The sequence below is a fragment of the Triticum urartu genome, chromosome 4 (assembly GCF_003073215.2).
Source record: "Triticum urartu cultivar G1812 chromosome 4, Tu2.1, whole genome shotgun sequence".
Classification (NCBI taxonomy): domain Eukaryota; kingdom Viridiplantae; phylum Streptophyta; class Magnoliopsida; order Poales; family Poaceae; genus Triticum; species Triticum urartu.
Genome location: NC_053025.1, coordinates 442,312,266 through 442,384,354, shown reverse-complemented (window position 1 = coordinate 442,384,354; position 72,089 = coordinate 442,312,266).

Genomic DNA, 72,089 nt, shown 5'->3' with positions numbered 1-72,089 from the left:
TTCTGTTTCCTGAGAATCATGTCGGGAGGCTGACACTGCATTCTTTAAATGAGGAGTAGTCCCCTTGCTTGCCTGCCTCGTCTTAAGTGATTGATGAGGGATACACAAGAACATTAGTTTGATGTCAGAACATGGTTAATACACAGATGTACTAGTATGTACCAAAAATAGAAAGGTGTGTCATATTCAAAGGTATAATGTGTAAGCTAAGCAGATGCAATTTAACCAAATTGGAAGCAATACAAGCTAGACATCCGGCTGGAGTGGTGAGCATGATCATCTAGGACTTGAGAGCCTGGTGGGAGGCGGGCTGCTTCGCCACCATCGCAGCTTTTTAGTTGGCTTCCAGGTGATGCCTATCTTTGCTGGGCTTGTCACTGGCTCAGCCAGTGCCCTGACTAGCTATTTGTCTTCTGGTTCTCACGGGATGGTGGTTCATGTAAAAAAATATCTTTCCTTATCTTACCGACTTCGGCCTTTCGAATACAAGCTAGACACCATATCGAAGATGCAACCACATATGACACCGCGAAGTTAAAGCAAGTACCTGGGATGGTGGTTCATTGAGAGCGAGGTCATCAACTCCAGAGCTACGTTCCCCATCTCCATCTGCTGACACTACACCCTTTAAAGCGTTGAAACATGTCTTGCCTAGCTGCACACCAAACTGGAGCGACTTCTCTTTTCTTTTTGGCTTCTCTCATGGCAGCAGAGTCTGAAATACCCTTGCATAAAAACACAACAGTGAGAGTAAGGGTGAAGTGTGTGCAGAACTAGTGCACTGTAAAAGTAGCAGATCGTAGGTGGCTGAAAAATAAATGACAGGAGACATGTGATAGCTCTACAACATTGCATAGCAAACAAAATTAGATTCTACTCTGTATGATTTTGTAATATATGAGCACAGGAAATGGAGGTACTCCTCCAGCACACCACCACATGTGGTCATATCTAAGATAACAGTCGACTGAAAATAAATAGGTCAGTCAATTTTTTTAATGAACCGTTCGATCTATAAGGAACGGCCAAATGGCCTTCGTCTACCTCCCGCCAGTCATAGTTGACGATCTTTCTCGAACCACCAGCGACCATCGGCCCAGACCCCTACCTCCGCCGCCCCGCCCTCCCATCGACCTCACACCACCGCCATGCTTGGCAGCGCCCCCAGGCCATCCCTTTAATCCCGGCCGACCTCCAGATCAGGCGCCAGTAGCTATAGGCCGCACACGCCCCTAAGATAAACACCAAGGCGTTGCTTCCCCGGTGTAATAGGCGTACTAGCGCCTGTTACACCGGGGAATGCTTCCGTTAATTGGGAATCAAGTGGCCAGAAATTGAAATTCAGGGGGGCGACGGACCTCTAGCTAAGGTGAAATAGTATATGAGGAGAAACCTTGTGCATCGCGAGTTACTAGGAACATCTAGTATCAAGAAGAAGCGGTCAACTAGTGTCTTCTGTGGGATGAATACCGTGCAAGCAGAGACGTAAGATTTGCACGAATAAGGGAAGAGGAGTACCTTTTTCGGTTGCCGGTGTGGTCACCTCCACAAGTCGCGCCGATTTTCTTCTTTTTACCGGGGAAACCGATGTTCTGGAGGGTGCAGGCTTGGACGGACCCATGGCCAAATTGTTGACTTTGTTGCCATGGCCATATGTCAGCGGAGGGGAAGCAGATCCGAGGCGGCGAAGGATGGCGTAGCAGGAACAGCTTCAGTGCGGTGGAGGGTGGCCAAGTTGGAGCGGCAGCGGTGAGGCGCAGGACGGCGTGGTTGAACTGGCTCGGGTACGGACGGCTCGGCCTCGGCTTCAACTACTAGCCGTGGAGGGCGTTGCGGTTGAGGTTGCGGTGGACGACGACGTCGGGGTATCGGCTCCGGCGTGATGGAGGAGGGCGGCGGTTGATGGGTGGGATGGGGTGGTGGACGGAGGATGCCGGGGTTTCGCGGCTGGTGGATAGGTAGTTTTGGCGCCCACGGAGTACGAATGGGGAATCGGACGGGTGGGGGAACCATGTTTCGGTCTGGGATGCGCTTGTTTTTGGCTTTTTTGAACAAAAGATGGGACGCGCTTGTTTGAAATTTTGGGAAAGTACAAACTTTGCCCCCCTCTTAAATTTTGGACCTACTACGGGTCGGGGGTAGGATGGTAATCCCAGGTGTGCCAAATAGTGGGCGGGAGCGATTTCGGCCGCGCGCATGTGTGCTTAGGCGGCCATTGTGTATGAATGTTTTTCAGATGCGGTTGCATGGCGTCTAGATGAAGCTACAAACCTACCCCGGTTTAGACCTTTGGACGTCGGGCCGGGAGGTTTCACGGGTCGGAGATAATAGAAAAGTAATTTCCTTGTACTACCAAACATTGGTCTCACGCGGTTTCGGGCGAGTAGAGGCTCTTTTGGCGCTTCGTTCGAAATTTTGAAACACAAGCATTCACGTTTAGAGTACTCTTGAACTATGAGGATTGACCTAAATATACAACGTTATATTTGACCTTGTATGTTTGAAAACCTCATTAAATTATCCGCTTCTTTTTGAAATTTTGACACTTGAAAAACCCTATAACTATGATTATTTTGGAATGGAGGAGCTAAATTTGAATCTATTTTGTACACGACTACATATGCTATTATGTACAAAATCAGAGCAAAGATTGGTGCCCCCATAATTTAGGTATGGTTTACAAATGCCATGATATCAAATTCAAATAATTGAATGGACTTCATGTTGAATTTGATTTTTTAAACCACCTTAAGTTGAATTCAAATGTATGCTAGTTCATAGGTAGTAGCTATTTATAATGTCCATTGTGTAACTTTCGTATGTATAATGTGCTTTACACACACAACATGAACTATACTCACGTTTATATTCGATTGCTAAAGCGATGCATTGTCTGGAGTTCAAAATACTAACTATGTGGATCAATTGTGTCGAATAATAACATAGACATGCTCAAATTCGATAGAATCTAGATGTCTGATGGATCAGTGACCGCTCCTTACGCGAATTGCAAATATCATGATCCCATCCTAATATTTGGATACAATTTATATCTTTAATCAATGTGTAGAGCAGTCTTTTACGTGTAGTTTCACTCTCCATCGGTGGTCTCTCACACATGCTCACACACTCTCTCCCGAGGTGTCTTTCTCGCACACATGCTCTAGATATAACCCTCCCTCCCTCTCATAACCATTTACAACTGTTTTCACTAACCTTTATCACAAGCACTCTTCCTCTCGCAAACATACACACGCACAATCCTCATCGACCCTTTCTATATACATGGACCTGCCTACGTGTCTCATGTACACACATTATCTTTACGCCTATCTCTCACGCATTGTCTCACACCTCTCTTCCTATTCGACGAGTATGATTCTAGCAGAGCATTCTATAGGATGCCCCTTAAAGTTAGGTTGGATGAATAGTAATATCAGAGATAAAGGGGTTACCTTAGTCCAAGAACCTAGGGTTACAAATCCTAGCCGGCTTTGTCAGTGGACACAGAGTCCTTCACAATTCTACTATCTTTGTCTTGTACGACTAGTCATCCATGGGTCTTCCTAAATGCGTCACGGGCCGACCAATGTGGCGCAGGATAGAACAAAACGAAGGGCCTCACCTCGACCCACCGGACCTCACGCGGTGACACACCCTCTGCCCCCACGTCTCATTATCTTCTCACACCCACACATACCAACACAAACACCACACACAGAGAAAATTTCTCCTGGTGCCTCTATTCCCCCCCTTGCATATACACACTCAAGGGAATGGAATCTCTTGTCGTGATGTCATATTGGTCTCTCTCTCTCTAGACCACTCTCATTTCTCGTGCAATCTCTCCCACGCCCCCCCGTCGGCCCCTCTATCCATGCCTCTCTTGAATACGTAATACACACACATACCTCTCTAGGCCCCGCCAAATGCATCAACTACACATTCACACATGTTACATCACGTACCCCATTGATCTAAAAAGCCCTCTCTTCACGTTTATTTTGCATACAACATTCCTTTTGAATAAAGTGTGGCCAAAAAATTATTTTAGAGTTTCTACATATGTAAAACATTACAAAGTTACATGGAGGAGTACGAACGCTAATTTGCATTGCATGGTGCCCACAATGATATTTATTCCGCACTGTGAATTTGTATATTTTTATACTATATACAAAGTTAGTCATAATAAAGAGAAACGAAGAGCAGCTCTCTCTCCATCGCATACCCCCCTGTACGCCCCTTTCACGTATGCACACAAAACTATCTCTAGGTCCTCTAAAAGTAAGCCCCCAGAAAATTCAAGCATGTTTCATCTTTCTCTCACGATATATGCAATGACGATCATTGTATTTGAAGCGAAAGAACGATATGTACATTGGACTTCAGAATCCACTCATTACGGTCACCATTTACGTTTAGTGGTTATTATGCAGTCACAGGCTCGCCGTACAACTCTGTATTTGCTCATGACATGACTAGTTGACCAGTTAAACGCTCCACGTGGCACCTCTAGTGTTGCATCACATTATCTCACTACCATCGTGCCCACCTGTCGACTTGTATCTACTCTACATCTACACTCTTATAAAATACATAAAATACACTCTTATAAAAACAGAGTTGGTGATGATGGTGTGCCTGCCATCCTGCAATATAGGCCGTTCGATTTATATCTGACGGATAGGAAAGAAACTATGGCAATTTTGCAAAAAGGTACCCACACGCCTCTCCACATTTGCAAATAAGGCCTTCCCTCGTTCATCCTTTTCTCTCACAAGATAAACAAGTCATACAAATGCATCTTGATGTTACATGCAACACACGGGCATCTTCCTAGTAAGAATGAAAACAAACGACAAAAATATATTTGGACGGTGGTTCGAAGTCATGACCGCGGGCACAGCGGACAAGGTGGCCTTGTATTGGTATGCTGAGCCGTCTGTTTTAACACACAGGAGCTGGTGTGGTGATTATACACACACGCACGCATGCACACGAACTGCATCCACGCAACACTCACACAAACGCATGCACCCACGCATGCACGCAACACTCACACGTACACACGCAGCCACGCACGCACACAACACTCACACGCACGCACCCAACACTCACACGCACACACACACGCATGCACGCACACACCAGTAGACCACACGACCAACAGACACTCTCACGCTCAAGTGCTCAACCTACACGTGCATGCGCACACATCAGGCCCTGACAGACACATACACAACCAGGTGATTCCCACGCACGGGTTGGAGCCTTGTCGCGCCTGCGTAAATTTGTGTTTATCTGACCTTTTGCCTATGCGAACTGACAGGTGGGACCCACAATGAACGTGGTCAATTTAACTAGTCAACATGGCGCCACGCAGACTATTTGGCCGGTCAACAGAGTGCAACCCGATGCTGAGCTGTGAGCAAGTGACCATATAATCACCGCAAAACGTATAATGTGACCGTAATCAGCTTATTCTGAAGTTCGGTGACCGTATTACGCTTTTCTCTCTGTAGGCTACATCTCTACACATTCTCGCATGTTACATCTAACAACTATGCAATACAGCACTACTACTACACTCTAACACAATAAATCATATGTGTTTTTAGTTTTACTAGATATCATATTGTTACTTATAATTATTCAGTTTGCATACATTAAAATTGCCTTTGAAATGTATGGCCAGTATCATCTACCGCGCGGGAAAAATCCCGCCCTTTCCTGTTTAATCGGGTTTGTATCGATGGATCATACGAAACAACAAAACTATAGTACTATACAGTACAAGTGACAGTTCACTGGGCCGTCGTGTCGTCTAATCCCCCGCCGTAAGAGTGGAGCGCTCGCTTTCATAAATCTTCTAGTCCCTTTCGCCGACATGTGGGACATCAAGCTACCGGGTCCACGTGCCATACCGGAATACAGTGCAGAGCAGCCGGGGTGAATCACCCCAGTCATGGCGCCGGCGTAGTAATGAGCAATGAGGCGTCAAATCACAAAGCTGCACCTTTCCCGCAGTTAAGTTGGAGGTACGAAGCAACCATCATTTCACTCGTTGTTGAACCCGCTTCTCCCTCATCTTCTTCAACTTAACCACGTGTTGCTTCTGCCGTTGTTCTGCCTCATGTGGGACACGAATCGCTTGGTAAAGCACTGGCACGTGGGACCGCATGTTAGCAAGCCGCCAGGACAACGTCCTCCGAAAATACGAAGCCTAATCCTAGACTTACAAAGGGCTACGTAGCTGCTACGTATACTTTCCATATAATCTATATATGCCCCCTGATTTTCAGGTGGGGTGGGCCTAATCCTCTCCTTTAATCCAATCAAATAGTCCCACATCACATCAGTTCGTAACTTTACGTAAACCATTACGTGGATGTAGCATTGCTCAAATACAAAACCTCCCCCGCCATCCGCGCGGCAAAATCACCTCCTTTTTACTAATCTCGATTCAATAATTTTTTAGATCAATATAATTGAGATTTGTATAGATAGCACACAGGAGCAAAACCAAGTGGTACGGTTAAGGGCATCCACAATGTGTAGCCAAATGTGAAAATAGCTTTTGGCATCGTGGGAACCATTGTGGACGGTGTTGCCAAAGCCAAAAAGATGGAGCCGAAGCTCCCTGATTGATTGATTGAAGGAATAAAAAATGCAACGTCTCTCCTCTTTCTCCCATGATTGGACGCATGTAGTACAGTATAGAGCACAGAGTCTACTCCCTTGTCCCTTCTATCACAAATCACAAAGCAGTGAGGCGTCAAATCACAAAAGCACGGACGAAGCAACCATCATTTCACTCTTCGGTGACTCCACTTCTCCGTCGTCTTCTTCGAGAAGCCATCTCACCGCATTAGTTACTCCTAGTAGTACTAGTAAAGGACTTCCTAGATGCAAATAAGGCGGTTGTCTCGGCTTGCAGGCGGCACTTGCGAACGACTTACCGTGGTCTCCCTCAATGGTGTTCTCCGTCGAACGCACTTCGCCAAACCACCAAAAAAAATATCGTCGACGTCACCGCAATGGGGAAGGAAGTCAAATATAGTTACTACCTCCATTTTTTGTACACAAGGCTAGTATATCAAAATTACAATTTGCAAAGGGCCACTAACACTAATCGAGGCAAAATCGATGGGGTTAGCAACCAAGGACATTAATATCCCATGCATGCATGCGGAAGTGAGAAGGTTGGTTTGCATGGCGCTGCATTAATCAAGCGATGAGGAGTGAGATGGTTAGCTCTTTGATCTTTGGAGAAAAAAATACACATTAATTGACACGTGAAACAAGGATTTGTATCGATTAAATACCGCGAAGGAAAACCCAGCCTTTCCTTTTTAACACTAGTACTCCTAGTACGTACGTACTTATCCTGTTTGGGTCTAGGCCTTGCATTGCCAAACTTCGCCACACATTTTTGCCAAGCTTGCCTAAAGTATTCAAAATGAGAAGGAGGTCCACTTGCGCACAGCTATCGCAGTCGCACCGCACCCTCATACGGTCGCTCCTGCACGCCGCGGTCGCACCGCACCCTCACATAGTCGCTCCTGCATGCCGCAAACCCAACCAAGGGAACGCACCCTCACTGACACGTGCTGTCGCATGTGAACACACGAAACTCAGCTATCCTATCGCTGACACGTAATTTTCATTTCATAGAGTATGTTTATCCAACCGCATGTTGGGGAGTATCCGTACGGCCCGTGCAGTGGTCTGTTGGGGAAGAAGAAGAGGTGAGGAAGAAGGAAAGAAGGGTTAGGAGACGTAGGATATTCATCCAACCGCCTGAAATGGTAGACTGACCCAAGTCAGGTGACTTGCATAACAAATATATGTTTTTACACAGCAAAAGATCCATAAAAACAACAACATAAAGAAAAACTATCACTGCTCGTGGAAAGAGACGACCTCGTCGTCTTTGGCTGCCGGCGCGAACCAGCCGTCGCTGCCAACGTGTGTCTCCGCACCGTGGTTGTCCTCGGCCTCCAGCTACTCGTTCAAGTGGAGCGTGCGGGCGCTCTGCAGGGACAAGAGCACAGCCCGGTTCAAGTTGAGGACGTCCGGTTCCGCCTGCAGGAGGGCCTCGATGGCAGCGGCATCCGCGTGCTCCGCGTCGAGTCGAGCCTCCACCGCCCGGTTCAAGTCTAGGACGTCCGGTTCCGCCTGCAGGAGGGCGTCAATGAGAGCGGCATCCGCGTGCTCTGCATCGAGTCAAGCCTCTGCCGACCGGTTTAAGTCTAGGACATTCGGTTCCGCCTGCAGGAGGGCCTCGATGGCAGCGGCATCCGCGCGCTCCACCTCAAGTTGAGCCTCCGCCGCCCGGTTCACATCCACGACATCCAGTTCCTCCTGCAGGAGAACCTCGATGGTAGTGGCATGCGCGCGCTCCGCGTCGAGTTGAGCCTTTGCCTCCCGGTCCTCCTTTAGTATCGCCATGTTGAACCGCTGGTCCGCCTGCACCATGGGGGACTCGGACGCCGGCACAAAGTCGACATCCATCGTTTCATACCCATCGGGGGCCTTCTGCGCCGCGACCTCTGCCATGAACATTGGATCGGCTTCCTCCTCCTCATAGCTTGGCTCCAGAGAACTCGGGGATTGGCCCGCCGCAAAGCGATCTTGGGAAAGGAGGTCTGTGGCGCCGACCGCCGCCGCGATTTCTGCGCGGCGCTCCGGTGTTAGCATCTTGTAGTAAGTGATCTTGCGGCGCACCATGGCTTTCCGGCAAACTAGGGGACACTTGATGCGGGCTAGGGGATCAAAAGGTGGGGGAATGGGCTGGAGATTTGGCGTGGTTTTAGGGCAGTGGCTGGCGTAGGCCGAGGAGCGAAGGTTCTGGTGTGAATAGTGGTTCCGGTGACGACCGGTCAATCAGTTTTGACTGTACATCGCTCTTGTCACGTTCGCGTTGTAGCCCGGCACGCTGGACCCTCCACGCCGCTCACCAAATGCAACACGCTTCGTCTTGCATTTTCGCTCGCTTGTGGGACTGCAGTTGAGAGCAAACCGACGTCCCTCCCCCGCCCCCGCCCGCGTCATTTATTATACCACCTGTTGAGGATATAACCACTGAGGGTAAACTGCCCAGAAGGGGCAGGTTCACCTTCAGTTATACTGAAGCCCAAGGAAACCCAGAAGATGGCGCTTTACGGATGAAGCTTAGAGGCCCAGAGCCCGCAGGCCGTTTAGGGCCCATGATAGTAAACCGCCATGATTGTATAAACTTGCATTGTAAGATAAGAAAGAAGAGATCGAGGCAGACACTTGTATGAGCCAGCCTCGGGACTCTGTAGACCGGCCGGTGTCCTCCTGAGTATATAAAGGGGTGACCCGGCGGTGGTTCAAGGACAGAAAACAACAACTCGAAGCCAGACAAAGCGGATTCGCTCCCTAGCCTTCGAACCCCCAGCAATACCAATCACAACTAGACGTAGGCTTTTACCTTCATCGAAGGGGCCGAACTAGTATAAAAATTCTCGTGTCCCCTTGTCCGGTTTAACCTCTTCAAGCTAACCTGTAGCGATGGCTCCACGACTAAGTCCTTTCATGAGGACATCTGCCATGACGATTCCACGACAGTTGGCACCCACCGTGGGTCTATCGCACGATGGTTTTGAGTTCTTGAAGGGCAGCTTCGATGGACTGAAGGGATACGCTGTGGGCTGGATGACGAAGAGTCGCCGCGGCAAGCTCTACATCGACAATGCAGGATGGGGTCCCGAGGCTGATTCAATCGAATATGGGTACCGGGGCCCCTTTGGTGGGATTCACGTCTTCATCGGCAAGATCGACGAACCGGCCCCCGAGCCGGACACCTGCACCAACATCATCGAGACGGCTCGGCGTGCAAATTCTTCACCGGTTCAGCCTGAGGCAAGGCATGTTTTCGTAGGTGTTATCCATGGTTCGGGGTACGAGGAGGAACCGGTCTCCGATGGAGAAACCATAGTCCGTAGTGGTGATGAGTCTTCCGGAGAAACTGAATCGCTTTACCAGTTGTACGACGACCGGATTGAGGGATGATCGGAGGGCAACAGTATTCCGGATTCCCCCGGTCTGCCAAACCGGGCCGCTGTCTTCATGGCCGGCACACGATCGGCACCTCATTCATCTACCGCCGCAGCAGTGCTCTCCGGTTCAACGAAGGCCACGCCAGCAGGGGCAGGAAGCTCGGCGCCGCCTCCGGCCCAAGTCTTGTCTGATTTGTTTGACGCTCTAGCGGCACTGATGTCCACGGAGGTAAACGCATCAGCCAGGGATCAGCACGATGCGGAGATTCTAAAAGTGAAAGATCAGATAGCCCAGGCTAAAGCGGACCTGGCAGCAGAGAATGCCAGGATGGCCACAGAGCAGGCCGAGTTGGAAGCACAGGCTTATCGGATTAGACTGGATCAGAATGCCTCGGAAGAGGTCATGAGAAGAAGGTACCGATCACGCCTCCCGTCGGTTTATGAGCCGCAGAATCTTTTCAACACGCCAGGTGCAGGAGCTGGTAACCAACCCATGCCAAACCGGGCGGGGGCACCGGAAGCAGGAGCGTCTGTTCTACCACGCGCAACAGACCTGCCTCGCCAGAACAATGTGGTAACATCAATGCCGCCCGGGCATTATTCCAACCCGTTGGATAATATTGTGGCTGCCGCTTCACGCCTGGCGGCCCTCCCAACCGATGGCGAGACACCAGTTGCAGTGGAGGCGCGTCGGGCCAGGGATATCCTTCAGACAGCACTAAATCAACAGCAAGCGTAGTCACACAGCCGTGAGAGGATTCATTCCACTCCCCGTCCAAGCCGGAGTTATAGCAGACACATGGAAGACGAACCGGCCGTGTCCAGTAGCGCACGCCACCGAAATTCGCTGCGGGAGAACAACCCGGCCGGGGGAGGTGCTAATGCGCAAGATGTTGTGGACCACGGCCGCGCACGACGGGAGGCCGAGTTGATAGCTCGACACGAAGCACGACATCATACTCTGGTTCACCCCACTGCCTCCGTGGAGCCAGGGGTAATGTTCAGTTCCCTAGGGGTACCATGTTTAACTCCCGCATTGCATAATGTGCGATTGCCCAAGGATTTCAAGGGACCCCGTAAGGTACCAAATTACAACGCCGATTTGCAGCCAGAGGCGTGGGTGGAGAGCTATGAGATGGCAATGGAGATGTTAGATGTGGATGAGGCGGTATGTGCTAAATATTTCACCATGATGCTGGAAGGAACAGCTCGCACTTGGTTGAAGAGCTTGCCAACCAACTGTATCGATTCATGGGCCGAATTAAAGCGCCGGTTTATCCAGAACTTCAAGGATACGTGCAAGCAGCTGATGTCAATTGTAGATCTGGCCGCTTGTGTCGAAGAGGAAGGGGAGTCCACGACCCATTGGGTTAAACGGGTCTCAACGATTTTGCATTCATCAGATCGTATTAATGCAGACACCGCCGTATTAACGTTAGAGGGCAATTGCCGTTTCAAGCCATCGAAATAGAAGTTGGGAAGGCTCAAACCTCATTGCAACGACATGTCAAAACTCATGGCCGCTTTAGTTAAGTATGCCGATTCAGATAATACCAAGGATCCGGATTCAGAGGAGGACAAACCGGAGAAGGGAAAGAAGAATGGCGGTGCAAAAGGGCAGCACCACAACCAAGGGGGCCATGGGAATAACAGTAAGCGTAAAGCGGATAATTCAGATTTTGTGGCTAACATGAATATGCAGCGTCACAAAGGTAAACCGCCCCAGCGCGGTGGAGGGATGAATCTGGAGCATTTGTTAAACCAGACCTGCCCGAAGCATGGAACCAAGGATGCCCCTTCAACACATCTTTGGAAGGATTGTCACATAATGAGGGAGTTCAAAAATTCTGATTTATACCGTTATGATCAGGATCCACCGGGCGGTTTAGGCCCAGGTTTCCACGGGGGCGGCGGTTCAAGCTCTGGATTTTAGAACAACCAGGGCCATCAGAACAACCATGGTAATAACCAGCAGAATAACCAAGGGAATCAACAACAGTCAGGTTACCAGAGTCACCCCAAGCAGTTGAACAGCGGACAGTACCATGTGTTCACTACCAGCATGTGCAAGCAGGATCAGAAACTTCACAAGAGGGCAGTCAATACTATTGAACCGGCTGTACCACATTATCTACGATTGTCGGAGCAGCCTATTGTGTGGAGCAGAGAGGATCACCCGCCCCGGGTTGAAAATCCGGGCCAACTAGCCTTGGTGGTAGCACCTCAGGTAGGGGGCTATAAGTTTACCAATGTTCTGATGGATGGAGGGAGTAGTATCAACATCCTGTATTATGAGACTTTCCGTCGCATGGGGTTGACAGATAAGAATCTTAAACCGTCAAACACTATTTTTCATGGTGTAGTACCAGGTAAATCGGCATACCCTATAGGGAAGATTGCTTTGGAAGTCGTGTTTGGAGATGAGCTTGATTCCAGGTCTGAGACTTTCACCTTTGAGGTGGTGAAAATCCAGAGTCCATATCACGCGCTATTTGGACGGCCGGCTTACGCGAAATTCATGGCGAGACCCTGTTATGTCTATCTACAGCTCAAAATGTCGGGTTATAAGGGGACGATCACAGTACATGGGAGTCAAAGGATTGCCTTGGATTGCGAGGAAGGTGAAGCGGCCTATGCTGAATCGGTTTGTGCCACAGAGGAGCTGAAATTCTATAAGGACAATGTTGATCCGCCGGACATGACCCCTCTGAAGAAACCTACGACGGAGCATGACCCGGACCTGACGTTCAAACCGGCTAATGAGACTAAACTCCTTGACTTCGTCCCTGGTCATTCATCCAAGCAGTTTAGTATCAGCACAAATCTGGATCCGAAATAGGAAAGCGCGCTCATCGAGTTCATCCATGAGAACCGGGACATCTTTGCATGGAAACCTTCTGACATGCCAGGTGTACCGAGGGAACTCGCTGAGCACACTCTAAATATTGATCCTAAGTTTAAACCGGTCAAGCAGTACCTTCACCGCTTTAACGAAGAAAGACGCAAGGCCATCGGCGAAGAGGTAGCCCGGCTACAGGCAGCTGGGTTTATTGTCGAAGTATTTCATCCCGAATGGTTGGCTAATCCGGTGCTTGTTCTTAAGAAAAACGGCACTTGGCTTATGTGTGTGGACTACACTGATCTGAATAGAGCTTGCCCGGCAGATCCTTTTGCTCTCCCGCGTATTGATCAGATCATTGATGCAACGGCGAGTTGTGAGCACCTGAGTTTTCTGGATGCTTATTCAGGTTATCATCAGATTAAGATGGCAGTTAAGGACCAGGAGAAGACAGCCTTCATCACTCCCTTTGGAGCCTTCTGCTATGTTTCTATGCCCTTTGGGCTCAAGAGTGCCCAAGCAACCTACCAGCGTTGTGTGCAAAATTTTCTTCACAATCAGATCGGGTGTAATGTTCATGCCTATGTGGATGATATTGTGGTGAAAACCAGGAAGCAGGAAACCCTGATAAATGATCTCAAGGAGACGTTCGACAATCTTCGGGTTTATAAAATGATGCTCAACCCGGACAAATGCGTTTTTGGTGTTCCGGCAGGCAAACTCTTGGGTTTTCTTGTGTCTAACAGAGGCATTGAGGCAAATCCGGAAAAGATCAAAGCAATCACATCCTTGGCTAAACCGGCGTGCATCAATGATGTTCAGCGTCTGGCGGGCCGGATTGCAGCTCTCAGCCAATTTATCAGCCGTTTGGGAGAGAAGGCGATTCCCCTGTATCAGATGTTGAAGAAAACGGATAAATTCGTCTGGACTGATGCCGCCAATGCGGCATTCGAGGAATTGAAGCGGCAGCTAGCTGAACCGCCAGTCCTCGCTGCTCCAGTTGATAATGAACCTCTATTGTTGTACGTGGCTGCCAATGCCCGAGCAGTCAGTGTGGCGATTGTGCTTGAGCGTAAGGAGGCCGGAAAAGAATATCCATTTCAGCGACCAGTTTATTATATCAGTGAAGTACTGATCGAATCAAAGCAAAGATATATGCATTGGCAGAAGCCAGTGTATGGAGTTTTTATGGCAAGTAGGAAACTCAAGCAATATTTTCAAGGCCATTCTATTACCGTGGTTAGTTCTGCTCCCTTGGGCGATATAATCTAGAATAGAGAGGCAACTGGCCGGGTTGCGAAGTGGGCGATCGAGCTTGGTCCCCATGGTTTGAAGTATACACCCCGAACAACCATCAAATCTCAAGCGCTTGTGGACTTCATCAATGATTGGACCGAATTACAGGCACCAGAAGACAAACCGGATAATACATACTGGACCATTCACTTTGATGGATCCAGGCAGCTGGAAGGCTCGGGGGCTGGAGTTGTCCTCACTTCCACTCAAGGAGATAAAATTTGTTATGTTCTCCGCTTAATGTTTCCTTGTACTAACAATGCAGCAGAGTACGAGGACTTGCTCCACGGTCTTCGTATAGCTAAGGAAATGAACTTAAGCCGGGTTCGATGCTTTGGAGATTCTGATCTGGTGGCTCAGCAAGTTTCGGGTACTTGGGATTCTAAGGACCCGCTCATGGCGGCTTATAGGCGCGAGGTGGATATTGTAGCAGGTCACTTTAAGGGTTATCAGGTGGAGCACATCGACCGGCGCAAGAATGAAGCAGCAGATGCTCTAAGCCGACTGGGATCTCAGCGTAAACCGGTACCACCTAATACCTTTCTAGATATCATGTATAACCCATCTGTAAAGTTGCCTACAGAGGAGGATTTAGCTGTTCCTGATCTGGAGGCCCAGTTGGTAGCCGTTTTACATGCCACTCCGGATTGGACGGTTCCATATTTGGCGTATCTGAACCGGGGCGAATTACCAGAAGACGAACTTTTCGCCAGGCAGATAGTCCGGCGGTCCAAGTCTATGGTTGTTCACAATGGCGAGTTGCACCGTTCTAGCATTTCAGGCGTATTCCAACGTTGTGTTTCTCCTGAAGAAGGACAAGAGATTCTACGGGAAATCCATGAAGGGGATTGCGATCATCATGCCGGCTCAAAGTCCTTGGTTGCTAAGGCTTTCCGACACGGGTTCTACTGGTTGACAGCTCATTCTGATGCGGAAGACTTGGTAAAGTGGTGTGATGCTTGTTAGAAATTTTCACGTCGAGCTCATATTCCTGCTCAGGAGTTACGCATGATCCCCATCACTTGGCCGTTTGCTACTTGGGGGCTTGATATGGTTGGACCCTTTAAGCGTTCTAAGGACAAGAAGACCCACCTATTGGTGGCGGTTGACAAGTTCACCAAGTGGGTTGAAGCGGAGCCCGTCAGTAAATGTGATGCTGCCACGGCGGTTCAATTTCTCAAAAAGATTATTTTCCGTTTCGGCTTTCCACATAGCATCATCACAGATAATGGTACGAACCTTTGTAAAAGGTGAGATGGAGGAGTTCTGCCAGCGAGAGCACATCCGGCTTGATGTAGCGTCCGTGGCTCACCCCCAGTCTAATGGTCAAGCTGAGAGGGCGAATCAAGAAATCCTGAAGGGTATCAAGCCTCGGCTCATGGTCCCTTTGAAGCGGACGCCGGTTTGTTGGGTGGAGGAATTACCATCTGTGTTATGGAGCATAAATACCACCCCAGACCGATCTACGGGATATACACTCTTTTTCTGATCTATGGGGCTGAGGCTGTCCGCCCAAGTGATATTCGTCACGACTCGCCCCGGGTCGCGAATTATGTTGAAGCGGACAACGAGCAAGCATGCCAAGAAGCACTGGACCTGTTAGATGAGAAGCGAGACATGGCTTTGGCTCGGTCGGCGGTTTATCAGCAAGACCTGCGGCGTTATCACAGCCGCCGGGTTAAGACAAGAACCTTTCAAGACGGCGATTTGGTACTTCGGCTCATTCAAGACCAGACTGATATGCACAAGTTATCCCCACCTTGGGAAGGGCCTTTTGTGGTCAGCAAAAATCTGCAAATGGATCATACTACCTCATTGACGTTCGAGAAGACTCACGTAGCTCTGAGGAGGAGACCCGGCGGCCATGGAACATAGCTCTCCTACAGCTTTATTACACTTGAAGCCACAGGCTTTTCATATGTACATATTTCAACAATGTATATATTATGATCAATATAATAAACCGGCATCCTTGCTATCAAGCAGGGCCTCTGCCATTTTTTCCTTCAAATATCTGTTAACTTGGGGGCTTCCTGTTCAAACATAGGTGTATTGACCAAAGAGAACATGGCGTTACTACCCTCTTGATGCGGCTATCACGCCACAACAAAGCAGGGAGCTTCACACCCAAGGGGCCAAAGAGAGTCTTGTTGCTACGCACAACTCAAACATAGGCACCCATTGAGCACAGCTCACAAAGTTACTTGAGGGCTCTTTGCGTCAAATACCAAAGAGTTTGAAAGGACCCTTGTAGCTGGGTATCGACCCACCGCTTGGAAGCCTGGTGTATTCACCTAAAACCCCGGGTTAACCTGCCTTCATCAAGTAAGCCACTCCTATCCAGGTAATCCTGGCACGACCCGTCGAACGTTTGACAGTTACTCTCATTGAGACCCTAAACTTGTCAAAGTTAAAACGACGATTGGTTAGTTGGAGGGCCATCTTAAAAGGCTTTGTCAAAATGGTTTAACTCAGTGGCCTGGCAGCCCACAAAAAGCCTCGATTTGGGCCTGACAGCCCTTGAAAAGCCTCGACTACGGTTTTCTGTTTGCTTTTTTTGCCAAGTTTTTGTTTCTCATGAGGTCTACGTTAAACCGGAGTTTTTTTAACCCGGCATGGCTTATGGATCTTCTGTTAAGGTATACAATTAAAGGTAATCCGGCATCCTTCAAAATCGGTCTGGCTTTGACACTTTGTCTCCAGCAATCAGCCGGTGTTCATCACAACCCGGTTCTATATCATATATATATATATATATATGCCAACATGGCATGGTGGAAGTTGGGTTGTCACCCTTCTTCAAATCACAATTGGTAAACCAACAACAATGTTTTCTATCACAGGTATGATTTATTATTGCTGCAACCATAGTTGCTTACCACGTTGTGTTGGGTATTTTGACCCGTCTGGTGGTAAGCCGCCTGGACAGATTTTCCTTATGCATGCACAGGGATTGCATAATATTGTAAAAATATATAAAGCAATGCTGAAATTCTCATGAAAAATCAACGCAAAGTGTATCCCGCTGCACGAGGGCAACGGATCAAAGTATTTTCACTAGCTTATTACAAGGCGCTTGAAGGCCCAAAATATGGTGTTTCCAGCAGAACAAGGTTTATGGAGCATCACTCTGATTGCCGGATTAAGTCTCATTACCATGTTGATGCGAAGTTGATGGATCATCTGGCGTCGGCTCAGCCTCCTCCTCCCCACCCAGCGGCTGGAAGTTGGTAGTGGTCCAGTCAATCCGGGTTAAGGCCTGAAAGATAGCTTCTTCACTGATAAGTTCTGACGGATCAATGTCAGGGGCATAAGTGTGATTACGGATTCCTGGAATAAGATTTTGCGCCTCCGGAATGATAGGGTTAACCCGTTTGTTGTTGGCATCATAATAAGATCAGTGAACCGTCAAGTTAGCGTCTTCTGCCAGCTGACTCGCCAGAGGATGCATTTCCCTTGTCACTCTTTTAAGGGTCGCATCATCGAAATCTGCTCCGTTTTCTTATGTGCTTGGAAAGCCTTTGGCAAGGTCGACCGGATCCAAATCAGCTATCCATGCTTTGGCTCGGGTAAGTGCTAACAAAGCGCCGGCCCTGGCAGCAGATCGCTTCACCTCTTCTAGCTGTGCTGGTACCATGGATAACCTTGCCAAAGTGTCCTTGATCAGTGTTGGGGCCGGATTGTCATAAGATGCTGCGCAAATAACCCGTTGAGCACCGGTGTATAGTTGTTCAAGAAGAGTATATGCTGCTTTCAGCTTCATCCGTACATCTGAGCCCATATGAGTAATGCGGCTACCTACAACGGTTTAAGAATTTCATATTTCAACCGGCACCTTACAAGATGGATGTTTCAAATACCTTGCCAGGAGTACTTACCAAATACTGCGGAGGTCATGGCGTTCACTTGACGTTTCAACCCAGAAAGTTCTTCTGCCACCGGTTTAAGAGCAGATTCGGCATCTTCTGCCCGTTTTAGCAATGTGCCCTTCTCAGTGTCCCAATTGGCATGTTCCGTCTTGAATTCTTCCTTCAATCGTTCTCTAGAAGTTAAAGCGGCTCGAAGTTCATCTTTGGCTTTGGACGATTCTTCTTGATGAGATTTGATACTCTCTTGAAGATTAGCAATTTGCGTCCGTTGATGGTTTATGTCAGCCTGTCAACATCAGAGGAGCACATCAATATTTTATCAAAAGTCCCAAGCATACAACTGGTTCTATACTTGGCACTTGGGGGCTAATGCGGATTGTTTCTTTCTTACTGCTTATTCAAAGTCCCAAGGGTTCGTACAAGTTTCAATCCTGGCACTTGGGGGCTAATGTGGATTGCTTCTTTCTTACTGCTTATTCAAAGTCCCAAGGATTCATACAAGTTTCAATCCTGGCACTTGGGGGCTAATGTGTATTTGTTCAAACTACTTAAAAGTCAACAATGTGCAGTTTGGAAATTCAAAGTCCCGGTTTGTTTTTACAAGCTAAACCGACCCTTGGGGGCTATAGGATACAAGGCAATTAAAATACAAAGATAAGGAGGAAAATGTTTACCTCATAACGTTCCTTCATCAGATTTACCAAGTCAGCCTCATTGTCTCGGCTTGTATAAAGCCGGTTCAAGAATCCGGAATGAAGATCCTGGGCAGAAAGATTAGCATATTTTGACATATCATTTTCCGTCTTCTTCTTGCCCATTGAAATAAACTCATCCTTGGCGGTATGTTTTGCCAAGATAACTGGATCACCCGGAGCAGTATAAGCAGTGCCAGTAACGATAACGTCATCGTCTTTGGCTGGACTTGGCGGATTAGCACTTGTCTTCAGTGGATCAGCAACCGGGCTTGCAGGTGTAGCATGTGGACTGGAGGTATTCTCATATCTGGCCGGATCAGCTTCTGGCGGATCAGCATTGATGGTTGACTCTGGCGGGACAAAATCATCCATGAGATTATCAAGATTCTGATCAGGATTTTCAGGAACTTTCTCCGGTTCAACCTCACTGGTAGGGGCACTGGTCTTGGCCTTCTTACTCAAACAAGCTTTAGCACTAATATTAAAATAGGGATTAGCATGGTCAACTGAGTTATGAAAGAGAAGGGAAGACTACACACTTACCCAGGGACGGTTTTCAGTGGAGGTAGCTAAGTGGTTGATGAACCGCCAGACGAATTAGAAGATGCCTGATAATTTGAATCAGATGAATGGAGAGGGCATCGGAAGAAACCTTTCAAAAGATAACGTTTTTCAGGAGAACAAGCAACCTCTGGACGACGTTTCCGGTTTGGGGTATGAGGTAAACCGGAAGAAGTGACCTGTTGACCACTGTGCCGGGTTGTGCAACGCCCTTCGGTTTGCTGTGTCTTCAAAGAAAGATTTTGATCCAAATAAGCAACAGGGTGAGAGCATTTCACTTTCCGAACTGCACGGCAAAATCGTTGAACCGGCACAAGTTCTGAGTCAGAAGAAAGACAAATTACCTCAACATGATCTACATGGCTGGCCTCCGCATCATCCTAGGAGTAATCATTATCAGTAAAATATATGGATAGAAGTTAAGGGAGTCAAACTTTACCTCTTCAGCCGAGTCATCGACATCTTCGGGCGGTTCCGAAGACTCAACAGTTTTCTTTTTGGCAGCTTTCTTGATGACCTTGGTCTTACCACGAGGAGCCTTAGCTACTTTGTCATGAGATTTCCTTTTCCAAAAGGAGCTACTGGCCTATGGGATTGCATAAAAGGATTATTATAGCAGTGTCAAAGCGGAGAAGGATCAGGAAAAGTACAAGGTTAAAATATTTACCGCTGGCGGTTTGTTGGAGGTGTAAAAAGGACGCAGACCAATTTGAGTACATACGGCGAGCGGTTCGTCAAGTATTTTCTTTACACTTTCACTGACTTCATCGTCCGTCAGTTCTATTGAATTAAACCGTTGTGGATCATTGGTGTTGCCGGTATATTCAAACATCAATCCGGGCCGGCGGCTTAAAGAGAGAATGCACCATGAAATCCAGCAACGGAAGAGATCAACACCAGTTAAACCGTTGGCAAGGAGAGCCCAGAGTTTGGCGAGTTGAGATGCATAAGCTTGTCGGTCTTTGGCGGGCAATCTCTGAGGTAAAGGGTGATTATTGCTGAGCCGGCGCGAACGGTAGCCCGGTAAAGGATTCTCTTCAGCAGGGGCAGTGTTCTGACAATAGAACCAGGTGTGGTTCCAGTCTTTTGGATGGCTGTGAAGTTTGGCATGGGGAAAGTCAACTTCTTTCCTCTTTTTAATCGACACACCGCCAAGTTCAGTATTAGGTCCATCAGAAAATTCCGTCCGGCGGTTTAAGTGAAAGAGATCTAGAAAGAGGTCGACGGTTGGTTCTTCTTGCAAATAAACCTCGCAGAATACTTGGAAATTGCATATGTTGGACACAGAATTTGGTCCAATATCTTGAGGATGAAGTTGGAGCCTGGCAAGAACATCCCGGAAATTTTTGATCCGGGAGGACTGAAACCTCGAGCTAAATATTGCAAGAATGCAATCACTTCTCCATCTTGAGGTTCAGGGGGGCACTCAGGGCCAGGAACTCGCCAACGGAGGACATTTTTTGAAGCTAAAGCACCAGTGGTAACATATTCATTGATTTGTGTTTCTGTGATCCGAGATGGAACCCAGTTGCAAGCAGCAAATTGCTTTGTCATCTTACAAAGTCTGTAAAAGGAAAATGGACGGTTTATGATTGGTGGTTCATATGTGGTTGTCAGATATTAAACCGGTAATTCAGAGTATATGTATGAAGTGAACCGGGCATGGATGCTCAAAGTCTACATGGCGGTTTAAGAGAGGGCTAATGACATACGACGGATTACCAACACTAAAGGATAAACCGCCCTTTGGAGGCAGAACCCCGAACTGAAAATTTGTTAAGTGTGGAACAAACAAGTTTCACAAGTTGCAATTATTATTTTGGATGATACGGTCGCTCTGGAAAGGAAAATCTTTAGACCTAAAACAGAGCAGAGAAGTTCATACACTCGAAGAGGACTTCCAAACAATGGAAATGAGATCTATTTTTATGCAAGATAAGCACAAACAATTGCCGCAGCAGCTCTACGTTGTTTTTATGATCTAAATAGAGCATTGGAGGTGAAAACTAACAAGGGTTTGCATCGGGCGGCGATGACCGCCGACGAACTTAACAAAGTTCCAATGCAGATCTAAGAAGGGGAAGGAGAAGAACTCACGGATGTGGACGAGCTGCGGAAGTTCGCCATCGATTTCTGGTTGGAGTCAGGTCGATGCAGCGGCCTGAGTCGGTGCGGACTGGAAGATCAACGACGGCGGCGGCGGCGATACTTGAGGTCTTCGGGTCGCGAGGAGGAAGACGATGCGGTTTGGAAAGGGGGAAAATGGAAGGCGCCCCGGTCTTATTTATAAGGAAGTAGGATAAAACAGCAGGCGCAAAAATCGAGGAATCGGAAGCGGCAAAAGAGGATGCAGCTGTCGCCTCGATCTTCGGGAATTAATTAAAGAGAAGGGAATCTTTATAAAACTTTTTTATACAGGAATGACGTCACAATGATTTACTATAGCAACAGGAGATGACGTCATGGCGATTCATCAAAGTTCACAGGGAGAAGACAATATGGCGGTTTACGAGAATTGCTAGAAATTCAAGGATTGAAGACTGACATGAATAGGTTCAAATCAATCTGGGGCCTAATGTTGAGGATATAACCACTGAGGGTAAACCGCCCAGGAGGGGCCGGTTCACCTTCAGTTATACTGAAGCCCAAGGAAACCCAGAAGATGGCGCTTTACGGATGAAGCTTAGAGGACCAGAGCCCGCAGGCCGTTTAGGGCCCATGATAGTAAACCGCCATGATTGTATAAACTTGCATTGTAAGATAAGAAAGAAGAGACCGAGGCGGACACTTGTATGAGCCAGCCTCGGGACTCTGTAGACCGGCCGGGGTCCTCCTGAGTATATAAAGGGGTGACCCGGTGGCGGTTCAGGGACAGAAAACAACAACTCGAAGCTAGACAAAGTGGATTCGCTCCCTGGCCTTCGAACCCCCAGCAATACCAATCACAACTAGACGTAGGCTTTTACCTTCATCGAAGGGGCCGAACTAGTATAAAAATTCTCGTGTCCCCTTGTCCGGTTTAATCTCTTCAAGCTAACCTGTAGCGATGGCTCCATGACTAAGTCCTTTCATGAGGACATCTGCCGTGACGATTCCACGACACCACCACTCCCTCCGTTTTATGCATAGTAAATAAAAATAGAGGGAGTATACTATGGATGAGGATCCCCTGACGTGGCCGAACCCATTGAGTAACTGACATGCGGGGCCTAGAAAGCATGGGGTCCGCCAGTAAGTGACCGAAAGGGAGGGTAAGGCAGGGATACCTACGTCAGAGGATCCACTTCCACTATACTACTTTGACCAAATGTTAGAGTAATAATATATGACATGGAACTTACACAAATGTTAGAGTAATAATATATGACATGCAACTTACACAAAGAATACAGGGTCTAATGCGTTTTTCGAGGCTAACTTTGACCAAATGTTAGAGTAATAATATATGACATGCAACTTACACAAAGCATACAGTCAAATTCGTATGTGAAAGGGGTTTCCAATGATATAATTTTCACATTATACATCTCACGTACTATTAATCTTGTCAATAGTCAAATTGGAAACCATCTCGAGTACAAATCTAGGAGTACGTACGAATCTAACAATATTGATTGGGCATTGTTGAATGTTGATACCTTTTTGATCAAAGTAGATATACTTTGACTACACATAAAACTTATATGTAAACTACAAAGGATAGGAGGGAGTATATTGTACGTTCAAAAATGAAACGAACATTGAATACCCTTTATATATGATTTGTGGATGCTATGATCACCGGTTCAAAATTTTGAATCCGCCTTAGGTATCACGTGCCCCCACTCATTCCCTCTCGATTTCATCTCGGGGTCCGGAGATCTATTGAAAGAGGACTAGGGTGGGTACATGCGAATGATACTCGGCGGGATGTTCAAATGAGGCATGCGGGAGGATGGACTCGACTGGAGGGCGACATGATCGATGGAGAAGAGGGTTGGAGAGGAATGAGAAATAAGAAAATGCCACATGATTATACTTGAATGGCTCAAATAAACAATAAGTTGTCTCGCTTGGCCTACATAGTGAAAGGCCTAATGCGCAACGCGGAGCACTGACGCTCGAATATGGCCGGGAAAACAGGGAAACAGACATGTGGGGCACACCCGTCGGGACGACGTAGCGCAGACTAGTCCAATGGAGGAGCTGGCCCACGACCTCCTCGCCACCGACAACCGTTCATGTGGGTCGTTGGGGCCAACAACGGGGCGCAGCTCCAGCACCGCCTCTGGACACGGCGACCGCGGTGAGCGACACGCTCTTATCATCGCTAGACACGGTCGGTTTCAGTTTGCCGAGGGTGGCGTTAGTGTTGTGGCATGACCAACGGTATTGTTGGGGATATCACTACTAGGCGTAAACCGGCCTATCTGGGCCGGGTTAACTTCGTCAGTAGTTAGGTATGTTAAAGCCCAAGAAGGCAGATGAGGGTTCAAGGCCCATAGTCGGTTTAAGGCCTGTAGCCGTAAACCGGCGTTGGTATTTAACTTGTATTGTAAGTTATGAATAAGTAGAGACCAAACCGGACACATCTATGAGCCGGTATTGGGACTCTGTGAACCGGCGGGCGTCACCCGTGTATATAAGGGGACGACCCGGCGGCGGTTCAAAAACAACAGACAACAACTCGAGACAGAGGCGAAGCTTGTTTGCTCCCTGGTCATCGAAACCCCATCAATTCCATCACAACTAGACGTAGGCTTTTACCTTCATCGAAGGGGCCGAACTAGTATAAACTCTCTTGCATCCATGTGTCCGCTTTAACCCCTTCAAGCTAACCCGTCGCGATGGCTCCATGACTAAGTCCTTTCTCTAGGACATCTGCCATGACAAAACCACGACAGTTGGCACCCACCGTGGGGCCATCGCATGATGGTTTCAAGTTCTTGGAGGGCTGCTTTGAAGGACTCGAGGGCTACGCCGTAGGCCGGATGACTAAGAGTCGTTGCAGCAAGATTTACATCGACAATGCAGGCTGGGGCCCCGAGGCCGACTCAGTTGAGTACGGGTACCGGGTCCCCTTTGGTGGCATACACGTTTTCATCGGCAAGATCGGAGAACCGGGCCCTGAGCCGGATATCTGCACCGACCTCATCGAAACGGCTCAGCGTGCGTGATCTGCCCAGGTTAAACCGGCCATGAAGCGTGCCTTCGTGGGAGTCATCCATGGAGGAGGTCATGAGGATGGATCGGGATCTGGCGGCGAGACCGTCATTTACTCCGGCGATGAGTCATCAACCGGAGAAACCGAATCTCTATATCAGCTACAAGATGGCCGGATTGGGGGCTGTTCTGACGGCGACAGTATTCCAGACCCCTCTGATCTGCCCAACCGAGTTGGAATATTCATGGCCGGCACACAAGCAGCGCTTCATTCTTTGACAGCTGCGGCAACAACCTCCGGTTCAGCAGCGGCGACGGCTGCCGGGGCAGGAGGCCCTGTGCGCCCGCCGGCTCAAGTTCTATCAGAGCTATTTGATGCATTGGCTGTGCTTATGGCGGAAGCTAATCCGGCGGATCAGGACGTCCACAACGCGGAGATTGCAAAGGTAAGGGAACAGATCACCCAGGCCAAGGCGGACCTGGCAGCTGAGGATACCAGGATGGCCACAGAGCGGGCCGCTCTAGACGCACAAGCCTACAGGCTCATGTTGGACCAGAACGCGTCGCATGAAGTCATGAGGAGGAAGTACCGATCCCGTTTGCCTCCGGTTTTTGAGGCCAGAGACCTTTTCAACACCCCGGGAGCAGGAACCAGTAATCCGCTGGAGGGAAACCGGGCGGAAGCTCCTGGGACCGGTGCGCCGGTTCAGCCTCATCGGATGGATCCGCCTCGTCAAAACACCGTTATGCCTCAGGCTGTTTCAACACCTCTGGGTCACCACTCCAACCCAATGGACAATCTCGTCGCCGCTGCTACACGGCTGGAGGCCATTCCAATTGAAGGTGACTCACCGCAGGCGATAGAGACGCGACGGGTCAAGGAGCTTCTTAGGACAACTTTGGACCAACAGGAAGCATACTCGTACAGCCGCGACCGGATCCACTCGACCCCTCGCCCAAGCTGGAGCTATAGCAGGCGTATGGAGGAACCGGCAGTGTCAAGTAATGAACAACGTGGAGCACCCCGCGGCAACAACCCGGCGGGTGGTGCTGATAACGCTCAGGAAGTGGTGGACCGGGCCCGAGCACGCAGGGAGGCCGAGTTAGCCGCACAATATCAGGCTCGGTAGCTTACGCCGGTTCGTCCAACTATTTCGGTCGAACCCGGTGTTACTTCTAGATCTTTGGGGGTGCCTTGCCTTGTCCCCGCTTTATGCAATGTGCGCCTACCCAAGGATTTCAAGGGCCCGCGCAAGGTACCAAATTACACAGCGGATCAACCCCCAGAGACATGGGTGGAGAGCTATGAGATGGCCATGGAGATGCTGGATGTGGATGATGCAGCATGTGCGAAATACTTCACCATGATGCTTGAAGGAATGGCCCGCACTTGGTTAAAAAGCTTACCGGCCAATTCTATCAGTTCATGGGCCCAATTACGAACCCGGTTTATCAATAATTTCAAGGATACATGTAAGCAGCCCATGTCGATAGTAGACTTAGCTGCCTGTGTCCAGGAGGAAGGAGAATCGACGACTCATTGGGTGCGCCGGGTCTCACAAGTGTTGCATTCATCAGACCGCATCAACGCTGACACCGCAGTCTTAACCCTAGAAGGCAACTGCTGGTTTGGGCCCCTAAAGCTGAAGTTGGGACGGATGAAGCGTCATTGCATTGACATGGGGACCCTCATGGCTGCTTTGGTAAAGTATGCTGATTCTGATAGTACCAAGGATCCCGAATCTGATGATGACAAGGCAGGGAAGGGAAAGAGGAACAACAACTCCAAAGGTCAGCAGCATCACTGGGCAGGCAATGGTGGTGGAGGCAAGCGTAAAGCGGATGGTAACATGGACTTTGTGGCTAATACCAACGCGCAGGACAATGGCCAGCGACGCAAGGGTAAACCAAAAAATCGCAGTGGGGCACCCAACCCTAACCCGGACCGCCTAAATTATCTACTGAGCCAGCCCTGTCCAAGACATGGGACGAAGGAGGTGCCAGCAAACCACCTTTGGAAGGATTGCTTCATTATGCAGGAGTTCAAGAATTCTAATTCTTTCCGGTATGATCACGGCTCCGGCGGTGGCTCAGGATCCGGGCCGAGTTACGGTGGAGGAAATTCTGGTTCAGGATTTAACGGTAATCCGGGCGGACATAACAGTCAAAATAATCAGAACAACCAGGGTCGTTACAACCAGCAGCAGCAACAGTCAGGTTACCAGAGCAACCCAAAGCAATTGAATAGTGGGCAGTACCATGTCTTTACCACTAGCTTGGACAAGTGAGACCGGAAGGTTCAGAGGCGGGCAGTCAACTCTGTTGAACCGGCCGTGCCCCGTTATCTATGCTGGTCTGAACAGCCAATCATATGGAGCAGAGAGGATCACCCTCCCCAGGTTGATAATCCGGGTCAGTTGGCTCTGGTGGTGGCGCCTCAGGTGGGAGGTTACAAGTTCACCAAAGTACTCATGGATGGAGGGAGCAGCATTAATATCTTGTACTATGAGACCTTCCGGCGTATGGGACTAACAGATAAAAATCTCAAACCGTCTAATACGGTGTTCCACGGTGTGGTACCTGGCAAGTCAGCATATCCTGTTGGTAAGATAGCTCTGGAAGTGGCCTTTGGAGATGATCATGATTCCAGGTCGGAAACATTGACGTTTGAAGTGGTGAAAATCCAAAGTCCATATCACGCCCTGTTTGGGTGACCGGCCTACGCCAAGTTTATGGCACGGCCCTGTTATGTGTATTTGCAGCTCAAGATGCCGGGTCACAAGGGGACAATAACGGTTCACGGAAGCCTAAAATTGCTTTGGAGTGTGAGGAAGGAGATGCGGCCTACGCAGAGTCGGTTTGTGCCACCGAGGAGCTGAAGTATTATAAGGACAATGTTGATCCGGCCGACATGACTCCATTAAAGAAGCCAACTATGGAGCATGATCCGGCCCTGAAGTTCAAATCGGCAGCAGAAACTAAGCTTGTTGACTTCGTACCTGGTGATTCGTCCAAGCAGTTCAGCATCAGTGCCAACTTGGATCCGAAATAGGAAAGCACACTCATCGAGTTCATCCGTGAGAATCGGGACATTTTTGCATGGAAGCCCTCTGACATGCCAGGTGTACCGAGGCAACTCGCTGAGCACACCCTTAATGTGGATCCTAAATACAAACCGGTGAAACGGTTCCTCCGCCGGTTTAATGAAGAAAGACGCAAGGCGATTGGAGAAAAGGTAGCCAGGCTCTTAGCAGCTGGTTTTATTGTTGAAGTTTTTCACCCTGAGTGGCTTGCCAATCCGGTGCCAGTTCTTAAGAAAAACGGCACCTGGCGCATGTGTGTGGATTACACAGATCTTAATAAGGCTTGTCCAGTAGATCCTTTTGCCCTCCCCCGTATTGATCAAATCATTGATGCTACGGCGGGTTGTGAGCGTTTAAGTTTTTTGGATGCATATTCTGGCTATCATCAGATCAAAATGGCAGTTAAGGACCAGGAGAAGACGGCATTTATAACTCTCTTTGGAGCCTTCTGCTATGTGTCTATGCTCTTTGGGCTCAAAAGTGCCCAGGCAACTTATCAACGGTGTGTACAAAATTGTCTTCACAAGCAGATTGGCCGTAATGTACATGCTTACGTGGATGATATCATGGTTAAGTCTAGGGAGAAGGAGACTCTGGTTGACTATTTGAAGGAAACCTTTGATAACCTAAGGACGTACAAGATGATGCTTAATCCGGAAAAGTGTGTCTTTGGTGTACCGGCGGGCAAGTTATTGGGTTTTCTGGTGTCCAACAGGGGAATTGAGGCTAATCCGGAGAAGATCACAGCCATCACCTCCCCGGCTAAACCGAAGTGTATCAATGATGTTCAACGCCTGGCAGGCCGGATTGCCGCGCTAAGCCGGTTTATCAGCCGCCTTGGTGAGAAGGCAATCCCTTTGTATCAGATGTTGAAGAAGACAGATCAGTTCGTCTGGAGTTCTGCTGCTGATGAAGCATTTGAGGACTTAAAGCGGCAATTGGCTAATCCGCCTGTGCTCGCCGCTCCCATTGACAAGGAGCCGTTACTGCTATATGTTGCTGCTAATGCTCGTGCGGTCAGCGTGGCTATTGTGGTGGAGCAAAAGGAGGCAGGTAAGGAGCATCCGGTTCAATGTCCGGTCTATTATATCAGCGAGGTACTCATTGAGTCCAAGCAAAGGTATCCGCATTGGCAGAAGCTGGTGTACGGAGTTTTTATGGCAAGCCGGAAGCTTAAGCAATACTTCCAAGGGCACCCAATTACGGTGGTCAGTTCTGCTCCTTTGGGGGATATCATCCAGAACCGGGAAGCGACTGGCCGGATTGCCAAGTGGGCTATAGAGCTTGGGCCGCACGGATTGAAGTATGTGCCTCGGACAGCAGTGAAGTCTCAAGCACTAGTTGATTTCATCAATGATTGGACGGAAATGCAAGCACCTGAGGAAAAGCTAGATCACACATATTGGACCATCCATTTTGACGGATCCAGGCAATTGGAAGGCTCGGGGGCTGGAGTCGTATTAACTTCCCCACGAGGTGATAAGTTTTGTTACGTTCTCCGCTTAATGTTTCCTTGTACTAACAATGCAGCTGAGTATGAAGCCTTGCTCCATGGTCTCCGGATGACTAAGGATATGAACCTAAGTCGAGTTAAGTGCTTCGGTGACTCGGACCTCGTGGCTCAACAAGTGTCTGGCACTTGGGACTCCAAGGACCCACTCATGGCAGCATATCGTCGTGAGGTGGATATTGTTGCAGGTCATTTTAAAGGATATCAGGTGGACCACGTGGACCGACGGAAGAATGAAGCAGCGGACGCTTTAAGCCGGCTGGGCTCTCAGCGCAAACCGGTCCCGCCCAATGTTTTTCTGGATGTGCTGCACAACCCGTCGGTCAAGCTCCCTGGTGAAGCGGATGTAACGCCCCGAGACCGATGTGCCAGGTGTCGTTCAGTTATTCGCTGTTGTTGCCTTGTCATTGCTTGCGTGTCATGCATTGCATATCATGTCATCATGTGCATTTCATTTGCATATGTGTTCGTCTCACGCATCCGAGCATTTTCCCCGTTGTCCGTTTTGCAATCCGGCGTTCCGTTCTTCTCCGGTGGTCATTTCTACCTTTCTTTCATGTGTGGGGATTAAACGTTTCCGGATTGAACCGAGAGTTGCCAAGCGGCCTTGGTTTACTACCGGTAGACAGCCTGTCAAGTTTCGTATCATTTGGACTTCGTTTGATACTCCAACGGTTAACCGAGGGACCGAAAAGGCCTCGTGTGTGTTGCAGCCCAACACCCCTCCAATTTGGCCCAAAACCCACCTAACTCTGCTCCATCATCTCGGTCGTTCGATCACGATCGCGTGGCCAAAAACCGCACCTCGTTTGGACTCTCCTAGCTCCTTATGCCTATAAAAACGTGATCCCTTCCAAAATTTCACGGTGCAACCCTAATCCTCTCCCCTCTGCCTCGTTTTCCGCGCCCGACCACATCGCCTCCGCCACTTGGCGCCGCCTGTGCGGCCAGCGCCGCCGCAGCCGCCGCCCTCCACCACCAGGAAGCCGCCACGTCGCCCCTGTCCTCCCCAAACCTCCCGCGGCCCTACCAGGCCCGAGAGGGGCCCGCGGAGCCCATCTGCAGCGCCGTCGCAGCCCACGCGCGCCCGCCTCCCCTTCGCCTTGCCGGATCTGCGCAGCGCCGCCGCCCCTTTGCCGGTCATCACCGGAGTTCCCCGCCGCCACCTCGTTCGTCGCCGGATCTTCACCACCGCGGCCAGATCCGGGCTCCCCGTGCCCGGATCCGTCCATTCCCGCAGGCCCCGCCGTGCCCGCCTGCCGGATCTGCCTCGCCCCGCCGCCTCAGGCCATCACCGAACTCTGCCGCCGCCACCATGGGTCGCCTCGGCCTCGGCGGGAGGTCGGGGAAGAGATCCCCTTCGCCAGGCCCAACTCCCCTTCGTCCAGGCCCAGCTCCCCTACGTCCGACCCAGCGCGCCGCCCGCGCCTGGCCTGCCTCCTACGCGTCCCGGTCCGCGCCTCAAGGCCCAGCGCCTCCCAAGGCCATCTCCAGCTCCTGCCTCCTCCTCTCTGCTAACGGGCCGAGGCCCAGGGTGAGCCGCCCCAGCGCCCCCTCCTCTTGCTATTTTTTCCCTGCTGCTGGGCTAAGCCAGATTTGGCCCGTGATGTTTTTTTCAGCGTCTGGACGATTTGTCTATTATTCCGGAGGTTGCAGTTTTACAGTTTAGACCCTCATGTTCATGCATTTTATAACTCATGAACCGTGCATCGGATTAAAATGTTTTATATATGAAACTTGCTCAGAATTTTGCGTAGATTAATAATATGTCATTTTCATCCATGTTTAAAATAATTAAAATGTTGTTTGCATTAATTTTCTCCAATGCCATGCTAAAATGATTTAATTCATAACTAAATAACCGTAGCTCCGATTTAAATAAACTTTATATGTAAATGGGGTAGAATTTTGCCTAGTTTAACATGATGGCATCATCTTGCATGTTTAACAACTCTAAAATATTGTTTAGGGCAGAACAGTACCAAACCTAATTTATGCTCATGAGGAGTTTCCGGAATTGTTGTTCGTTGCTTCCGGCCTCATTTAAACTTGACTAGTTGGGTAGTGTTCATTTGCTTCACCCTCTTGCCATGTTTAACAACATTTAATATTGTTGGGGTACATAAACGAGAGAGAACTAAATAATTGATGTGGTGTTTCGTCAATATGCAACCCGTTGCATATTGAACTCCACTTAATTTGTAGGATTGCTTGTGCTCTTTGCCTTGCCATGCATACTTAAACCGGACATGCATCATACTTGTTGTGCATCATGCCATGATCGTGTGATAGTTGTTTACTATGTTGTTTGCTTCTTTCCGGTGCGCTTCTTCGGCTTGTTTCTGGTAACGTCGTGTTGTGAGGATCCGTTCGACCACGTCCGTTTGTCTTCTTCATGGACTCGTTCTTCTTCCTTGCGGGATTTCAGGCAAGATGATCATACCCTCGAAATCACTACTATCTTAGCTATGCTAGTTTGCTCGCTCTGTTGCTATGCCATTGCTACGATGCCTACCATTTGCTTGTCAGCCTCCCAAATTGACATGTCAAACCTTTAACCCCCCATGTCCTAGCAAACCATTGATTGGCTATGTTACCGCTTTGCTCAGCCCCTCTTATAGCGTTGCTAGTTGCACGTGAAGATTGGAGGCCGTTCCTTGTTGGGGTTTTTATTTACTTGTTGGGATATCACGATGTATCTTATTTAATTAATGCATCTATATACTTGGTAAAGGGTGGAAGGCTCGGCCTTATGCCTGGTGTTTTGTTCCACTCTTGCCGCCCTAGTTTCCGTCATATCGGTGTTATGTTCCCGGATTTTGCGTCCCTTACGCGGTTGGGCTATTATGGGAACCCCTTGACAGTTTGCCTTAAGTAAAGCTCCTCCAGCAATGCCCAACATTGGTTTTACCATTTGCCACCTAGCCTTTTCTTTTCCCTTGGGAGTCGCGCTCCTGAGGGTCATCATTATTTTAACCCCTCCGGGCCAGTGCTCCTCTGAGTGTTGGTCCAAACTAGAGCCCCTTGCAGTGCCACCTCGGGGAAACTCGAGGGCTGGTTTTAGTTGTACGGATTGCTTATCTGAGTGTGCCCTGAGAAAGAGATATGTGCAGCTCCCATCAGGATGTCGGCGCATCGGGCGGTGTTGCTGGTTTAGTTTTACCCTGTCGAGATGTCTTGTTGTACCGGGATACCGAGTCTGATCGGAACGTCTCGGGTGGAGGTCTATTCCTTCGTTGACCGTGAGAGCTTGTGATGGGCTAAGTTGGGACACCCCTGCAGGGATTTGAACTTTCGAAAGCCGTGCCCGCGGTTATGGGCAGATGGGAATTTGTTAACGTCCGGTTGTAGAAAACCTGAACTTGACCTTAAATTAAAATGAATCAACCGCGTGTGTAACCGTGATGGTCTCTTTCCGGCGGTGTCCGGGAAGTGAACACGGTTGTTGGAGTTATGCTTGACGTAGGTAGTCCAGGATCACTTCTTGATCATACTTTTATCGACCGTGCTTGCCTTCTCTTCTCGCTCTCATTTGCGTATGTTAGCCACCATATATGCTAGTCGCTTGCTGCAGCTCCACCTCATACCTTTTTACCATACCCATAAGCTTAAATAGTCTTGATCGCGAGGGTGCGAGATTGCAGAGTCCTTGTGGCTCACAGATACTTCCAAAACCAGCTTGCAGGTGCCGATGAGTCCGTGCAGATGACGCAACCAAGCTCAGGAGGAGCTCGATGAAGATCGTGTCCTTGGTGTTGTTTCGTTCTAGTTGATGAGTAGTGGAGCCCAGTTGGGGTCGATCGTGGACCTTTTGTCGCATTTGGGGTTCTTCTTTTATTTTGGTTCCGTAGTCGGACCATGAGTCTATTGATTGATGTAATGCTTTATTCATGTAATTGGGTGAAGTGGCGATTGTAAGCCAACTATGTATCTCTTTCCCTTATTATATTACATGGGTTGTGTGAAGATTACCTCACTTGCGACATATGCCTTCAATGCGATTATGCCTCTAAGTCGTGCCTCGACACGTGGGAGATATAGTCGCATCGAGGGTGTTACAAGTTGGTATCAGAGCCTTCCCCGACCTTAGGAGCCCCATTGCTTGATCGTTATTAGCGGCTGAGTTGTGTCTAGAAAAAAATGTTTTGAGTCAATTAGGAATTATATATCGGAGAGTTTAGGAATTCTTTTTACTTCCCAGTCTCCCCATCGCTCTGGTAAGGCATCCTGACGTAGAGTTTTGACTCTTCTCTTCTCAAATTTCACTAAAAAATTTTTTTAGGATCACGCGGGTATCTTGGAATCGTTCCGATGGTTTTATGATGAGAACATTGTCTTGGTGCCTCCTGTCAGGGGTTTAGTGGAAGTGTCCCGGGGAGTTGAGCTCTGAGGTGTTGTCGTCATAATTCTATCGTTGCAGTTCTGGAATACCTGAGTTTAGTTCGCCGACATCGAAAATCTCTTTTATGCAGTTCGTTGGTGAGATAACCTCGACGCCACCCAGTACTGGGGCGGGAGTTCGGGAGTATCGCCATAACTTGTATAACAGATGCTTTTCGAAGGTTGAGGTAGATGATTTCCGAAGGTTTCTTGGTTATGTGTTGAAGGATGGATACAGCTGGATGTAGGATTTGCTAGTTTGGGTGAGATATTATGCTTCCCCTGTATCCCCAACACCTGATTGCATAACCGGAAAATTTCGGGAGTTTCATAGGTGGGAATTCAAGTAGCTCTTAGGATATCTTTCCGACAGATGCATGATATGAAATTGGGGTTCGACGTCTAGTGGTCCGCCTATTCACGGTCGGTTTTACAGTGGTCTCGTTGTGTCTTAAAGAGTCCTTGGCTATGCCGACTCGGGGACGCTTCGTATGTCATGTGCACTGCCTTGTACATGATGGTGCTGTACGATCGAGCCCGTGTAGGCCCCACCACGAAAACTTCGGGCGAAATCTCTATCATATGTTTGTTCTGGCTTATTCCGCAAGCCAACCCTTTGTTTTTGTTTTGAGTTGTGTTATTCAAGTTGCTTCAATGTCAAGTGTTGATTCCATACCTTTTTGAAACGGTGTTCTCATACTTCGATGTGAATACTAATCCTTCTTGATCATCGAGATTGTGCTGTCAATCCTTTTTAACCGGTGTGCTCCTCCTCAAGTGGATCCGATCATTTCAACAACCGCAAGATCAAGTATCAGTTCTTCTTAACGGTGTTTGTTTCATCCGTCTCCAAATTGTCTTTGTTTTTCCCACCCTCCCTCCCTTTGTTTTCTCCAAGGATTCAGATTTCTTATCCAAGTATCATTTATTGATGGAAAGCATCTCCATTCCTTTTCGTCAATTTTCTTATCCGGTGATGCTCATGAAGATGCTAACGAAGTTTCTAGTTCATCATTCTTCATTCTTTTTCTTCTCCGGTGGAACCAATTCAAGCTTTCGGTGTTGATCATATCCTTTTTCCTCGTTTCAAATACCTTCTTATGCCGGTGCACCTCTTAATCATCCATCTCTCGCTATTCAATTGTTCCGGAGTGCTCAAGAAATCCCAAAGATTTGTGCTTACACTCTGCTTTCGTTCAAGCTCTTTCAAGGATGTTATCTCATTCAAGCCATTTAAATTCAACCGGTGCAATCTCTCTTTGAAATCGTTCTACGGTGTATCTTTTCAGTGGGCCCTAACCCACAGGTCTTTTCCCAGGATCTTACCTGACTCTTCTAATTCTCCCGGAGCTATCCTCAAAAATTCTTTTCGAAGTTTCGACGTAAGAATGAATTGCCATCAGTCAAATGTCCTCCTCTAAAACCTTTCAAATTCTTTTCATCGTTGGCTAAACCTTTCCATTATTCATTCCGGAGTGCCTCAACAATTCACGGTGGTGTTTCTCGTTGTCATTTGAAGACCGAAGAAGAGTTTCTCCTTAATCTTGCTCTTTTCTCTTCAAGATTCGTGATTCTAGCGTGTTGCCATCCTCTCGTAATTGTTTTGTTTGTGAGAATTCTTTTTCACCTATACGGAGTAATTCAAGAGTCTTCTCAGTCTGTTATCCGGAGCCCATCATCGAAGATTATCCATTTCAGCTTCAGCTCTCGTTCTCCTAATTTTTACCGGTGCTTCGTTCAAGTGATCTTTAATCGGCTCGTGATCTCTTCGTTCTCATGTATCTAAATTCTCTCAAGCTTCTTCATTCATTTGCTTATTCTTCCCATTGTTCCTTTATCTTTTCTTCGTTCATCTTAATTCTTATGGTGGTTCTTTCAAGATCTCTCTTCCTTATTCATCATATCAATTCATTTGTTGTTCCAATCCTACCGGTGGTTCGTTGAAGACGTTCTCAAGATTATGTTATATCTCTCTTAATCCTTGATACGAGAATAAGTAGTATGCCAAATCCATTGTTTGTCATCAATTTAATTGGTGAAGGATAAACATAATGTAATTCTTATTCTTGTTTCATCGAGTTTATTCAATTCCTGTTTTCCGGAGTGGCTCATCATACTTTTCTTGGCTTCAAGTGCTCATCTTTCTTTCCCGGAGTTCCAAGCTCTAATTATCACGGAGATCCATCTAAATCATTATAAGGTTTCACCTTGTGTTTTCAACTTCTCTCGCTTTTCGTTATCTTTTGTTTACCGGAGTCCTTTATCAAGGTTCTACATGATGGTTCATCAAGGATTTAATTTCTTCTTGAAGTGTTCATCAATATTCTGTTCAGGGGAACACAAGCTTTCATCATCTTCCTATCCGGAGTGCATTTCTTTCTAACGTATCTTTGGAGGTGGTATTATGTCCTTCTCGATAATTCCCCTTCGAGTCACAAGTTATCAAGAATGAGATATTTTAAATCCATCAATCTCTTCTTTGGAGTTATCTTGGGTTATATTTCACCTATAGCCTTCCCTAAGGATTGTTGCTAATTTTGGTGCTTATAAATGATCCAAGTTCTTCATTTATCCTTTCCGGTGCGATATACTTTCTCGTCTCCTTGTTCTTATCAATCCAATTCTTTTTCCCGTGAGTGGCAGGTTGTCACCTCATAAGTTGAGATGCATTTCACAAGACCATATCAAGCTTATTCTTTTCGTTGTTGGTGTTCCAACTACTCCGTTCGACCCTTTTCTTAAAGATGCCTTTTCAAGCTCTTTTGTGGCATAAGATGGCATTTTCTTCTCCATTCCTTTATTTCAATTATCAATCTTCTATTCTTTTGTTCCGGAGCCATTGTGATGTTGCTTTCTTCAACCATCATCCCGCTTCATCAAAGATCATGTTCTTTTCATGATTGTCCATTTAACCGGAGTGTCATGCCCTCTTTGCAAGTTATATCATCTTATCAAATTCTTATTCAATTTCTGTTATTTTCAACCGGAGTGCTGCCCGAATTTGGTCTTCCTTGATCCCTTTCTTTAACCGGAGTGTTTTCAATAAATATCTTGCCCTTCAACCTCAAGGTTTTTCGCATGTGCTTTGTTCCTCTTTTTCTAGCGGAGTGTTTTTAACTTCGTCATCTCCGTTGCTTGTTTCTGTCTTTTGTTCAAACTATCGAGGTCCTTTGGTTTCACTCATTGGTCAAAGAAGCAACTTAGTTTTACCTCCTCTCTTTCTCTTCCGTTTTCCCTCCGGTGACATTCTAGATCTCGGGACGAGATCCTCTCGTAGTGGTGGAGTGTTGTAACGCCCCGAGACCGATGTGCCAGGTGTCGTTCAGTTATTCGCTGTTGTTTCCTTGTCATTGCTTGCGTGTCATGCATTGCATATCATGTCATCATGTGCATTTCATTTGCATACTTGTTCGTCTCACGCATCCGAGCATTTTCCCCGTTGTCCGTTTTGCAATCCGGCGTTCCGTTCTTCTCCGGTGGTCATTTCTACCTTTCTTTCATGTGTGGGGATTAAACGTTTCCGGATTGAACCGAGACTTGCCAAGCGGCCTTGGTTTACTACCGGTAGACAGCCTGTCAAGTTTCGTATCATTTGGACTTTGTTTGATACTCTAACGGTTAACCGAGGGACCGAAAAGTCCTCGTGTGTGTTGCAGCCCAACACCCCTCCAATTTGGCCCAAAACCCACCTAACTCTGCTCCATCATCTCGGTCGTTCGATCACGATCGCGTGGCCGAAAACCGCACCTCGTTTGGACTCTCCTAGCTCCTTATGCCTATAAATACGTGATCCCTTCCAAAATTTCACGGTGCAACCCTAATCCTCTCCCCTCTGCCTCGTTTTCCGCGCCCGACCACATCGCCTCCGCCACTTGGCGCCGCCTGTGCGGCCAGCGCCGCCGCAGCCGCCGCCCTCCACCACCAGGAAGCCGCCACGTCGCCCCTGTCCTCCCCCAACCTCCCGCGGCCCTGCCAGGCCCGAGAGGGGCCCGCGGAGCCCATCTGCAGCGCCGTCGCAGCCCACGCGCGCCCGCCTCCCCTTCGCCTTGCCGGATCTGCGCAGCGCCGCCGCCCCTTTGCCGGTCATCACCGGAGTTCCCCGCCGCCACCTCGTTCGTCGCCGGATCTTCACCACCGCGGCCAGATCCGGGCTCCCCGTGCCCGGATCCGTCCATTCCCGCAGGCCCCGCCGTGCCCGCCTGCCGGATCTGCCTCGCCCCGCCAGCCTCAGGCCATCACCGGACTCTGCCGCCGCCACCATGGGTCGCCTCGGCCTCGGCGGGAGGTCGGGGAAGAGATCCCCCTCGCACAGCCCACCCCCGCCTTCGGCCCAGATCCGCGGCCAGCATCGCCGGCCCAGCTCCCCGCGGTCCAGCACGAGCGCCCCAAGGCCCAGCTCCAGCCGGCCTCGCCTTGGCCTGCCTCCTCCTCCAGCCGGGCCGAAGCCCACTGGGTGAGCCGCCCCCAGCGCCCCCTCCTCTTGTTATTTTTTTCCCCTGCCGTTGGGCTTGCCCAGTGCACTGTTCACATTCGGCCTGATTCATGTTTTTTCCTGCGGAACGATTTTGCCCATTTATCCAGAGATTGCCAATTTTGCACATTAGTCCCCCTAGTTCATGCATTTAATAACTCACTAACCGTGCATCGGATTAAAATGATTTATATATGAAACTTGCTCAGAATTTTGTGTAGATTAATAATATCAAACTTTCATCCATGTTTATAATATTTAAAATGTTGTTTGCATTAATTTGCTCCTATGCCATGCTAAAATGATTTAATTCATAACTAATTAACCGTAACTCCGATTTTAATAAACTTTATATGTAAATGGGGTAGAATTTTGCCTAGTTTAACATGTTGGCCTTATTTTGCATGCTTAACAACTCTAAAATTATGTTTAGGGCAGATCAGTACCAAACCTAATATATGCACATGAGGAGTTTCCGGAATTGTTGTTCGTTGCTTCCGGCCTCATTTAACCTTGACTAGATAGGTAGTTTTCATTTGCTTCACCTCTTGCCATGTTAATCAACATTTAATATTGTTGGGGTACATAAACGAGAGAGAACTAAATAATTGATGTGGTGCTCCGTCAATATGCAACTCGTTGCATATTGAGCTTCCACTTAATTTGTAGTTTTGCTTGTGCACTTTGCCATGCCATGCATCATTAAACCGGACATGCATCATACTTGTTTGTGCATCATGCCATGATTATGTGAAGGTTGTTTACCATGATTGTTTGCTTCTTTCCGGTGTGCTTCTTCGGGTTGGTTCCGATAACGTCGTGTTGTGAGGATTCGTTCGTCTACGTTCCGTTTGTCTTCTTCATGGACTCGTTCTTCTTCCTTGCGGGATTTCAGGCAAGATGATCATACCCTCGAAATCACTACTATCTTTGCTATGCTAGTTTGCTCGCTCTTTTGCTATGCCAATGCTACGATGCCTACCTTTTGCTTGTCAGCCTCCCAATTGCCATGTCAAACCTCTAACCCACCATGTCCTAGCAAACCGTTGATTGGCTATGTTACCGCTTTGCTCAGCCCCTCTTATAGCGTTGCTAGTTGCAGGTGAAGATTGGAGGCCGTTCCTTGTTGGAATATTTGTTTACTTGTTGGGATATCACTTTATATCTTATTTAATTAATGCATCTATATACTTGGTAAAGGGTGGAAGGCTCGGCCTTATGCCTGGTGTTTTGTTCCACTCTTGCCGCCCTAGTTTCCGTCATATCGGTGTTATGTTCCCGGATTTTGCGTCCCTTACGCGGTTGGGCTTTGACAGTTCGCCTTAAGTAAAGCTTTTCCAGCAATGCCCAACATTGGTTTTACCATTTGCCACCTAGCCCTTTTTTCCCTTGGGAGTCGCGCATCCCGAGGGTCATCTTATTTTAACCCTCCCGGGCCAGTGCTTGTCTAAGCGTTGGTCCAAACTAGAGCCCCTTGCAGCGCCACCTCGGGGAAACTCGAGGGCTGGTTTTAGTTGTACGGATTGCTTATCCGGTGTTGCCCTGAGAACGAGATATGTGCAGCTCCTATCAGGATGTCGGCACATCGGGCGGTGTTGCTGGTTTAGTTTTACCCTGTCGAAATGTCTTGTTGTACCGGGATACCGAGTCTGATCGGAACGTCTCGGGTGGAGGTCTATTCCTTCGTTGACCGTGAGAGCTTGTGATGGGCTAAGTTGGGACACCCCTGCAGGGATTGAACTTTCGAAAGCCGTGCCCGCGGTTATGGGCAGATGGGAATTTGTTAACGTCCGGTTGTAGAAAACCTGAACTTGACCTTAATTAAAATGAATCAACCGCGTGTGTAACCGTGATGGTCTCTTTCCGGCGGTGTCCGGGAAGTGAACACGGTTGTTGGAGTTATGCTTGACGTAGGTAGTCCAGGATCACTTCTTGATCATACTTTTATCGACCGTGCTTGCCTTCTCTTCTCGCTCTCATTTGCGTATGTTAGCCACCATATATGCTAGTCGCTTGCTGCAGCTCCACCTCATACCTTTTTACCATACCCATAAGCTTAAATAGTCTTGATCGCGAGGGTGCGAGATTGCAGAGTCCTTGTGGCTCACAGATACTTCCAAAACCAGCTTGCAGGTGCCGATGAGTCCGTGCAGATGACGCAACCAAGCTCAGGAGGAGCTCGATGAAGATCGTGTCCTTGGTGTTGTTTCGTTCTAGTTGATCAGTAGTGGAGCCCAGTTGGGGTCGATCGTGGACCTTTTGTCGCATTTGGGGTTCTTCTTTTATTTTGGTTCCGTAGTCGGACCATGAGTCTATTGATTGATGTAATGCTTTATTCATGTAATTGGGTGAAGTGGCGATTGTAAGCCAACTATGTATCTCTTTCCCTTATTATATTACATGGGTTGTGTGAAGATTACCTCACTTGCGACATATGCCTTCAATGCGATTATGCCTCTAAGTCGTGCCTCGACACGTGGGAGATATAGTCGCATCGAGGGTGTTACAGCGGATTTGGCTATTCCTAATCCGGAGGCTCAATTGGTGGCAGCTCTTCATGTCATTCCGGATTGGACGCTTCCTTACCTGGCGTACATGAACCGGGGCGAGTTACCAGAGGATGAGATTCTGGCCCGACAAATAGTCCGGCGATCCAAGTCCATGACTATTGTCAATGGTGAGTTGCATCATTGCAGTATATCAGGGGCGTTTCAACGCTTTGTGTCTCCTGAAGAAGGCTGTGAAATTTTGCGTGTGATCCACGAAGGAGATTGTGGTCACCACGCCGGTTCAAAATCTTTGGTAGCTAAAGCGTTTCGCCATGGCTTCTATTGGTTAACTGCTCATGCTGATGCGGAGGATCTGGTCAGACGATGTGACGGTTGCCAAAAGTTTTCAAGACGTGCTCATGTGCTGGCTCAAGAATTGAGAATGATTCCAATTACTTGGCCGTTTGCGACTTGGGGGCTGGATATGGTTGGGCCTTTCAAAAGGTCCAAAGATAAGAAGACCCACCTCCTGGTGGCGGTTGACAAGTTCACAAAGTGGGTGGAGGCAGAACCGGTTAGCAAGTGTGATGCGGCCACGGCGGTTCAGTTTATCAAAAAAGTGATTTTCTGATTTGGCTTTCCACACAGTATCATTACAGATAATGGTACCAATTTGTCCAAGGGTGCCATGAAGGAGTTCTGCGAACGGGAGCACATCCGGCTGGACGTTTCATCAGTGGCACACCCACAGTCCAATGGTCAAGCAGAAAGGGCTAATCAAGAGATCTTGAGAGGCATCAAGCCCTAGCTCATGGTTCCTTTGCAGAGAACGCCGGGTTGTTGGGTAGAAGAATTACCATCTGTGTTATGGAGCATCAATACCACACCCAACAGATCAACAGGATACACACCGTTCTTCATGGTTTACGGAGCGGAGGCGGTTCTCCCCAGTGATATCCGTCATGATTCACCTCGTGTGACGGCTTATGTTGAAGCGGACAACGAGACAGCACGGCAAGATGCTTTGGACCGGTTGGATGAAGATCGTGACATAGCAGCCGCCCGATCGGCGATTTACCAACAAGATCTTCGTCGTTATCACAGTCGCCGAGTCAGAACCAGAACCTTTCAGGAAGGAGATTTGGTGCTTCGGCTCATCCAAGATCAGACTGATATGCATAAGCTATCCCCACCTTGGGAGGGGCCTTTCGTGGTCAGCAAGAATCTGCACAACGGGTCATACTATCTGATCGATATTCGAGAGCATAAAGACTCACGTACATCAGAGGAGGAGACCAACAGGCCGTGGAACATAGCTCATCTTCGGCCTTACTATACCTGAGCCATTGGCTCTAATTATGTACATATTACGACGATGTATATATTATGATTAAATATAATAAACCGGAACCTCAGCTAAAGCGGGGTATATGTTCTTTTACATCATGTGTGGTTACACGGAGTTGTTCTAAAGCGGCCTCCGGTTTACCCCTTGAGTTAGCTTTTCAAAAGCATCATGTTATATCACTTGGGGGCTTGGTCGTGTCCGAACCAATGCAATACCTCTTGATAGGCAAGACGAAAGATACCTTAAAATCTAGGATTGATTTGACACACCTGGGTATCAGAAAGGATTTGCAGGTGCAAGATGAAGGTAAACCACGGGATATGGCACCAACTGTGTACGTCTTGGACAAGGTAAAAAGAAAAGAATTCTGCGAGGTCCTGTCATGTGTGAGATTCCCACATGGATTTGCTTCCAACCCTGAAAGGAGAGTCAGTGCAGATGGAAACAAGGTACAAGGGTTGAAAACTCATGACTGCCACGTCCTACTTCAAAGGGTTTTACCTGTTATCCTTAGAGGATTGGGCCGCCCTGACTTATACAGAGCAGTTGCAGAGTTGGGACAATTCTTTAGGGAACTCTGCAGTAGGAATATTAGGATAGATGCTTTGGAGCGTCTTAGAGACAAGATACCAACTATCCTAAGTGACCTTGAGAAGATATATCCTCCAGCCTTCTTTGATGTGATGGTGCATTTGGTTGTTCATCTACCTGATGAGGCACTACTTAGAGGTCCAGTACAGTATGGCTGGATGTACCCTATTGAAAGGCGGCTAGGCACTTTCAAGGGCTATGTTAGGAACAGAGCTAGACCCGAGGGTTCCGTTGTAGAGTCCTACATTGCTACGGAAGCGTTGACATTCTGCTCAAAATACATTGAAACAGCTGATCAGCTTAGCAAAGAGGTGGGTGAAGACAATCTCGGGCTCAATGTTTTCGATTATTCTGTTCGAGTTACAGGGAAGAGTCGACAAGAGGAGAAACCTAAAGATTTGGACAAAATGGTTTGGTATGTGTTGAATAACTGTCCTGAGATACTACCTTATATCAAGTAAGTGCAGTACTACAACTTATACATCGTAATATACTAAACTTGCAGCACATTCTTATATATTTAGATGTTTGACGCGATCACTATGTTGTGCAGCATCTATAAAGAGGAGTTACTACCGCAAAATCCAAGAAACATTGACATACTGGTTATGGCAGGATTTGCGAAATGGTTCAAGAACCATGTGAGCTTTTGAAGTGCACTGTTAGTTTTTTTAATATATTGAGTACATAAGATGATCAGCTTGTCTATTTTCTAACCATCGGTTAAGAAGATGCGGGAGGATGGGCAGGCAGTTGATGATGCCCTTTACTCACTAGCAATGGGTCCTGATACTCGGGTAAGACATTATGAATCTTGCGTTGTTGGAGATGTGCACTACAACACCCTTGCACGAGACGAAGGCAGGAAGACACAAAACAGTGCCATCATGAGCACGGATATGTATGACAAAGAGACAACTGAAATGTATGCTAACATAACAGACATTATTCAGTTGCAGTATATCTCCAGTTTCGAGGATCATCGGTGTGTGGTTCTGTTGTACTGTTGTTGGTATAACATGTTTTCCAGGATCGCAAAACCCAGAGCTGATGATTATTTCAAATCCATCAATGTCAAGGCGGCGTACCAGACCAACGAGCCTTTTATTTTGGCAAATCAAGCAACACAGATATTTTTCTTGGAAGACACATTTGCACGTAGCGATGACTGGAGAGTATTGCAAAGGTTTGAGCAGAGGAATTTGTTTAATGAAGTTGCACAACAAGATGATGCTTACACTGCTCCTGATGTACAAGATAACATAGATGTTCCTAATATCTTTGAGAACCATCACGTCAGTGACGCCGGCAAAAAGATTTCCTGTCATGCTATGGACATACAAGAGTTGATCAAGAAGAAGCCAACGTTCGAGGACGTTGAGGACGAAGAAGAAGATGACACTGTGGGGAATTATGATTCAGACTGATGCACATGGCGAAGATATTGACGTTGCTGCTGCGGATGATGATTACATTGCTTTTGTCGTATTTGCCTGTCAGAAGACGTTTTTTTATCTACTATGTGAAATTGTGTTTGCTATGACAACTGAAACCTGATGAACATGTTGTTTAGTACTTTGCTGTGAGAACATCACTTGTTATGTATGCAGATTTGTGTTTGGTGATTGTATGACATCTAAAACATGATGACATTGTTGTTTAGTTGTACTCATATTTGGCTGCGAAACTTGAATTTAATGGCATAGTTTGCTGTTGGACTGCAATTTGCTCGACGTCTTCGAATGAGAACAAAGCTGACCCGACAGGGCCTCTGCTATTTATTTATTTATATGAGAGAAAGGGGATACCCCCTGATTTCCGTTAATAGAAATCATTAGATGTTCACAACACTACGCCCAGCCTGCTACACAGGTTTCATTCATTACTAGTTTCAGCAAAGTGCTCATGTCGTAGCCACTGAATACATCACGAGTGCTACATACACTGCAAATAAAGAGACAATCATCCTACAGAGCACATCGATTTTGCCCATTATCTTCACAAGCTCTTTCATCTCCTCATTGCTGTCAAGGCCGTTCAGCAGCTGTTGCTTGGCCATGATCAGAGGAACTACATCTTTAACCGTCTGGTCTGCATCTTCCTCTTCTGCCGTTCCTTCAGTTACTTGTCCAACACCCCAACCTGCTGGTATTGGGATTCCTCGGCTAACCAAATAATCAGCGTAGTTGCATTCCCCCACATCAGCAACTTCCTAGAAATACAAATCACACAAATCTTCCCTTTTCTACACGAATCAAATTGGTAGATCATCAACCAAACTATTAAAAAAATCAGCAACTGAAAGCAGTAGAACAACACTTAAACATATTATTACCCCATGATTCGGGCATTTGTAGAAGACTCGGCCAGGGTTGCAGATTGTGGTTGAGACGCGACGGATGACTCTGCGTGATTTGTAGCAGTGGCACCACACCAACGGCAGCGGGTTCCGATGAGCAATCGGCTGCGGTGCGCGTGCCGGCGAGGGTGTGATGAGACCCACAGGCGATGGTACGGGTTGCGACTTGGCGCATATCTGGTTGTTGCCTGCTGAAGAGCAGGTGGACGAGCAGCTAGCGAACATGGTTGCTGCGGCCAGAGCTTCTGATGCTAGGCAGAGTAAGTAGAGAAGAGGAGAAGCGAACGTTGGATATGTCAGTTTCATTAGTTGTAGAGTAGCATAGCACCATATATAGTCATAGTCTAGGTTTGGATTCGAACTAGCTACAGGAGCACGTCTTTCTTTTTTCTAAAACTCGGCAACGTCTCATTACTAGTACACTAGCTTGTTCTGTACGCCTTCCCAAGTCTTTGATTTTCTTTCCCTTTTTTGCGAGGAAGGAAGGAGGACAAAATTGAGAGTTCCTGCGACTCGAACCCAAGACCTCTCGGTTGAAAACCAAGGGGGCTAGTCACTTATGTGGCGAACGTTCCCTGTGAGGAGGACGGCAGACGAAGGCATTTTCCTCACAATTTTCTTCCTATATATAAAAAGTATGCTACTTGGTGTCCGCTTAGTCAACAAATGATTGTGCCAACCTTGACCGTTGGATTGACATTCAACATCTGTCGCGTTTCTTCAGTCTCTTCTTCCTCGAGCTGCCAAAGCCAAACCAGCGTCGGCGGGACCGCCTGCTCCCGCCTCCCACGGCTGGCTGTGATCTGCCCCGGCTCCTGTCCGTTCCATCCGAGGCCTCACCATCGTCCTCCGCCTTGGTTCACTCGCCGTGGCACCGCCCTACGGTGTTGTCAACATGGTCAACAACCGAGAGGAATAATGAGATGACTGTACATGGTGAGGATGACAGTAGGGACCCAGCAGCGTGCGCAGTAATTTTGTTTTTTCGAAACGGAGAAGGGTATCAACTGGGTTGTGCGGGACCCGTGGCCCGTCTAGCCCAGGCTTTTATTTCATATGTTTAGCACATGACCAACCCAGTTTGTTTTTTTCCTTTCTGAAAATTGCTAGCCAGCTATTTTTGTTTTTGCAGAATAACCAACATAGGCCTACTTGCTTTTCTATGCCCTGCTAGGCCGGAAATCTTTCAAGACGAGGAGGGATGCATTTTGCCCAGAAAATGGGCTATAAGTAATAAGAAATGGGTTATAAGTAATAATAAATGGGATGTAAAATGAAAAAAATACAGCAAACAGACAATTAGTTCCAAAATACTGTTTTCTTTCGGATTTTAATATTTTAAATTTCATTGTTTTTGTGCGGGTAAAATTTCATTGAATTTAAATTAAGGTATATTTAGATTTAAAATTAATTTGAATCTGGCTAGAAATTTCGGGTTGTATGCTGTTTGGGACAGATTTGGAGGCTGACTTGTGGGTCTACTAGGTTGACGTGTACTTTGGCTTTGTCAACTTAGTCCACAAATGATTCTAGCAGCAGAGACTGTTGGATGTTAATCCAACGGCCGTGCTGCTTCTTCAATATCTGATCTTCTTGCTCCAGCCGCCCAAACCAGCTCCGGTGGGACTGCATGCTCCCGCCTCCCGTGGCCGGCTGTGCTGCCGCACAGGCCGCACCGCCCCACCCTACTTCATTGCTGGCCATACCATTCCTCTACTCACCCACACCTCCTGTTATTTTCCGGCGATGGCAGCCGGACCAGTAAACCCTCGTACTCCCCACCGCGTGGGCAACCATTGCCGAGTCTTCCCTGGCTCCGTGTCGTTCCCTTCCTAGGCCTCGCCGTCATCCACCGCCATGGTGCTCTCGGCGCGGCCTGGTCAACTTGGTCAACAAACGACATCCATCGGCCGTGGACTATACGCGCAAAATAATGATTCCTCCACCTTACAGCTGGGACCCACCGGAAGGGCCTCTGTATTTCGCGAAAAAACGTTCCCCCCGCTGACATGTCGGACCCACCAGCTATATCTTCGCACGCAAGGAAGTGCCTCCTTATTACGCACAAAAAATGAATACCCCCTGCTAGCTGGGACCCACCATAGAGGATGACTTGTGGGCCAACAAAGTTGACGGGGACGGAGGGCTTTGTCAACTTAGTCAATATGAATGATTCTAGCTCCAGTGACCGTACGATGTCCATCCAACGGCCGTAGTGCTTCTTCAACCTCTGGTCTTCTTGCTCCAGCCGCCCAAAGCAGCGTCGGTCATGTCGCATGCTCCTGCCTCCCGTGGCCGGCTGTGCTGCCGCGGAGGCCTCACCGCCCCCTACTATTCCCACCGCTGGCCAGGCCATGCGGCGACGGCAGCCTGACACCGCAGCTGAACCAGTGAACCCTCGTACTCCTCTCCGTGCAGGCTTCCACTGCTGCATCTTCCCCGGCTCCGCGTCGTCCCCTTCCTAGGCCTCACCGTCGTCCACCGCCGTGGTGCTCTCCGCGCGGCGTGGTCAACGTGGTCAAGGAACGACTTCCATCGGAAGAGTACTGTACGTGGAGAGGCTGACAGCTGGGTCCACGGCCACAGCCCAGTTTTTTTGTGATTTGGCAAGTAAGTCGCTTTGTCAGGCCTGTTGGGCTGCAAATCTTTCAAGACGAGGAGAGATTTCATTCGGCTGGCCGAGAAAATGGCCCATCAGTAATGAGAAATGGGATGTACATTTTCTAAACACATCAAACCGGCAATTAGTTTCAAATATCTTTTTTTCATTTCAAGATTTTAAATTACATTAATTTTTATGCATGGAGAATTTGTTGGATTTTATATTGATAACATTTATTTTTAAAATCAGTTTGAATGTGAGTCGAAATTTCGGGATTAAAAACAGTTCGGACCGCACCGAAATATGCAAAATTTCGTATACTTTTTTAACCATGGCCACAATTTGGGCTGTAATGCTAACCAAAAGAACATGGGCTCCAAAAAAACCTTAAGAATTAGCAAATGGGCTGAAAATTATTAGAAATTATGGCAGATGGGTTGTATGCTGTTTTCCACAGATTTGAGGCTTTCCTAAAAAAGGTTGACACACAAGCAATGACTGTTGGATGTCCATCCAACGGCCGTCGTGCTTCTTCAATCTCTTCTCTTCCTGCTCCAGCCGCTCAAACAAGCACCGGCGAAACTGCCTGCTCCCTCCTCCCCGCGGCCGGCTGTGCTGCCGCGCAGGCCTCACCGCCCCACCATACTCCCATCGCTGGACTAGCCATCCCTCTACTCACCCACACCTGCTGTTATTCTCCGGCGACGGCAGACGAACCAGTAAACCCTCGTACAATCGTACTCCCCTCCGCGTGGGAAACAACTGCCGAGTCTTCCCTGCCTCTGTGTCGTTCCCTTCCTAGGCCTCGCCATCGTCCACCGCCCTGGTGCTCTAGGCGTGGCCTGGTCAATGTGGTCAACGACCGACATGCATCTGAAGTGGACTGTACGTGGAGAGGCCGACAGCTGGGTCCACGGCCGCATGCAAGGAAATGCCTCCTTATTACGCGCAAAATAATGATTCCTCCACCTGACATCAGGGACCCACTGAAAGGGCCTCTGTATTTCATGAAAAAAATGTACCGCCGCTGACAGCTCGGACCCACCAGCTATATCTTCACACGCAAGGAAGTGCCTCCTTATTACGCACAAAAAAATGAATACTCCCCCTGTTAGCTGGGACCCAGTATAGTGGCAGGCTGACTTGTGGGCCTACTAAGTTGACGAGGACAGAGGGCTTTGTCAACTTAGTCAATATGCACGATTCTAGCTCCAGTGACTGTACGATGTCCATCCAACGGCCCTAGTGCTTCTTCAACCTCTGGTCTTCTTGCTCCAGCCGCCCAAACCAGCACCGGTCGTGCCTCGTGCTCCTGCCTCCCGTGGCCGGCTGCGATGCGGCGGGGGCCTCACCGCCCCCTACTACTCCCACCGCTGGCCAGGCCATCCCTCTACTCACCCACACCCCCTGTTATTCTACGGTGACGGCAGCCTCACACCGCAGCGAACCAATGAACCCTCGTACTCCTCTACGCGTGGGCATCCACTGCCGCGCCTTCCCCGGCTTCGCGTCGTCCCCTTCTTAGGCCTCGCCGTCGTCCACCGCCCTGGTGCTCTCAGCGCGGCGTGGTCAACATGGTCAAGGAACGGCTTCCATCGGACATGGACTGTACGTGGAGAGGCTGACAGTTGGGTCCACGGCCGCAGCAAGGAAGTGCCTCCTTATTACGTGCAAAATAATCATTCCTCCACCTGACAGCGGGGACCCACCGGACGGGCCACCGTATTTCGCCCCCATGACTGCTGGGACCCACCAGCTACATCTTCGCACACAATGAAGTGCCTGACAATCGGGACCCACCTGGTCGAAGCATACGTAGCGTTGTCATTTTGGCCATGAACGTGTATGTACATATATACTGGTGGATGTAGAGGCGCGCACGTGTCGTAGTAGAGGCGGACAGGGTGCAAGAAAGAAAATACGGCCACGTATGTGTACATACGGGCGGGGTCTCGAACGCCTACTCGCGCATACGTACGGCGAGGACTCATTGACATGGCTGCGTCGGAACGGAGAAACAGCGTCGTCGTCGTGTTCATGGGGAGGCAACGGAATGCGTCGTGTTCATGGGGAGGCAACGGAATGCGTCGTGTTCATGGGGAGGCAACGGAATGCGTCGTGTTCATGGGGAGGCAATGGAATGCGTCGTGTTCATCGAGAGGCAACGGAACGTGTGGGAGCCAACCGGCTGGGTCGGAACGGAATGCGTGGTCGTGTTCATCGTGAGGGCTTTGACGAAACAAGCGATGGAAACGAGGCCTGGCGTACTGCAAACCGGTGGAAACGGCCTTGTGTTCGACCGGCCACGTTCGAAACGGGATCCTGTTCATCGGGAGGGGTCTGGCGTACCGCAAAACGGAGGAAACGGACCTCCTACGGTCGAAACGGGGGTCTTGTTGATCGGGAGGGGTGTTGCATACCGCAAAATGGACGAAACGGATTTTGTTGGAGCGCTATGGTCGAAACGGGGGTCCTGTTCATCGGGAGGGTGTGGCGTACCGCAAAACGGGACTCCACGGGATACTCTTCATCTCCACCGTCGACCCCCTCCAGCCTCCACGAGCTACTGTTCATCCACCGTCGACCTCCTCCAGCCTCCACCTGCGACTGTTCATCCACGGGCTCGTGTTCATCCAGCCTCCACTGCGCGCTACTCCACCGACTACTGTTCAACCAGCCCTCTCCACGGGCCCCTGTTCAACCACCCCTCCACGGGCTACTGTTCATCCAGCCCTCCACCATCTACTATTCATCCTGCGCTCCACGGGGTGGTCCTGTTCATCCAGCCCTCCACGGGGTCCTGTTCATCCAGCCCCAACCGGCTCGATCGATCGAGGTCATGTTCATCCAGAGGCAGCACCACGGGGTCATGTTCATCCACCCCCACCGGGAACTGTTCATCCACCCCCCTGCAACGCTCACTGTTCATCCAGAGGCAACATCGATCGGTTTCAGTTAGCAGCTGTAGCAAAGAAATCGCTCGATCGGGTTCAGTTAGCAGCCATCGATCGATCGCTCGGGTTCAGTAACGCGTAGCCTGCAGTGCAATCGCTCGGGTTTAGTTAGAGCCCAACGCCTTGCTCGGTTTTAGTTAGAGCCAACGCCTCACACACACGCACGTACATGTACGAGAGAAACGCGCATCGCTCGGCCCCCGACCTCCCACCGTAACCGGGAACTCCCCGAAATTTTCCTCCCCCTCGCTTCTACCACGGTTTTTTCCATCATGGACGGCCCAAAGAATGTCATGCGGCTGCGTCTCCGGCCTGCCCAGGACGAAAAGCCCATTTTCTGTCATGATTTTTTGTCATAGAAGTAGGAGCCCACCACATCTATGATGATACCGGGTTTTGTCACAATTATCGTCATAGAAGTGTTATATGTATGACAGAAAAAATTTCGTTCGGCCCAAAATGTCACGGTTGTGTCTTTTTTTTGTAGTGCCTCTTGATTGTCTCTACAATCAGACTCATGACCTTGAACTTCTGAGGGACATCAAAAAGCTGTAGGAGGTTGATAGAATGCCCTCTGATCATCTTGTGATCTCCTGACTTGGGTAGCAATGTGTGCCTAAGGATCCAGTTGATGGTAGGCAGACTAGACAACAAGAAATGTACTGATCCAAGCTTGTGAGTCTCCAAAGCTTTATCTGGGATCTCCTTGTACATGTTTGCCATAGTGTTGTGGTCTTTCTTGTTCTTGGCATACACATCCAAGTCATCCTCATGTTCTTCTAGGGCATTTATCATCTTGGCCCATTCTTCAATAGTGGAGTGGTACCTAGTACCTTCTCACATCCAAATGATCTTCCCATCTGGGTAAAAGTGATCAGTGGAGTAAAACTGCATGATCAGCTCATCATTCCATTTTGTGAGCTTCTGTCCAACAAACTCATCTACTCCACATGCTTTGAAGCTATCATAAACTACTGGGAAGTGATGTTCATTCTCCTTGATGAATTCCCAATCAACCCATCTCATGTCACACACAATGGGCTTCTTGTCAAGCAAAATAGTTTCATAGAAGTCTTGCTGTTCTTTTGTGTGAAACCTGTAGTCAAATGCAGTCCTTCTCCTCACAGCATAGGGATCAGACTGTCTCCACAATCTCAGTCCAGCATCTTTTCTGATGTTCATGTCTTTAGCTACTGGATGAGTATCATTGTGGTCTGGGATCTTGGGTTTCAACTTTCTCAAAATAAGAGACTCGCCATCCTCTTCTTCAGCTTCAGGCACTAGTGCCTTGTTCTTCTCTTCAGCAGGAATACTTCTGGTGTTCCTCTTGGGCTTAGGAGGATTCTGAGCTTGAGCTTTGGGGGCAACTTTGGGCTTTGATGTTGCAGCCCCTGACTTTATAGCATCTCCCATAAGCTTCTGAGTTTGGGTGCTGGAGCATCCTCTTCTTCTTCATCTTTAGAGGGATCTTTCATCATGGAGGGCTTGCCAATGACTCTGGCAATGGTCTTCTTGACTCTTTCCTTTCTCTTCTTTCCCTCTCCATCTTCTTTGGGTTCAAGAGTGAACTCCATTGTTTCTTGAGTAGAGGCTCTGGCCTTAGACATAGGAATCCTTTTTGCTGGAGCCTTCCTATTCATCCCTGGCTTAACTGTAGCAGTTGTGCCATACTCCTTTTTCAGCACCTTCTTCTTGGAGCTTACTTCCTCCTCAGTAGCCAAATAGTCCTCATCCTCTGAATCTGAGGTTCTCTTCTTCCTTGTAATGGTGGCTGCCTTTGGCAAGTTACTTGGAGTGCTCCTGCTGCCATCATCAGATGTGCTTGAGGGATCTGAACCCTCACTCAGCTGCACATGTTCCTTAACCTGTTCTGACTGTCACTCCGATCAAATATCTTTGCAAACTTACTGACAGCAGACCCTGTGAATAGATGTAGATGAGGTAGAGTGGATGAGCATCACAAAGTGCAGAGGTTTTGCAAAACATATGACTTAAAAACTTAGTTTTAGTTCTCCACGGAAAGCATTTCGGAGCTACCGATTTGTAAACTCGGTGATACCGAACCAGCTTTTGGAACCTAAACTAGTGAACTCAGTCAGACCGACTCACAGTTCGGTGGCACCGAGACTGCTAGGGTTTCACAAAGAATCAAACTCGGTCACACCGATTTGCAATTTTCGGTCAGACCGAAAATGCATGTGCTATGGCCTAAGCCAAATCGGTGAGACTAATTTCTACAATTCGGTCGGTCCGAGATGAGTTCGGCGGAGACCTAACCCTAAATTTTCAAATTGAATCTAACCTAAAGAATGTTTTCAGTGGATAGAGTGTTTGCATATGTGGTAAGGATCACGGAAAAACAATGTGCTATGAATCAGAGGTAAAGGAATATAAAAAAGGGTCGAACCCATACCATAGTTCGGCGGGAGTTCGCTACGGCGACAATGGTGGGGTAGATATCCGTTGACGACGATGGGGACCAGCGGCGGGAGGTCACTAGCGGCGAGGAGACGATCCGGAGACCCGAGAAGGCAGAGCAGGACACGCGCGGGATGAAGAGTTTTGGAGAAATTTCCAAAATTCAACCCGTGAGTATATATATCCCGACCCTGTCGGTGTGACTGAGTGGAACAACTCGGTGGCACCGAGATGCAGAATCACGAGCGGTTACTGCAACTCGGTGTGACCGAAAAGTTCAAATCGGTTGCACCGAGATGGAAAACCTAGATCAACTTAGTGAAATCGGTGTGATTGAAGTGGATGACTCGGTCATACCGAAATGCACAAAGAGGTTTTGGAAGTTTAAGCCTATGATGAATCGGGGACTCCGAGTGCTCCTCACACAGAGTGGTTCAAATCTGACTTGATCAAACTTTGTGATGTAGCATGAATAGAGTTTGAGACGAGAAAAGCATAGATAGCTAAAGGAGGTTCTTAGGCATTCTTGTCCATCCATTTGGCGAAAGATAAAAAGCCAAACAATCAAAACAACAAATGGATGTCCTTGAATGAGTAAAATATACAACCAACATGCCCACACAATAAGATGGGAAATAAAATATGTGACAAAGCATGCACAATCACTCTTGCATCTATTAATCAATTTGTGATGACTAGGTCATCTATATATGAGTATATTGACTAAGGAGTCAAATGAGAACATTTCATCGTAGGTCATACTCATCGTTTAAGCACAAGTGGGGTTGCCACTTTTACATAGAGCATTGTTGTGTTCACACCATTAGAGTTTCTTTAGCTCAATTGATTAGAGTAAAGCTCCCCCTAGATGTGATATCCCCCCTAAGAGGGATGAACTAACCTTGGGTTTTGTCGATGATGACTTCATGTAGGTGTTGAAGACGTAGATGCTCAATGTTGATGTAGATCATTTGGAGCAATCCATAATAGTGAGTTGCACTTTCAATACCTACACGGGTTAGTCCCACAAGGAACAAACAAGGATATCCATAGACATAGAGTGATGTTCACATAGGATGATATCCAAGAAAACATTAGGTTACCTTGTCCCTTGTCGTACCAACAAGAGGATTTGTGACTCCTTGAACTAGTGCAAGATGTGGAAGTTGTTTGCACTTGTCCTCGCCAAAATGAAATGAGTGAAGTATGTTGGCGGAGTCACCTTCAAGAACTCTCTAGTTCTTCTTCTTTGGGATCCACACCATCTTGATGGGAATCCTTGGAGTTGTAGCTGTACTTGATGAAGTAGAACTTGATGTAGTGTTGGGAACCCACTTGACCAAGGCTTTGGGAGCTTCCTCAAATGCATCAATCTCCTCTTGAAGCTTGTCCTTCCCTTTTTGCTTGTGGTCTAGTGGTGGAAGATCATCTTGAGCTTGTGTTCCTTGGAAAGAAGTAGGATCATACTTCTCTTGTTGAGGAACAAACTTTGTCTTGGGGTATTGATCTTCTTCCCACTCAACTCCATTGGCATTGAACTTTTGTTCAAAACCAACACCTTGATTCTTCCGGTGTCTTCCTTGCTTCCGTACAATTTCCTCAAATTGCTTACTTCCGGCAAGGCTCTTGTAAACACCTTTCTCTATAATTCCCTTCAATAAGCTATTTTCTTGCTCAAGTGTAACTTGGCTAAGAGAATCATTAGTGGAATCAAGAGAACTACTAGAAGCAACATCATTGGATTTAGCATGATTATTGTTACTACTAGAAGAAGAATCTTTCTTACTCTTGTTGCTAGATTTAACTTGAGGCATGTAAGTAGACAAGAGTAAACGCTTAGCAATGTAAGAAGAACTTTTCTTGCGAAGATCATCATTGATCTCTTTTAAGAACTCATTCTCTTGATCAAGGTTGAGCTTTTCGAAGCGTAACTTCTCATGAGTCTTTAAAAGCTCTCGATGATTTTCCAAGGTAGTTTCATGAGCTAACTTAAGAGTGGTTAGTTCTTTAGTTAGATGCTCAATCTCCTTCTTATCATCGTCATTTGTTTTATCTTGATTAGCATGATTAATAGCAAGTTCATCATAGTTTTCATCACTAGAATTGTCAACAAGTAAATCATCATCACCTAGCAAATCATCTTCATCACTATTGAAATCAACATACTCAGGATGTGATACCTTTAGGCCTTTAGCCATGAAGCATCTTCCAATTCCTTCATTTGGTGACTCAAATATGTCGTAGGAGTTGGTTGACACAAGTGATAGACCGGCAACACCTTCATCTTGAGTATATTCGGAGTCGGAGTGATAACTTCTCTCGGAGTGATTGTCGGAGTCGGAGCCGGATACCCATTCACCAACATGAGCTTGATGTCTTCGTTTTGTGTAGCTCCTTGATGATTTGTCCTTCCTTTCTGAATCCTTGCTTCTCTGTGATGTTCTTCGTTCATAACGGTCATCTCTACTCCTTCTCTCTCTTGGTGGTGATTCTTCTCTCCTACTCCTTCTTTTGGGAGAATCTTCTCTTCTTTTGTAGGGAGCCTTACACTCATTGGAGTAGTGTCCGGCTCTTCCACAATTGTAGCAATTACGTTCACGACTTGAAGATCTTTTGTCATTGTAGGACCTTGACCTGGAACTTCTTTCCTTGCTTTTCTCTTGTAGAACTTGTTGAAATTCTTAACCATTAGGCTCAATTCTTCATTGAAGGCTTGTTTATCACTTGATGATGTGGGCACATCACATGAGGCTTTTTAAGCACCACTTGACTTGTTGTGGAGCTCTTCCTCATCTTTAAGTGACATCTCATGAGCAATAATTCTTCCAATGACTTCCATTGGCTTGAGATCTTTGTAATTGGGCATCATTTGGATCAATGTGCACACGGTATCATATTTTCCATCCAAGGCTCTTAGGATCTTCTTGATGATGAATCTATTGGTCATCTCTTCTTGATGATCTTCTTGAGTTCTCATATAACAACATCTACCATGCTAGTTTGAAGATGGCCCCTTTCGAAGCCTTGTATGGAAGGAGGTGCAGGACACCATTGATGTGGGATGAAGTTGGAGACTGTCAGTTGTTCGGACCAGATTTAATCAAAGAATCTGAAGAGAAGGTTAAGTTGATTCATGATAGACTGAAGGTAACTCAGTCCAGGCAGAAGAGTTATGCCGATACTAAATGCAAGGAGGTAGCCTACGAAATCGGAGACAGAGCATATCTCCGTGTGTCACCACTTCGAAGAGTTAAACGATTTGGAGTCAAAGGAAAGTTAGCCCCAAGATTTGTAGGACCATACCGAGTTTTGGAACATATGGGAGAAGTGGCCTACAAGTTGGAGTTACCCGAAGGTTTGTCAGGAGTTCATGATGTGTTTCACGTTTCCCAGTTGAAGAAGTGCCATGCAGAGATGGCAGATATTCGTGTGAGAGATACAGTGCCCCTGGAAGCAATTCAATTGGAGAGTGACCTAATCTACGAGGAGAAACCCGTCAAGATTCTCGAGTTTGCTAGCCGAGTTACAGCATCAAGGTCATCAAATTTTGCAAAGTTTAGTGGAGCCACCATACCAAGGAAGATGCCACCTGGGAGTGAGAAGAAGACCTACGGAAAGACCACCCACACCTATTTCCTAGCCAAACCGAATCTCGAGGGCGAGATTCATCTTAAGGGCGGTAGGTTTGTAACATCCCAATTTTCAATTTGGATGTTAATCATTAGGTCATCATTTGCATTCATGCTCTTTGCATTTTTAATTTGTTTTGTTGGGACATTTTCATCCTAGAGGCCTTAAGCAACTCAAGGACCATTTGAGAGAGTTGGAGGTTTTTCATAAAATCCATTTTTGATTTTTTTTCAAAATTGGTGAATTGGATCAAAGTGATTTTTATTTGAAATTATTTTTCCAATTATTTCAAAATAAATAAAATAATGAAAGAAGATAATATGACTTATTCAAATCAGAGGAAATAATGAAATTTAATTTTAAATAAAAAAATTATCTGATTTTTATTTGAGTTTTTATTAGAGTAAATTAGGGAAAATTGCATTTTTATAAATTGCATTTTAGCCCAGAAAAATGTTCATGTTGTCCTAAATATTAGTAGACGACCGTGAAAATTGTTTTGGGGATTTTAGGGTTTTATTTATTTTATTTTTGGATTTTTCCATTCGGCAAAATTATTTTAAAAAAACTTTCACGCGCGTCGTCGCCTCCCCGGAGTCCGCCTCCAGCACGCGCCGCCGCCGCCAGAGAGTCCGACTCGTACTCCCACCGCTGCGGTCGCCCCCTCCCCCAAGCAGGCCCCCTCCCTCGACCTTTATAAGTCGGAGCCCCGCCGCCCTCTCCCCCTTAGCCACCGCCGCCTCCCACCGCCCGTCGCTCGCTGCCGAGCCGCCGCCGCACACCGCCACTGCCTGCCTCGCGCCGCCGCCCGCGCTGCCGACGCCGCCCGACGTGCTGCCGCCGCTCGCCAGAGCAAGACGCCGCCGCCGCCGATTTTTCCGCCCCGAACCACGTCGAGCCGGTAGAAAACCGAACCGCCGCCCTAGTTTTTTGGTTTATCCGTCTAGATTGGTTTTATTTTTAGGGTTCGCTAATTAGTGAACGTTCACCCGATCTTCTCTATAAGTGAACGAATTCGTTCGTTAGTTTCTGTTAGCGAATGTTCATTCGTTAGGTTTTTTTAGTTTTATTTTCGGCCAGCGACCTATCTGTAATTACTTTTATCGCAGATTAGTCCCTGATCTTTAAACCCTCACTACTTTTTGCTCGTTTGTCCTAATCCAGTGAAACCAATGCCAAAATCTTCATCTTCTTCCCTCTCTCCAGATAATCAACTTGAACATGATTTTGGAAACTTAAAATTTGGTTTCAAGCAAATTTGATTTTGAACTTCTTTTGATCGTAGTTTGAGTTTCGTAACTCCGATTCCATTGATTCTTTTTGCAAATCGAAGCTCTTCACTTGGACTTTCAGTTTACTTCTTTTCTTTTGGGTTTTACCTTTGCATATTATGATTGAGTGCTTATGTATGCTATTGTTTGTTCATGATATAATTTTTGGAGTGCGAGGCTTGCTACTATGAATCTCTAGGGTTTTCAGATAGTCAGCAAGGCAAGTAACACTTTGATCATATCCCTTTATTACCCAGTTTTTATGCATTAGTTTCAACCCTCAAACATTGCATGAGTAGGATTTGATAACATGTGGGTATTGGGATGTAGTTGATGAGGTAGGAACCTATTATCTTACATTCAAACCTGGGGTGTTACTACGTTGTGCTTATACTACTTTGTTATGCTAGTAGACGTGGTTTGGTTTGAGAGAATTCATGGAAGATGTGAGAGTTATTATTAATTAAGGGAACTTAAGGTGGCTACTTAATACACATCTGGGTGGATTGGTTGTGGGCACCTGGGGATATACCAGTGTTGTCCAAGGAGATCCTGGGGGACCCGTGTGATCATCCTATGGTTTGCCACCCAGGCTCAAAGGGATCATAATGTTATTCATGCTAGAAACTTCCGTGTGTAGCCACAAGCCATTATGGGCTCTGGCATAGTTCAGTATGTTGCATGACCTCTTTCAGTGGTAGGCTAGCAGATGTAGGGGATGTAGGTGGTACTGTCTACCCATAGTAAAGAGTTAATGCTTCTGAAAGACTATGTCTCAGTCATTCGTTTCTCAAACATCATGTAGTGCGAGAAATTCAACGGAGGAGATCGAGTCTTGTGGAGAGAAGTGCGCAAACCTCTGCAGAGTGTATAAACTAATCATGATTAGCCGTGTCCCTGGTTATGCACATCTTGAGTATCCGGTGCTTGAATTATTATGTTGATCTCATCACTTTACTTAATTAATTTTGATGGGTTATTAATTTCTTTAATTTTGGGATTGAGTTGGGGTTACCTTCTCAATAATTTCAAAAAACTTTGTAGTTAAATAAAATATATTCCTTTGTTATAGGGAAAACTAGCTTTATGCAAATGATAACCATAGAGCCTCCACCAGCCATATATGCATGTAGTGATAGCTGTTATTCTGGTCATTGCTCGATAGTGTTATCTTGCCAGCATATTCCATGTGCTGACCTACACGGCTGCAACGTATCATGTTGCGGAATTTTCAGATGAAGAGTAAGGTGCACTAGGTCGTTGTCGTGCACTCAGTTTTGCCGTGGAGTTGGATGGACTCATTTATCTTGAAGCTTCCGCAGTTATCTTATTTAGATGGCCTTCAACCATATTATTGAGATTCTCGATGTAATAAGTGTGTGATTGAAACTCTGCAATAAATCCTCAAGTACTATGTGTGTCAGCAATACCGATCCAGGGATGATACTTAAGCACAGAGACTTGACCGTCTGAGGTCTGGTCGCTACAGGAACTTATGATCTTACTTATCTCAATAATATCAAGTTTCTTCTATATGTGTTGATTCCTTTGAAGTTGCACTTGTTTTGCTTTCCTATGCTAGTTGATTCTTGTTCCCATAAGCTGTTTGCTCACAAAATCCCAATGCATAGTAAGTGGGTTATACCTAAATGTGCTAGTCATATGCTTCACGATGCCCTCTTCATGTTTCAATTCTTATCTTTTATGCGAGCATCATTGAAATCATCATGCCTAGCTAAAAGGCATTAAAGAAAAGCGCTTGTTGGGAGACAACTCAACAGTTTTACCTAACTATTGTGTGTGTTCACATGATTAGGATACTGTAGTAATCATGTTTTATTGCTTTTGTTTCAATAAAGTGCCAAGTAAGACCTTTGGGATGGCTTACGGTGATAGTTGATTTGATCTTGCTGAAAAACAGAAACTTTTGCGCTTAGTAAAATAAATCTCATTTTTAACAGAAGCGTGATAAAATGCTGATTCTTTTCGTAGATGATCAATAGACAAATTTCTCAAGTTGTCCTAATTGTTCAGAATTTTTGGAGTAGCAGAAGTATGGTTTGAGTACATATTACTACAGACTGTTCTGTTTTTGACAGATTCTGTTTTCAATGCATAGTTTGCTTGTTTTCTAGTTTCCATGGCTTATATTGCTCAATATAAATTGTGGAAATTATATGCTAAAGTAGGCATTGTGTGAGAAAAATTATGAATATTGTCTTTGGCAGTACCAAAAGTGGAATGGTTTGCTCTTTATCATACTAACCTATCTCACAAAGTTTCGTTAAGTTTTGTGTGATTGAAGTTTTCAAGTTTAGGGTGAGATGTCGATATGAGGGGAATAAGGAGTGACAAGACCCTAAGCTTGGGGATTCACAAGGCACCCCAAGTTGATATCTAAGGAATATTGATACGTCCATTTTGCATCATGCTTTTATATCAATATTTATTGCATTATGGGCTGTTATTACACATTATGTCACAATACTTATGCCTATTCTCTATTATTTTACAAGGTTTACATAAAGAGGGAGAATGCCGGCAGCTGGGATTCTGGGCTGGAGAAGGAGCAAATATTAGAGACCTATTCTGCACAACTCCAAAAGTCCTAAAACTTCACGGAAGATGTTTTCCAAATATATAAAAAATATTGAGAGCAAGAACTTCACCAGGGGGGCCACACCCTGCCCATGAGGGTGGGGGCGTGCCCTACCCCCCTGGGCGCACCCCCTACCTCATGGCCCCCCTGGTGGCCCTCCGGTGGCCATCTTCTGCTATATGGAGTCTTTCGATGGAAAAAATAATAAGCCATCTTCTCGGACGAAACTCCGCCGCCACGAGGCGGAACCAATCTAGGGCTCTGGCGGAGCTGTTCTACCGGGGAAACTTCCCTCTCGGAGGGGGAAATCATCGCCATCATCATCACCAATGCTCCTCTCATTGGGAGAGGGCAATCTCCCTCAACATCTTCATCAGCACCATCTCATCTCAAAACCCTAGTTCATCTCTTGTATCCAATTCTTGTCTCCATGTCCGGGATTGGTGCTAGTAGGTTGCTAGTAGTGTTAATTACTAATTGTAGTTGATGCTAGTTGGTTTAATTGGTGGAAGATCATATGTTCAGATCCTATATGCATATTAATACCCCTCTGATTATGAACATGTTTATGCTTTGTGAGTAGTTACTTTTGTTCCTGAGGACATGGGAGAAGTCCTGCTATTAGTAGTCATGTGAATTTGGTATTCGTTCATATTTTGATGGGATGTATGTTGTCTCTCCTCTAGTGTTGTTATGTGAACATCGACTACATGACACTTCACCATTATTTGGGCCTAGAGGAAGGCATTGAGAAGTAATAAGTAGATGATGGGTTGCTAGAGTGACAGATGCTTAAACCCTAGTTTATGCGTTGCTTCGTAAGGGGCTGATTTGGATCCATATGTTTCATGCTATGGTTAGGTTTACCTTAATACTTTTGTTGTTGTTGCGGATGCTTGCAATAGAGGTTAATCATAAGTGGGATGCTTGTCCAAGTAAGGGCAGCACCCAAGCACCGGTCCACCCACATACCAAATTATCAAAGTACCGAACGTGAATCATATGAACGTGATGAAAACTAGCTTGACGATATTCCCATGTGTCCTCGGGAGCGCTTTACATCATATAAGAGTTTTTCCAGGCTTGTCCTTTGCTACAAAAAGGATTGGGCCACCTTGCTGCACCTTATTTACTTTTGTTACTTGTTGCTCGTTACAAATTATCTTATCACAAAACTATCTGTTACCACTTATTTCAGTACTTGCAGAGAATACCTTGCTGGAAACCGCTTATCATTTCCTTATGATCCTCGTTGGGTTCCACACTCTTACTTATCGAAAGGACTATGATAGATCCCCTATACTTGTGGGTCATCAAGACTCTTTTCTGGTGCCGTTGCCGGGGAGTGAAGCGCCTTTGGTAGGTGGAATTTGGTAAGGAAAAATTTATATAGTGTGCTGAAATTTACTGTTCTTGTCACCATGGAAAGTAATCCTCTGAGGGGCTTGTTCGGGGTATCTTCACCACGACCAGTAGAGCAAAGAGTTGCTCCTCAACCTACTGAACCTACTGAAAATGAAAATGAAAATGCTTGCTTTGAATTTCCTTTGGGTATGATAGAAAAACTACTAGCTAATCCTTTTTTAGGAGATGGAACGAAACATCCTGATGAACATCTGATATATGTGGATGAAGTTTGTGGATTATTTAAGCTTGCAGGTGTACCCGGAGATGTTGTTAAGAAGAAGGTCTTCCCTTTATCTTTGAGGGGAGATGCATCAACATGGTATAGGCTATGTGATGATATGAGGTCCTGGAATTACAAACGATTGAAATTGGAATTTCATTAGAAGTTTTATCCTATGCACCTTGTTCATCGTGATCGCAATTATATATATAATTTTTGGCCTCGCGAAGGAGAAAGCATCGCTCAATCTTGGGGGAGGCTTAAATCAATGTTATATTCATGCCCCAATCATGAGCTCTCAAGAGAAATGATTATTCAAAAAAATTATGCTCGGCTTTCTGGTAACAATCGCACCATGCTTGATACTTCTTGTGCTGGCTCTTTTATGATGAAGACTATTGAATTCAAATGGGATTTATTGGAAAGAATTAAACGCAACTCTGAAGATTGGGACCTCGACAATCGTAAGGAGTTAGGTATGACACCTAGTTTTGATTGTGTTAAATCTTTTATGGATACCGATAATTTTCATAAATTTAGCACTAAATATGGACTTGACTCTGAGATAGTAGCTTCTTTCTGTGAATCTTTTGCTGCTTATGTCGATCTCCCCAAGGAGAAGTGGTTTAAATATCATCCTCCCATAGAAGTAAAAGTAGGTGCACCTATTAAAGTTGAAGAAAAGACTATCACTTATAATGATCCTATTGTTCCTACTTCTTATGTTGAGAAAACAACCTTTCCCTGTTAGGATAAAGGATCATGCTAAAGCTTCAACTGTGGTTCGTAAAAGCAATATTAAAACATATACACCTCCTGAGCAAGTTAAAGTTGAACCTAATATTGCTATTGTTAAATATCTCTTGTCTGATAATATAGATGGGCATGTTATTTATTTCTGTAATGAAACTGCTAGAATTGCTAAACCCCGTGATAAAGATAAACCTAGACCTATGGTAGGCATGCCTGTTATTTCTGTTAAAATAGGAGATCATTGTTATCATGGCTTATGTGATATGGGTGCTAGTGCTAGTGCAATACCTTATTCCTTATACAAAGAAGTTATGCATGATATTGCACCTGCTGAGATGGAAGATATTGATGTCACAATTAAACTTGCCAATAGAGATACTATTTCACCAATGGGAATTGTTAGATATGTTGAAGTCTTGTGTGGGAAAACTAAATATCCTGCTGATTTTCTTGTTCTTGGTTCCCCACAAGATAACTTTTGTCCCATTATATTTGGTAGACCCTTCTTAAATACTGCTAATGCTACCATAGATTGCAAAAGAGATGTTGTTACTATCGGTTTAGATGATATGACTCATGAATTTAATTTTTCTAAATTTAGTAGACAACACCGTGAAGAAGAATTACCTAGTAAGGATGAAATTATTGGTCTTGCTTCTATTGCCGTACCTCCTAGTGATCCTTTAAAACAATACTTGCTAGACCATGAAAATGATATGTTTATGAATGAAAGAAGGGAATTAGATGAAGTATTATTTAAACAAGAACCTATTCTAAAAAACAATTTACCTGCTGAAATCCTAGGGGATCCTCCTCCACCCAAGTGTGATCCCGTATTTGAGCTTAAACCGTTACCTGATACTCTTAAATATGCTTATCCTGATGAGAAAAAGATATATCCTGTTATTATCAGTGCTAACCTTTCAGAGCATGAGGAAGAGAGATTATTGAAAACTCTGAAGAAGCACCGCGCTGCTATTGGGTATACTCTTGATGATCTTAAGGGCATTAGTCCCACTCTATGTCAACACAAAATTAATTTGGAAGAAGATGCTAAACCAGTTAGTGATCATCAACGCCGGCTGAATCCTAAAATGAAAGAAGTGGTAAGGAAGGAGATACTAAAGCTCCTTGAGGCAGGTATAATTTATCCCATTGCTGATAGTGAGTGGGTAAGCCCTGTCCATTGTGTCCCTAAGAAGGGAGGTATTACTGTTGTTCCTAATGATAAAGATGAATTGATTCCTCAAAGAATTATTACAGGTTATAGGATGGTAATTGATTTCCGCAAATTAAATAAGGCTACTAAAAAAATCATTACCCCTTACCTTTTATCGATCAAATGCTAGAAAGATTGTCCAAACATACACATTTTTGCTTTCTAGATGGTTATTCTGGTTTCTCTCAAATACCCGTGTCAGCCAAAGATCAATCAAAGACTACTTTTACATGCCCTTTTGGTACTTTTGCTTATAGACGTATGCCTTTTGGTTTATGTAATGCACCTGCTACCTTTCAAAGATGCATGATGGCTATATTCTCTGACTTTTGTGAAAAGATTTGTGAGGTTTTCATGGACGACTTTTCCGTCTATGGATCTTCTTTTGATGATTGCTTGAGCAACCTTGATCGAGTTTTGCAGAGATGTGAAGAAACTAATCTTGTCTTGAATTGGGAAAAGTGCCACTTTATGGTTAATGAAGGTATTGTCTTGGGGCATAAAGTTTCTGAAAGAGGTATTGAAGTTGATAAAGCCAAGGTTGATGCTATTGAAAAGATGCCATGTCCCAAGGACATCAAAGGTATAAGAAGTTTCATTGGTCATGCCGGTTTCTATAGGAGGTTCATTAAGGACTTCTCAAAAATCTCTCGGCCTCTGACTAATTTATTACAAAAAGATATACCATTTGTCTTTGATGATGATTGTGTAGAAGCATTTGAAATACTTAAGAAAGCATTGATCTTTGCACCTATTGTTCAGCCACCTGATTGGAATTTACCCTTTGAAATTATGTGTGATGCTAGTGATTATGCTGTAGGTGCTGTTCTAGGACAAAGAGTTGATAAGAAACTAAATGTTATTCAATATGCTAGTAAAACTCTAGACAATGCTCAAAGAAATTATGCTACTACTGAAAAAGAATTCTTAGCAGTTGTATTTGCTTGTGATAAGTTTATACCTTATATTGTTGATTCTAAAGTAACTATTCACACTGATCATGCTGCTATTAAATATCTTATGGAAAAGAAAGATGCTAAACCTAGACTTATTAGATGGGTTCTCTTACTACAAGAATTTGATTTGCATATTGTTGATAGAAAAGGAGCTGAGAACCCCGTTGCAGACAACTTGTCTAGGTTAGAAAATGTGCTTGATGACCCACTACCTATTGATGATAGCTTTCCTGATGAGAAATTAAATGTCATAAATGCTTCTCATACTGCTCCATGGTATGCTAATTATGCTAATTACATTGTTGCTAAGTTTATACCACCTAGTTTCACATACTAGCAAAAGAAAAAGTTCTTCTATGATTTGAGGCATTACTTTTGGGATGACCCACATCTTTATAAAGAAGGAGTAGATGGTGTTATTAGACGTTGTGTACCTAAGCATGAACAGGAACAGATCCTACGCAAGTGTCACTCTGAAGCTTATGGAGGACACCATGCTGGAGATAGAACTGCACATAAGGTATTGCAATCTGGTTTTTATTGGCCTACTCTCTTCAAGGATGCCCATAAGTTTGTCTTATCTTGTGATGAATGCCAAAGAATTGGTAATATTAGTAGACTTCAAGAAATGCCTATGAATTATTCACTTGTTATTGAACCATTTGATGTTTGGGGCTTTAACTATATGGGGCCTTTTCCTTCCTCTAATGGATATACACATATTTTAGTTGTTGTTGATTACGTTACTAAGTGGGTAGAAGCTATTCCAACTAGTAGTGCGGATCATAACACTTCTATTAAAATGCTTAAAGAAGTTATTTTTCCAAGATTTGGAGTCCCTAGATATTTAATGACTGATGGTGGTTCACATTTTATTCATGGTGCTTTCTGTAAAATGCTTGCTAAGTATGATGTTAATCATATAATTGCATCCCCTTATCACCCTCAGTCTAGTGGTCAAGTAGAATTGAGTAATAGAGAGCTCAAATTAATTTTGTAGAAGACTGTTAATAGGTCTAGAAATAATTGGTCCAAGAAACTTGATGATGCATTATGGGCCTATAGAACTGCATATAAAAATCCTATGGGTATGTCTCCGTATAAAATGGTCTATGGAAAAGCATGTCACTTACATCTCGAACAAGAACACAAGGCTTATTGGGCTATTAAAGAGCTTAATTATCATTTTAAATTTGCCGGTGAGAAGAGGTTATTTGATATTAGCTCACTTGATGAATGGAGAACCCAAGCCTACGAAAATGCCAAGTTGTTTAAAGAAAAAGTTAAAAGATGGCATGACAAAAGGATACAAAAGCGTGAGTTTAATGTAGGTGATTATGTATTGCTATGCAACTCTCGTTTAAGATTTTTTGCAGGAAAACTTCTCTCTAAATGGGAAGGTCCTTACGTTATCGAGGAGGTCTATCATTCCGGTGCCATAAAAATCAACAACTTCGAAGGCACCAATCCGAAGGTGGTGAACGGTCAAAGAATCAAACACTATATCTCAGGTAATCCCATAAATGTTGAAACCAATGTTATCAAAACCGTAACCCCGGAGGAATACATAAGAAACACTTTCCGGAACGTTTCAAACTCCGAAAAGGAATAGGTATGTGGTACGGTAAGTAAACCGACTCCAAAACAGTTTTTAAGGCAATATTTCTCCGTTTTGGAATATTTAGAAAAATAGAAAAATAAGCAGTAGTCCGGGAAGGACACGAGGGCTCCACGAGGGTGGAGGGCGCACCCTACCCTACTGGGTGCGCCCCCCTACCTCGTGGGCACCTCGTGTGCTCTCTGGACTCCGTTTTCGTACACAACACGTATTTTGGTCGGTAAAAATTCATTATATAACCTCCCGGGGGTTTTGACTCCCGTATCACGCAAAAATCTCCTATCTTTGTTTTGAGCTGTCCTGCTGCAGACAGAGCAACATGTCGTCCCAGGATTCGGAGGAGAAAGCTACGTGGCTGATTACCTTGCATATCCTAAGGTCTATGGGGATGTGGAGCATTGCGGTTGGACTACGAAAGAAGAAGAGGATTATGAACCCAAGGGAAAGGAGGAGACGAGCGCAGATGAAGATGAAGTCCCACTACCTCAACCTGGGGACATGAATGTGGAGCTCATAAAGTCAATCCTCCCGGATAGGGTAAAGAAACCTAAGATCGAGTTTATCCCTTTTCTCCTCTTGCAGGAGAACAAGCAGGAACTATGCAAAAAGATACTAAGCATGGAGCAGGAGATCGAGGACCTAAGGGACCAAAATTCTGTCCTCAAGCGCAAATTAAGGAAGAAGCCTACGTCATCAACAAAATCACCACCGTCTCCACCAACAAAGAAGAATCGAGTATCTGGTATGGGCACTCCACTTGGCAACTGCCAAGCTTGGGGGAGTGCCCCGGTATCGTATCACCATCACTTTCATCTTTACCGTTTTTCTTAGTTCGATCCTTTTGGTAATATCTTGATCTAGTAGAATAAAAGTTCTTAGTGTGATCTAGCTGTGAGTTTTGCTTTATTATCCTTCTATGTAATCGAGTCTGTGAGTTATATAATAAAGATTAGTGTTGAGTCAAGGGCTTGATTATTTTGCCATGATCCTAAGTGAATAAAAGAAAAGAGAAAGAAATAAAAAGAAACAAAGAGATCATGTGAGTCTTATGGAGAGTAATGAGCTCACATAGAAAGAGTATGATGAATAAAAGTTGTTGAGGGTTGACAACCACAGTTTTGGTCATCGTTGCAATTAATAGGAAGTAATAAAGAAAGAGAAGTCTTCACATATAATATACTATCTTGGACATCTTTTATGATTGTGAGCACTCATTAAAATATGACATGCTAAAGAGTTGACATTGGACAAGAAAGACAACGTAATGGGTTATGTTTTCTTACATCTGAGATGAATTATATTGTCGTGGATCTTCCAACATGATGAGCTAGCTTTTCCCCTCATGCTAGCCAAATTCATTGCACCAAGTAGAGATACTGCTTGTGCTTCCAAATACCCTTAAACCAGTCTTGCCATAAGAGTCCACCATATCTACCTATGGATTGAGTAAGATCCATCAAGTAAGTTGTCATCGGTGCAAGCAATAAAAATTGCTCTCCAAATATGTATGATTGGTTGGTGTGGAGGAAATAAGCTTTAGACGATCGTGTGATATGGAAGTAATAAAAGCAACAGACTGCATAATAAAGGTCCATATCACAAGTGGCAATAGAAAGTGACGTTCTTTTGCATTAAGATTTTGTGCATCCAACCATAAAAGTGCATGACAATCTCTGCTTCCCTCTGCGAAGGGCCTATCTTTTACTTTTATCTCCTACATTGCATAAGAGTCATGGTGATTTTCACCCTTCCTTTTTACACTTTATCCTTTGGAAAGCACAATATGTTGGAAAGATCCTAGTATATATGGCTAATTGGATGTGAGTTTTCATGAACTATTACTGTTGACATTACCCTTGAGGTAAAACGTTGGGAGGCAAGACTATAAGCCCCTATCTTTCTCTGTGTCCGATTAAAACTCCATACCCATAAGTATTGCGTGAGTGTCAGCAATTGTGAAAGACTATATGATAGTTGAGTATGTGGACTTTTTTTTGAAAAGCACTTATACATTGACTCTTTCCTATGTTATGATAAATTGCAATTGCTTCAATGACTGAGATTATAGTTTGTTAGTTTTCAATTAAGTTTACGATTCATACTTGATATTGTGATTGAATTATTACTCTAGATTAGAGATTATATGACAAGAATTATATAAGTTGTTGTTCCAAGAATGATCATGATGCCCTCATGTCCATATTTTATTTTTTATCGACACCTCTATCTCTAAACATGTGGACATATTTTTCGATTTTGGCTTTTCGCTTGAGGACAAGCGAGGTCTAAGCTTGGGGGAGTTGATATGTCCATTTTGCATCATGCTTTTATATCAATATTTATTGCATTATGGGCTGTTATTACACATTATGTCACAATACATATGCCTATTCTCTCTTATTTTACAAGGTTTACATAAAGAGGGAGAATGCCGGCAGCTGGGATTCTGGGCTGGAAAAGGAGCAAATATTATAGACCTATTCTGCACAACTCCAAAACTCCTGAAACTTCACGGAAGATGTTTTCCAAATATATAAAAAATATTGAGAGCAAGAACTTCACCAGGGGGGCCACACCCTGCCCACAAGGGTGGGGGCGCGCCCTACCCCCCTGGGCGCGCCCCCTACCTCATGGCCCCCCTGGTGGCCCTCCGGTGGCCATCTTCTGCTATATGGAGTCTTTCGATGGAAAAAATAATAAGCCATCTTCTCGGACGAAACTCCGCCGCCACGAGGCGGAACCAATCTAGGGCTCTGGCGGAGCTGTTCTGCCGGGGAAACTTCCCTCCCGGAGGGGGAAATCATCGCCATCATCATCACCAATGCTCCTCTCATTGGGAGAGGGCAATCTCCCTCAACTCTTCATCAGCACCATCTCATCTCAAAACCCTAGTTCATCTCTTGTATCCAATTCTTGTCTCCATGTCCGGGATTGGTGCTAGTAGGTTGCTAGTAGTGTTAATTACTCATTGTAGTTGATGCTAGTTGGTTTAATTGGTGGAAGATCATATGTTCAGATCCTATATGCATATTAATACCCCTCTGATTATGAACATCTATATGCATATTAATACCCCTCTGATTATGAACATGTTTATGCTTTGTGAGTAGTTACTTTTGTTCCTGAGGACATGGGAGAAGTCTTGCTATTAGTAGTCATGTGAATTTGGTATTCGATCGATATTTTGATGGGATGTATGTTGTCTCTCCTCTAGTGGTGTTATGTGAACGTCAACTACATGACACTTCACCATTATTTGGGCCTAGAGGAAGGCATTGGGAAGTAATAAGTAGATGATGGGTTGCTAGAGTGACAGAAGCTTAAACCCTAGTTTATGCGTTGTTTCATAAGGGGGTGATTTGGATCCATATGTTTCATGATATGGTTAGGTTTACCTTAATACTTTTGTTGTAGTTGCGGATGCTTGCAATAGAGGTTAATCATAAGTGGGATTCTTATCCAAGTAAGGGCAGCACCCAAGCACCGGTCCACCCACATACCAAATTATCAAAGTACCGAACACGAATCATATGAACGTGATGAAAACTAGCTTGACGATATTCCCATGTGTCCTCGGGAGCGCTTTACATCATATAAGAGTTTGTCCAGGCTTTTCCTTTGCTACAAAAAGGATTGGGCCACCTTGATGCACCTTATTTACTTTTGTTACTTGTTGCTCGTTACAAATTATCTTATCACAAAACTATCTGTTACCACTTATTTCAGTACTTGCAAAGAATACCTTGCTGGAAACCGCTTATCATTTCCTTCTGCTCCTCGTTTGGTTCGACACTCTTACTTATAGAAAGGATTACGATAGATCCCCTATACTTTTGGGTCATCAAATATCCAAGCAAGTAAGCTTGGGGATCCCCCGGAAGGCATCCCCTCTTTCGTCTCCAACATTATCGGTAACCTCACTTGGAGCTATGTTTTCATTCATCACATGATATGTGTTTTGCTTGGAGCGTCATTTTATTTTGTTAGGATTTTCTTGATATTATTTAGAATAATGTTTTGCATCTTTTATTTCAGTAAAAGTGGCATGTATAGCCTTTACTATGCTTATTTTACAAGTCTACATGTTGCTGTTTGAAAACAGAAAGTTTACCGCTGTTGCAAAAATTCCCTAGAAAAGTCAGAATGTGATAAAATGTTGAAACTTTTTGCAAAATAAGCTCTGATAAATTTTCTACAGCGTGGTAAATTTTCATAATTTTTGGAGTTTAAGAAGTATTTATACTCTTGCATTCTTTACAGACTATATTGGTTTGGCAGATTACTGTTATGTTTGCATTATTTGCATATGTTTGCTTGTTTAATGATCCTTTTTGTGGATAGGAGTATTAAATATGCATAGGAATTTGGTATGCAATGTTGAATAATAATTTTAGTGATTCTCTACAGTAGAGGATGATAAGGTTTTTGCATTGGTTTATACTAACTTATCCCACGAGTTCTTGTTGAGTTTTGTGTGGATGAAGCTTTTGAGATTTAGGAAAACCGTGACATGAGAAGAATTAAGGAGACAAAAAAGCTCAAGATTGGGGATGACCAAGGCACCCCAAGATAATATTTGAAGGATTCTAAAGCATCTAAGCTTGGGGATGCCCCGGTAGGCATCCCACCTTTCTTCATCAACAATTATCGGTTAGTATCAGTTGAGCCTAAGTTTTTGCTTCTCCAAATGAGTTGTGCTATTATTGGAATGTCATTTTTTTGTTTTTTTTTTGCTATTTTAATAAAGTACTTAGATCTGAAAGTTTTAAATAAAATAGAATCCTCAAATAGTTGCCAAGGAGGCTAAGTAAGCGACATTCACATCCCGTCAATGAAGCTATTTCCTATGTCATTTACTCGTGTGCTTCACTTATATCCTATGAATTAATTGTTGAATAAATTGAATGTCATGAAGTTGAAATCATATCATGCCTAGTGGTAGCTTCACATTGGGTTTAGAAAGTGAAACCTTTTGAGGCTTCACAATCACAATATTGGTCATATAAGCAATTCATGAATAATTAGTATAAGGAAGAGAACTTTCACATACAAATACACCATCATGGAAATCTTTTGTGATAGTGAGCCCCCATCAAAATATTATATGCCAAAATTGTTGATGTTGGACAAGGAAGACAATGTAATGGTTTATGTTTGTTCATATTCACATAGAAGTTATATTGTCATATATCCTTCAACATGCGATGCTTGCCACCATCTTTGCTAGCCAAAAATTCCGCACCAAGTAGAGATAATACTTGTGCATCCAAAAAACCCTTAAAACCAAATCTTATTTTCAAGAGTCCAGCATACCTACCTAAGGATTGAGCAAGATCCTTCAAGTAAGTTTTCATAGGTGCAAAAAGGCAATAAAAATTGCTTCTAAAAGTGTGAGATCATTTAATGTAAGAGAAAATTGAGCGTTGCACGAACTTGTGACGGTGAAGAATAAAAGCGACAGACTGCATAATAAAGGACACTATCACAAGGGGCAATGTAAGATGACGTTCTTTTGCACTAAGGGGTTGAGCATACAAACAAATAAGCGAATGGCAACCTCTGCTTCCCTCTGCGAAGGGCCTATCTTTTACTTTTATGTATTTACTTATATGCAAAGAGTCAAAGTTCTTCTCTCTATTACTTTTTATTTTTCTCTTTTGGCAAGAATCATGTGGTGAGGAAAGATCTAGGCACATATATCCAGTTGGATATGGGTAGCATGAGTTATTATTGTTGACATCACCCTTGAGGTGAATAAGTTGGGAGGCAAAATTATAAGCC